Source organism: Salvia splendens, chromosome 14, assembly GCF_004379255.2.
Source record: "Salvia splendens isolate huo1 chromosome 14, SspV2, whole genome shotgun sequence".
Lineage (NCBI taxonomy): Eukaryota > Viridiplantae > Streptophyta > Magnoliopsida > Lamiales > Lamiaceae > Salvia > Salvia splendens.
The window spans coordinates 4,303,596-4,359,766 of NC_056045.1; the positions used below are offsets into that span (position 1 = coordinate 4,303,596).

At 38.6% G+C, this 56,171-nt stretch overlaps 4 protein-coding genes and 3 pseudogenes across 4 annotated transcripts; 5 read left to right on the top strand and 2 right to left on the bottom strand.

Moving 5' to 3' along the window:
* Window positions 1-208: 208 nt before the first annotated feature.
* On the top strand, window positions 209-2,598 carry LOC121763823 (transcription factor bHLH130-like). The gene is made up of 6 exons (XM_042159906.1): window positions 209-920; window positions 1,330-1,631; window positions 1,704-1,880; window positions 1,970-2,035; window positions 2,116-2,184; window positions 2,272-2,598. Exons 1-6 carry the CDS (start codon window positions 422-424, stop codon window positions 2,338-2,340), a joined length of 1,182 nt encoding a protein of 393 aa, XP_042015840.1. The 5' UTR covers window positions 209-421; the 3' UTR covers window positions 2,341-2,598.
* An 865-nt stretch (window positions 2,599-3,463) lies between these two features.
* Window positions 3,464-4,287, bottom strand: LOC121763825 (putative lipid-transfer protein DIR1). The gene is made up of 2 exons (XM_042159909.1): window positions 3,754-4,287; window positions 3,464-3,671 (listed from the first exon to the last, which is right to left on the bottom strand). The coding sequence occupies exons 1-2, from the start codon at window positions 4,085-4,087 to the stop codon at window positions 3,655-3,657; spliced, it is 351 nt and encodes a 116-aa protein (XP_042015843.1). The 5' UTR covers window positions 4,088-4,287; the 3' UTR covers window positions 3,464-3,654.
* Window positions 4,288-4,746: 459 nt separating this feature from the next.
* Window positions 4,747-5,380, bottom strand: LOC121763824 (histone H3.2). Its single transcript, XM_042159908.1, has one exon. It carries the CDS (start codon window positions 5,322-5,324, stop codon window positions 4,914-4,916), a length of 411 nt encoding a protein of 136 aa, XP_042015842.1. The 5' UTR covers window positions 5,325-5,380; the 3' UTR covers window positions 4,747-4,913.
* Window positions 5,381-9,003: 3,623 nt separating this feature from the next.
* Window positions 9,004-10,632, top strand: LOC121763900 (annotated as a pseudogene).
* Window positions 10,633-11,479: 847 nt separating this feature from the next.
* LOC121765790 lies at window positions 11,480-24,287 on the top strand (annotated as a pseudogene).
* Window positions 24,288-27,808: 3,521 nt separating this feature from the next.
* Window positions 27,809-34,663, top strand: LOC121764958 (chaperone protein dnaJ GFA2, mitochondrial-like). The gene is made up of 18 exons (XM_042160990.1): window positions 27,809-28,028; window positions 28,115-28,208; window positions 28,300-28,377; window positions 28,680-28,762; window positions 28,845-28,928; window positions 29,024-29,062; window positions 29,535-29,630; window positions 30,821-30,865; window positions 30,941-31,028; window positions 31,146-31,210; window positions 31,359-31,433; window positions 31,994-32,066; window positions 32,783-32,874; window positions 32,983-33,054; window positions 33,537-33,593; window positions 33,840-33,888; window positions 34,036-34,102; window positions 34,289-34,663. The coding sequence occupies exons 1-18, from the start codon at window positions 27,954-27,956 to the stop codon at window positions 34,401-34,403; spliced, it is 1,347 nt and encodes a 448-aa protein (XP_042016924.1). The 5' UTR covers window positions 27,809-27,953; the 3' UTR covers window positions 34,404-34,663.
* Window positions 34,664-36,178: 1,515 nt separating this feature from the next.
* Window positions 36,179-39,965, top strand: LOC121763400 (annotated as a pseudogene).
* Window positions 39,966-56,171: the final 16,206 nt, after the last annotated feature.

Sequence of the window (56,171 nt, forward strand, 5' to 3'; positions counted from 1 at the left end):
TAGTTAAATTATGTATTTCATGCACAAAATAAGCATTATAATAAATTTACTCAATGATGACGTGGAGGCAGTGACATGGCAATGGATATATACGCCTAGAAGGGGGGGGGGGAGGGGGGTCATCTTTAGTCCGGATGCAACCCACCATTTCGACAACTTCACGTGTTCAATTTCATAAATCCGATAATTCTGCTCCGTCCTATATATATATACTCCCTCTGCACTCACACGCACGCAATTCCACCTCTACTTTGCAACATTAGTTTTGCACCAAAAAGGATTCCATCGATCGAATCTATCCTCCACCACCATTCAATCCCCATTACCTTTTCCAATTCAAATTCCATATATCCTTTTGAATCCACCGTGTTTATTGGAGTTTCCATTTATGTTTTCCAATTAAAACCTCTCCTCTCCAACTATGTTCAGCTCAGACGCCATTTCCAGAGACTTCCTCCACTCCAATCCCTCTCACACCACCAATTTCAAGCATCACGCCGATTTCTCCAAGAGCAGGGAGTTCGTACCTTCGGATTTCTTCACCAATCATGATCAACACCAACACCAACACCAACACCAGCAGCAGCAGAGCTCCGGATTAGCTCGATACCGGTCGGCGCCGAGCTCGTTCCTCGCGGCGCTTCTTGATTCCAACGCCGATAATAACAGCAGCAGCGGCGATGAATCCGACGCTTTCTTCTCCGCGCTCATGGAGCGCGATCTCAATCCCAAGAGCAGTGATCACAAGATTTCGAGCGGCGGCATGAAGCGGGAAGATGAGGCGGATCCGGAGCCCCGATCCGCGCAAAACGGGTACCCGGCCGGGTATGATGGATCTTACTCTGTGGGGATGGAGCATCAAAATGGGAATAGGTCTAATCTGCTCCGCCAAAGCAGCTCTCCTGCAGGATTCTTCAATGGTAAATTACTTCATTTTTTTATTTTTAATTTAGGGTTTTCTCCTTGCTATGTGTCTAATTTAGCTGGAAAAGTTTGAATGAAGGGTGCAGTTGACTTTGAGCTGGCTTACAAAAATATTTCCTACTTGCTATATTTTTATATTTATCTAGATTGAGTAAAATTAAAATTATATTGGAGAAACAAAATTCAATGCAATCTTTAAATTTTGCCTTCTGTTTAGTTGAAGTACGTTTACCAGTATTCGGTTTTGAAGTGCCTCACTGAATGATGGATTCTAAACTTTCCTGTTTTAGCTGTTAAGTGTTTACTGATTTTTTGATGAAATGTGCATAAATCTTGGCATGGTTGGTTGTGATTTGAAGTAGTAGTGTGAAATATGGAGTGGTTAAGATTTGTTTTGGGCCTCAGGTTTTGGTTTAATGGGAGAGGCAGGAAACTACAGAGTTCACAATCCTGCAGAAGACAGTTCATCAGCTTGTGGTTTGAGTAGTTCCATGAATTTGTCATCGGCTGCATCTTCTACCTCGAGATTCATGCCCAGCATACCTGAAACTGGAAATGAGAACGCATTCAGCCCTGAAAATGGTCGTCTGAGAAACGGGGCTGCCTTCCATCATGATTCTTGGAATGATACATCTTTCAACAGTTTGAAAAGAAACAGAGATGGTGATACGAAGATGTTTTCCGATTTCAATGGATTGGAGAATGAGGTAACCACATTTCTTTATGCCTTGCTGCCTATTGTCAATTACTTCTGTTGTTGAAATCCATTTTTACTTCAGAATGGAGAAGCCAGGAAAAAGTCCTCTGGATTAGTATCGCATTTTAGCTTGCCAAAGACTTCCACGGAGATGGCTGCAGTTGAGAACTTCCTGCAGTTCCAACAAGAGACGACCACTCCTTGTCAAGTTCGAGCAAAAAGGGGTTTCGCCACTCATCCTAGAAGCATTGCTGAAAGGGTAAAATTTCTAGGATTTGGAATCATAGTTTCTCCCATTCAAACAGAGGAGTTATTGAGAATAACAGCATCTCTTGCAATGATTTGCAGAATAGACGAACACGGATTAGTAAGAACATGAAGAAGTTGCAAGATCTTTTCCCCAATATGGATAAGGTAAATTTTGTAATGTTATTTACATTTGGAATGGTGTTCATCTTGTTTGGTGTTTTTGCTGATTCTGTTTATATATGCAGCAAACGAACACGGCTGATATGTTGGACTTGGCAGTTGATTACATCAAAGAGCTACAGAAAGAAATGAAGGTAGTGAAACAGTTACATCATCTCTTTCACATTGAACTAGCTCACCAACATCATCTCCCCTAATTATTTTCCCTCCTCTCCTAATAGGTGCTCAACGATGCAAGAGAAAGATGCGTTTGTTTGGGTGAGCCTCACCAAACAAGTCCTTCCAAGTAGATGCTTCTGGCAAGACGAAAACCAAGTGCAGTAGATGAGTATGTCCTTCAGTCTTGATTCACCTGCGACCTCACCACCCACGTGTCGAAGCCCGTTAACATGGCATTTTCCCTATTCTTCTATGTATGTGTGTTACAAGTTCCCACCCTCCAGGAAGAGGAGGGGGAGAAAAAGGAGCAAAGACTAAACTCCATGTTGTAGTACTATTATTTAAACTGGTAAGTGCAAGTGTTTTTATGAATAATTTTTGTATAGGAAGCTCCTGCATTTTATGCATTTTTTGGTGTTGTCAATCCTTTCTTGAAAAGTCACAGGACCCACCTAATTCTTGGAATATGGAAGGTTCCATGTAGATCCCACCACATAAATTATTGTGATTATGATTATCTTGTGCCTTTTGTTATATAGAGATTGCTCGAGTCTTGAATCATTTGATCATGTCTAGCAGTGGTAAGCAACTTAGAGCATCCACTATAGGCGGCCTTCCCCAATAGCCCCGCCCCCTTTTTTTGTCCACTGCCCCAATTTTTTGTTTCCGCCACTATAGGCGGATACTTACAATAGCCTCGAAATTTTATAACCAATTTTCATTTTAATTTTTTCATTTATTTTAAATCAATTATAATTACAGTTATCGGAATGTAAATAATTAGAAAACGAGGTAATTGGGACCAAATATTCGTAAACAATTGGAACTGAATAAAAAAAATGTATAAAAATAGGTACAAACTTGTACTACCCCTTTTCTCTCTCCAAAAACGTGCACTCCTTCCTCCCTGCTTCCTTCTCCAATCTCCCCCTCTTTCTCTCTCCAAAAACTTGCACTCCTTCCTCCCTGCTTCCTTCTCCAATCTCCCCCTCTCTTGCTAAAAACGTCGAAAATAAAAAAAAAAATTGGAAGGGGGCGGCCGGCGCGCCGACCGCCGCCCCACTATAGACCGACGCGCCTATCCCCCACCGCCCGTCCTCTCCCCCTTCCCGCCGGTACCTCGTCCGCCCCACTTTGAATTGTCCACCCCGGGGCAGACGTCCCAGCCACTATAGACCGCCCCCTCGTCGCCCCCTCCGGGGCGTCTGAATGTATGTGTATGAACTAGGAAATAATGGATCTGCTACTGTGAGCTCAATCAACAATATAGAGAATCTATTTGTGCAGCAAGATTAACAAGAAGAAAACAGTTACTAGAAAATTCAAAACAAGGTAACTAACAACCTATTACAATTTGGCCACACACACTTATTAGACCCCACACATGAAAGTTGGTAGATGCAGACATTGATCCAATCTCATAGCAGCACTCCACAGGAAGTTTCTCACTTGGACGTTTCACCTGCACAAGAAAAAAAAAACACTTCAAAATCAACCCAAAACAGAAAATGCAGAGTGATCAATTGATGGCAGCATATATATACATGACTCAAAGTTGGCAGTGCACTTCTCCGGGAGCTGAGTAGCCATGGTGCGATCAACACCAGAAATGGGAGGCCCGTTAACGAGCACACAGAGACAAGGTTGGCCTAGCGCTTTGATGGAAGCACAGCAGGCCTCGGTTGGGGGGATGGGGCTGAAGGGAGCGACTGCTGACCTGCACGGGATGAGCTGAATGAGAGCCGAGAAGAAAGTGCTACCACAGGGATGGGCTGTGATTTCCTGCGCCACCACCATCACCACCAATATCAAGCAAGCTAATTTCATATTCGTGTTCATTTTGGCTGCCTTTGTCTTTGGGATAATCACTCTTGGCATATATATACTGCAGCCTGCAGGGGAGGGATGATGCCTTTTGGTGCTTCTCTCCTAACTCCATCACACTTCATTCATGACTTTTATGAAAATCATGAACGTTAACTTAATTTTAGATATATCCAAGCCCCTTGGCCTAGCGGTAAAGGGTGCTGGATACCGCATCCTGGAGGTCTCGAGTTCGAACCCTGGGTGACGTAATTTGTCTTTCCTCCTTGTTATAGGAGTTGATTTGTAATTTCCTCCTTCATATATATGATATTAATATATGAAGTTAATTTTATAAAAAAAATGTATATTTGGTAGACACATAATTTGAAAATTTCAAGATCGGGGGAAAATTGTTGTGTTTCGGCTTAGTTATTCATCGTTGCATTTGCTAATAATTGTAACAGTCTCCAGTTAAACAACAAAACCTAAGAATTAGATCGATATGATATTAATATATGAAGTTAATTTTAAAAAAAAACTTAATTTTAGATATACAAAAATTGGATATTTGGTAGACACATAATTTGAAAATTTCAAGATCGGGGGAAAATTGTTGTGTTTCGGCTTAGTTATTCATCGTTGCATTTGCTAATAATTGTAACAGTCTCCAGTTAAACAACAAAACCTAAGAATTAGATCGATAAAGCGCAGAAAAAATCTAAATCAGTCAATGCCGAGATCAATTGAAATTAGATTTCATTGAAATTGAAATTGATAACAAACTAGGAACCCTAACGCAGAAACAACTTTTTTTACATTAAATTCCCCAAAACGAAATCAAACACGACCCAAACCCTAACCCTAAGCAGAATATGATCCCAATCAGAGTCGATTCAGCCTAAGCGCGCTCGCCTCTGATCCTCCTAGCGAGCTGAATGTCCTTGGGCATAATGGTCACCCTCTTAGCATGAATGGCGCAGAGGTTGGTGTCCTCAAACAGCCCAACCAGGTAGGCCTCCGCCGCCTCCTGCAGCGCCGCAACGGCGGAGCTCTGGAACCTCAGATCCGTCTTGAAGTCCTGCGCGATCTCACGAACCAGGCGCTGGAACGGCAGCTTGCGGATGAGAAGCTCCGTGGACTTCTGGTACTTCCTGATCTCACGAAGCGCGACGGTTCCGGGGCGGAAGCGGTGGGGCTTCTTGACGCCGCCGGTGGCGGGGGCGGACTTCCTGGCGGCCTTGGTGGCGAGCTGCTTCCTCGGCGCCTTGCCGCCGGTGGACTTGCGAGCGGTCTGCTTGGTGCGAGCCATTGGTGAAAATGAAGGAATGTGGTGTAGAGACGGAGATTGTATGTAGGTGATTTGAGTGATGGATTGGAAGGGCGGTGGTGGGGATATAAGTAGGGAGGAGAGTGGGCGGGAGGGATGAAGATTTTGGGGGACGTTTGAATTTTTGGGAATTGTTGATTGCGGAATTGGATCGACGGTGGATGCTTCAATTTCATTTTGCTATCCGCGACTTTGAATCTTAGCCAATGGTAATCTGCCACGTGCACTGGAGGGCTTGTTAAAATATTTTGATTTTTGGCTCGTTGCTCTCTCTTTTGACTCTTCCCGCTTTCATTGGGAGTTGAAAATCATAGAGTATCTATACATTGATTTATGTTTAAATATAAATTCACTATCTATACATTGATTTATGGTAATTCGTAACTGTTGTTGGAGTAATGATGATTTCATTGATTTTAATTTTTAAAGCCATATTTAATTGCTTGAGCATGGTTGGTGCATTACATAACTAACTAGTATTCTCTCCATCCCGGACTACTTGCACTTATTTCCTTTCTGGTCGTCCCAAGTTATTTGTACTCTTTCCATTTTTAGTAAAAATTATCACCTACAGCCGCAATTGTTGACTTTGTTATACACTCATTCCTTAATCTTCGTGTCGAAAAGGAAATGTGCGAGTAGTCCAGGACGGAGGGAGTATTTCATCTAGGCGATACACGTAACTATTTTAAATAATAATTTTTAAACTATTATAATACATGATAAATAGAAAATAAAAAAATTCTTCAAATTAGCCCATAAAATGTTGGTTGATAGTCTAGGCGGACCTTACTCGTTCAGTGGAACTCCCTATAGTATGTCTTATCTTTTTAACAACTACTTATTTTATAGGGATAGTTTTTTTTATGTTTGCAAATATATAAATTAGCAAAATAAATAGCAAAACACCACAAAATTAAAGGAAACTCTACATTTACTTAATTTTAAAAAAAAAGTTACAAACATAGGAATAGTGGAAATAAAAACAAGTGCACTACGATAAGGCAACGAGACTTGGTCTAGTTCATTTCCCAACTGGAGTTGGAGATTATCGATCATCTTCTCGAGGTACCAGACTCTATCTGGGTCCTGGCATTGCATGAGGCCGTTGTGCGTGCCCAACAATGTCCTCTGTCGGGCGACCATGACCAAGTCCTCATAGGCCTGCGTTGGAGCTAAAGTCGGGTGGGGTCTTGTGACGTCGTTCGTAGCCTTCCCTTTCCCCTTGTTCTTGGTAGCTTTGTCGCCAATGGGACGCCTACCAGTGGACAATGGTATGCCAGAACTTCATTCTTGTATAGAGTCTCGTTGAGGTCCATCGGAGGTGCTTCACCGTCGCTGCTCGTGTAGCCGCCAGGGGTGGTGTTCTTCGCATTCTTTGACGCAGAGGACGCGACCGTTATCCCTCAAGCACCTGTACAACATCAACGCTTTGTCGCGTACATCATCGAAACTCTCGCCACTGCCCCGCACCCTCAAGCACTTTGTGTACTCGACCAAGAACCAATTAATCTCCTTTTTCACCCGATCTAAGTGCTTGCAGAGCTGATCTCTCTTGCACTTTTACGAGGTCGGCAACTTATTTGCGTTGAAGCGTTTAGCAATGTGCTCACAATACGTTACTTGCTTTTGGTTGTTGGCGTACACCGGGTCCTCCGATATATCAATCCAACACCTCATCAAAATCAAGGTCTCTTCGTTGGTGTAGTTCATCCCCTGGGGCATATTCTTCGTTGGCCTCCACAGGCAGCAACTTCTTAGCTTTCATTTTTTTTCTTTCTTGACTGGGTGGCAGAGCTCAACTATATGTCGTCGAGCCTATACAAATCCGTGGTGAAATCCATATCGCACCGGGTGCTTGGATCCCAGTTGGACTCCACGGAACCAAGTGTATCGAATGGCCATAATTCGTTAGGTTTTGTACCCGGCCACCTGGCACCACTACCGCCGAATCTCAACATTCCGTCGGAGCTTTTCGAATTTGGGAAATTGTCGAGATTCATCCTTGAATTAGAGTAAAAATGAGATGACAGAATAGAGTGGAGTGAAAGGTATGAAATGAATGTAAAAAAATGGCGATATATAATAGAGGGGAAAAAATCTGAATTCATCGTCCGACCTATTGTATGGACTCCCGCAATGAGGCGGACGATAGGCCGGATGATGCTCATCGTCCGCCGACCATCGGGCGCGACCTTGGGGTGTGTCAGTGGCTGCCACCTGAAGTGGCGAACGATAGTGCGGACGATGCTTCGTTCGGAGCATCGTCCACCCCATTGTGGATGCTCTTAAACCTTTTAGATACATAAATTGCAAACATGCATCAACAGTAATGGCGTCTTATATAACTCGAAAATATACTCAAAATAAAACCTGTTGTAATGATAGCAGAATATGAAACTCTAGAATCATGTTTCACCCGAATGAAGAATATACTACAATAATAGTGAGTGAATTGATGTATAGTCTGAAAAAATGAATTAAGATCTTATTACAAAACCTTTCATTACCCTACTGATAATAAGAGCATCTCTAATGGTTCTGGACCAGCCATAGGTTAGCCACAACTCCTCCTGCCATATCATCAGTACTTAAAAACTCCTCCTGCCACACCATCAGGACAAACAACTGGACAAGCAATATGCTAGCAATAGGCTAGTCACAATAAACAAAATTATAAAAAATAAATAATTACCAATCACACAAAATACGGAATTAAATTTACGACACAGGTACGAGAAAATTCAATAATAACATTTAAATTTTAAAAAGTAGATTATTAAAAAAAATACATTAATTTAAAAAAAAACTCCTCTTGCACGCACGAGCCCCCGCCTCCGCCTCACTCGTCGTGGCCGTCGCCGTATATATAGTGTTTCAAAAATTAAATAAATAAAAAAAAATCGGCTGGCCGATCTCTCGCCGATCGGGAGCCTGCAATGGCGGCCAGCCGATCGGCGAGTGCATCAGCCAGCGCCCGAAAATCGGCGTGCGCTTGCCGTTTTTCTCGCCGATTTGCCGCTCGCCGCCATTGTGGATGCTCTAAAGTTACAAAAAATCTTTAACTTTTCTAAATTTAAAACCCAAAAAAGACTTCTCACTTTATGCATTAAAAATTGTACTACTACTAAAGTTATAACATGATTATATAAATTTATTACTTCAAAAGTCCAAAACTTCATTTCATATGTATAGACTATCGTTCAAAATTAACATGTCCAAAAATTCAATTTATTTATATTAGTATATTGGAATTGTAGTTGCGGATAAATTATTCTGAAGTGGGCATTGGTCCTTATATTTATTGAAGTTGCAAGTTATTAATAAATATTTTTATTTTTTTATGAATTAATAATGACAACATTTTATTACTTTTTCATTGCATAAAATATAATCTTAGTTTATACTTTGCTCCATCATAATGTAAATAATACTCCACTGAGTATTAGTTTCTGTTTCAATCCATCTCCATCTCCATCTCCATCTCCATCTCCATCTCCATCTGACCTTGATACTTACAATTTTTCATTTATAAAAAGATACTAGGAGAAAGCAAGACACATATCCCATTAAAAAATGAATTTTATATACTCCCTATCTAAGTTTACAATTCATACTAATTTAAAATCTAATCAAATAGAAAAAAAGTATCAGTCCATTTGCATTATCTATTTCATTCATCATAGTGAAGCCAGCAATTAAATGTGGCTCTATATTAGATTGGATAGAAACCTCCACTTTAGGGTTAACCTTGGTCTCCCCCTCTGTTTTCGTCTCCCAAATCATACTTACTTCTACTCCACAAATCTACCATTTTTTCAACAAAATTCTCCATTTTCCCGAAAAAAGGGTTTGTTAAGCTGTGAAATGAAAAAGCAATGCAAGTCAATTTAATTTCACCAGTTGAGAACAAAAAAAAGGGTTTGCCAAAACTATAAACGCAATTGTAATTCTTGAAGTTGCAGAAATACACAGAAATGAGTTGGAGGGTGTGTTCCCGCCTGCCGCTTCTCTTCACCGCCGCAAAACCCCGATTCCACACTCCCCTCTCCGCCGGTAGATTGCTCTGCTTGTCGGATGCTTCCCTCGTCAGATTTCTTGGCCTCTATCATCCCATGTTTCAAGGTTAGGCGGCGTTTTTTATCGCTCATCTAATCACTCACTCTACGTGTTTGTCGAAATTACTCAACCAAAATTTCCTTGTATTTTTCCAGCTTCACTTTTATTATTCAAACTGACGAATTGCCACATGCTGTCTATATAGTTAATGTTTATAATAGTGATTTAACACAGTATAGAATAGATAAACGCAGATTGCGAATTCATGTCTTCTGAAATGCTCTCTTGCATTTTCAGTTTCTCGCTCATATAGGCGCCCAAGTTATGATCTTTTCGGAGGCAAAGTTCCGAAAGCTGCCGAGTTCAGGAAGGAGTGGGCCAAGAAAATGGAGGATGATGAGGATCATCTCTGGACAGGTAGCGAAGACGAGAGTGATAACGAAAGGGACGATCATATCCAGCTAAAGAAAGAGATAAAAAAGGCGAAGCAGCGGGCAAAGGAGCGGTCTGATCGCATTGATGCTGATGACAGTGATGAGCTCCGCAGTATTTGGTCAGAGAGTGATGAGGAGAAAAGCCTCTGGACTGGTGACGAAGGAGATGATGAAGATGATGTGCCTACGGAGCCCTTCCCAATGAGAGAAGCGATCAATACATTGATCATTTGTTTGAGTTTGATGAGAAACCCAAGTATCGAACACTTTCCCAGGCGTTGAAAGAGGAGGAGGAGCCGGAGGAGTTGTCCCCTGGTAAGCTAGCTAGAAAGCAAGCTGTGCAGAATGCTCTCAAGAAGCTTAAGAAAGGTCCCGATGGGCGATACACCAATGTGTGGGAGGTCATGAGTGATTTGGACATTCTCGTTGGAGCGTTTGAGAACATCATCTCAGGACCAGAATATGAAGAACTCAGGCAAGGTGGGCCTAAGAAGTTAAACATGGAATTTTTCAAGGACATCCAAGCTAAAATGCGGGATCCAAACTACAAGTTCTCACCCGAGTTGAAGTTGAAGCCGAAGAGCAAGCTAGTGTCAAGGAAGAAATGGATGAAAACAGAATCGAGGCGCCGGAGGGCAAGAAGGCGATAGGACGGAAAAGATATTGCTGTTAAGCTAAAAGGACTGCTAACTCATCGGTTGTTAGATAGATGCACCTTTGATATCGAATTGGAAAACAGAAAATAGCTTTTTGATGGAGCTAGAAAAGGATTCTTATCGTCATGGCTTCTTTCTAAACGGAGTATGTCTGAATGGCTCTGCCTACCTTTATATTTTATCGTCGATATCACAAGCTAATAATACTCTCTCCATCCATAAAAATGAATTGACAATTCTAAATTCACTATACTAATTATTCCAAATTATTGGTCATGTTTCGAAATGTATTTACGTTTTATTTAATTTACAAATTTTAAATTGGAGTTCCAAATATCAAGCTTCGTCAAAACCTATTCTTATGTATTAAATCATTTGATAACTCAAGATTTATCAAACTTCATTATTTTTTACGAGTAGTATTTAATCATGTACAAGTTTAAGTATACTTTCAAAATTCTCACAATATATTTGACATTAAATATAAATATGAATAATTTCTGTCATTATGAATTGGATAAATCACATAGTATTAATTTAATAATTTTATCGTTAGTCTGGAACCCATACGCTTAGGGTTAGAGACGAAAATGTCTAACCCGAAAGACTTTCGATTCAATTAATCCATACCTAATAAACTTGAAACTCGAATTGAGTGACCTGATTAACATCACAACAACATTGCCAAATAAAAAATGACCATTATTATACTACTAGTACTTTAAATATAAACTTATATAAAAGATAAATAATTTACAAAGGAAAGCTGGAAATTCTATAGGTCAACCTAACGCTACAATCAATGAATTTAATAAGATTATAATTACAATTTCATTTGCTAATATCTATGCATATTGCACATGATTGTCAAAAATAAAAACAAATAGTAAATGCCAGATGAGATTGCCCATTATAGAAATTACTATAATAAAAAGATTAAAAATAGTCCAGTATTAGAAATACTATAAATTTGTTCAAGAAATTAGAATCCGCCGTCTCTCAGTCTCTCAGAAACACTCCCTACATTTCATTCCCCTAATTTCATAAAGGTTAAACCTCAGCCACCAGCCAAAACCCTCTGCCATCAACTCACTGTTTACTGGTTTTGTCAATCCATTGAGCTTTCGATTCTCCCCCCTTCTTGGATTGGTAATATTCAATACAATATAGATTACTCACTACTTACTATCTGTAAATCTCCAACTACAAATCGTTTTATCCGTATATAATTATTAGTGCATTATTGATTTGCATTAAATTGTTTGATGTTTGGATTGGATTTGGATTTGGATTGAGGTTTGTGGTTTGCTATCTTCAGCTTGGAGTTACACATGCTTTTCGCCTTTTTTTTGTCCGTATTATTATTTGTATTTCATCTATTCGATTCGTCAATCTTCTCAAAATGGTTTATTTTTATCGCTTGTGGATCATATTTGCCGTTGCCACGAATATCATTGAGAATTAATCAGTTTCGTTTGTGCTTTGACTGCGAAATTTTCCCATTTTGTAATGTTAGAATGCATATTGTGTTGTGCTGTATGCATGGATGAGCAAGGCCATGAATAGTAACATTAGTCCGTAGAAGAAAAACCCGATTTTTTTGTCCTTTGGTAGTTTAATCATCTATATATGTTATATGTGTTTGTTTTTATTTGGAATCTCATAGTTGCTGTTACATGTGAGCTTAGCGTTTAATTTTCCTAATACTAGTGTTTGTTTCCTGATGTAAGGGTCAAAGATGGCGGAAAAGTCGAATAGGGGAAAGAACCGTAAAGGGTCGCAGCAAAGCGCTGAGAATCCATCAGAAACCGCCTTATCCTCGGATGCTCCATAAATGATAGCTCCCCTGCTTCAGAGGCCAATGGAGATAAAAGCTTGAGTGAATCACTAGAAACAAAGCCGGAGGTGAAGGAACAGATAACACATCAGAGCAGCATCAAACGAAGCAAGGTGGGACCCTCATTCTGTGTTTTAAGTCATCAGTTGTTATCTGTAGTTTCACTTCCTCTTTTTAAAAAAATAATGCCATGAAAAGAATCTTAGAGAAATCTTTTTGCCCTCCTTAAGTAGTAATGCCGATAAAAAGAATCTTAGAGAAATCTTTCACAACAACCTGATTAAAAATTTCAGTTCTTTAATTATTTCCCAGCACTTTGAAATTGAATTAAACCCAAATATTTCCTGATTATCTATCAGACAGTTGCACAAAATATATGAACTGGAAAGTTGCAGCATGGCTCTGATTATGATCTATGCTCAGATTAAGCTATGTGGAGCAGTTTGTTCTACTACTGAATTATGCTGGTCTTGGCAACGTGATTTATACTGTGATTTTGATAATTAATACTCAATGATATTCTAGTATGTAAAATCCCAAAATGACGACCTTCTTTTCTCTTAGCCTCTGCTGACTGCTACTGAGTTTCTGAAGCTTGGAAGCCTCAATTTGATTTAGTAGTAAAATAAATATTCCTATAAGTTTATACCATGTTTATATGGTGTGAGTATCTGTTGAACTAACCCTAGAAGTATAACCTTGCTGAGGAAAGGCTAGCAGTTTTTGTTTCTGTTTTTCTTATGGCATGATATTCATCCAGAGTCTTTTCTCATTCATAGCTTTTCTTTATTGGTTGTCTTTTGCATATTTTTTTTGGTATTTTCTCTAAAATTAGACACTGGCATTTATACCTCTAATTGGCTTGGTAGAACTGTCTGTTGAATTCGTTGGTTCCTTATAATTTTTATTCTTTGGATTGACTTATGATTTTCTTCTCTAGATTGAGAATGCACCTGAATGGTAATTTCGATTCTGCAAATTGCACAAGTGCAAACATGAAGAATACACATGGACTAACATTTCACTAATCTACGTGACAGTATATGCTAAATGATTAATTTTCCTTCCATTGCAGCCGAGGTTCACATATATCCTGTTCCCGTGAAAACACAAGGAGGAGAGAAGCTTGAGCTGCAGGTAAGCTGAGATTGCCAATTCAAAAGATATTTGGATATGGTTTAGAGATCTAGTTTGCGTTCTATGCAGCACCACTGGGATATTATATTATGTGTTGATACCTACTCAATGATCATCTTATATGAAGATCTATTTCTACTTTGTTCTCTTATTTGAATATCGGTATCATTGATTCGGTCAATGGGCTTTTACAGTTAAGCCCTGGAGATTCTGTAATGGATGTAAGGCAGTTTCTTCTTGATGCCCCAGAAACATGTTTTATGACTTGCTATGACTTGTTACTGCACGCAAAGGAAGGTTCTGTTCACCATCTAGAAGATTACAACGAGATCTCCGAGGTTGCTGATATTACTTCTGGGAGCTGCTTCTTGGAAATGGTTGCTGGTATGTTTAAAACACTCTAATCAGTTGTTACTAGCAGATACTCAATAAGTGAGACTAATTCTTGATGTGCATGTGTGTTTGTGCCTTTCCCTCTTTAGCATTATATGATGATCGATCCATCAGAGCTCATGTTCATCGAACAAGAGACCTACTTTCTCTTTCGACCTTACATTCTTCGTTATCAACAACACTTGCACTACAACATGAAACAGGTCGAAACACAGCTAATAATAAAGCAGGTTTGTATTTGTTTCAAGATATAGACCTCTTTTCTTTTATTTAGGTGAATTATTTTTTTTATGTAAATGTGAGTTTTGCTTTGGAGCAGACTTGTAACTTCTTTCACCTATTTCTGTGTATAGATACTGTGAAAGCTGTAGTGCCAGAGCTTGATAATTTGGATTTTATGGAGAATGTTACCAGTTCACTTAATAGTTTGTTGTCATCTCCTTCCAAAGAGATCAAATGTGTTGAAAGTATTGTTTTCTCTTCATTTAATCCACCTCCAAGCTACAGAAGGTTGTTTAACTCATCATTTTCATATATTTATGACTTGATATCCTGTATCTTCATTGTTTTGCTTTATATGTTGGTTAATGTTTTTTGTTCCTAATTTCTAAATCTGATTATCAGGCTTTCTGGAGACTTGATTTATTTGGACGTGGTAATACTGGAAGGGAATAAATATTGCATTACAGGAACAACAAAAAGTTTCTATGTTAACTCCAGCACTGAGAATATTCTTGACTCAAGGCCCAACAGAGCTGGTTCAGAAGCTACAACCTTGTTGGTCTTTTGCAAAAGATTAGTCCTAAGTTCAAAAAGGTAACAAGCATATATGGTATCCAACTAGCTTACTATTTTTGCTCACAAATGTAAGAATCATCTTTGTTGTTATAAATCACTCATGTTATTTTTTTATTTTGAAGCTTTCCGTGAAACCTTGGAGAGGAAGGCCTTGGCACATCCCTTTGAGAACGTTCAATCTCTGTTGCCACCAGATACATGGCTTGGCCTGTATCCTGTCCCTGGTTAGTACAAGTGATACCTTACCACAATGTATAAAAATATATCACATAAGTAGCATTTAGTCATCATCATATGCTTGCATTTGTGAGGTTCTACATTTAGTCCAATTGTTTTATTCAATTTGTATATCTCCCTAACTTAGCTGTCTTTCTCAGGATTTAACAGTTTGTCAATCTTCAAATCTTTTGTATTCCTTAATTCCTTCTTTCCCTATTTTTTTTTCTTTCATCCCTATTTCTAATCTGATAACTGCTCATGGATGATTCTGTATTCAGAACACAAACGTGATGCAGCCAGAGCAGAAAACTCTCTGACACTTTCTTTTGGAAGTGAGTTGATCGGCATGCAGAGAGATTGGAATGAAGAGCTGCAGGCTTGCCGGGAGTTCCCCCATGCTACCCATCAGGAGAGGTATACCTTTTATATCTTTATAGTTTATACATCTATTGCCAGTCAGAGTATCCTCAGTGTAAACTCATCATATAATATTTTCGTACTTGTTATGCCTATATTGCAGGATCCTGAGAGATAGAGCTCTTTACAAAGTTACTTCTGATTTTGTTGATGCGGCTACTAGCGGTGCTATCGGAGTGATTAGCAGATGCATTCCACCTATTAATCCAACAGATCCGGAATGCTTTCATATGTCAGTGAGCCGATAAATATTGATATTTTCAATGTTTCAATTTCATTGATATTTGTTTTACTTTTTTGTGAACTTATGCCGCCTGTTCTTCTAGATTTACTTTTGGATATGCCATCTACTTCTCTAGGCTTTGTGGCTAATCATTGACATTTACTGTTGTTTTCATTGATAATGTGACCAAAATCACCAAATGAACACTCAAGTTTAGCTGTTTAGGTATCAATGGGACACTTGAACTGTATGCATTATCATTCTTGTGTTATCTTGCTGTATTTTTCCTCTACCTATGCGTAGTGAACCCCTCTGTCTTCGTAACTGAAATGACAATGCCCCGGACCACCATATTTTTGAAATTATATCTCTTGCAACTTCTTAGTAATGTCTTAGTCTACAGTTGTGTTAATCTAATGTTTGTTTGTTATTGGTTTTCAGGTATGTTCACAACAACATATTCTTCAGTTTTGCTATTGATGCGGACCTTGAGGATTGGCCAAAGGCGGCCGTCAGAAGAGCTCCGTAAAGTTGAAAGCACAGCTCAATGTCAGACTTATTCTGATAAAAATGAGGAGACTCTAACACAAGCAGCGTTGAGTGAATCAACTGGGGGTGGATCTTCTGTTCCACATGCAGGAACTGTAAATGGCACTGAGGCATCCCCTGATGTGCCTGCAGAGACTCCATTGGCTGAAAGTGAGCAAGCCACATATGCAAGTGCTAATAATGATTTAAAAGGCACAAAGGCATTCCAGGAAGCTAATGTTCCTGGGTTATACAGTCTTGCTATGGCCATTATTGATTACAGAGGTCACAGGGTGGTAGCACAGGTGTGGTGCTATGACCTATTTTCTAACAGAATACAAGTATTATTTGAATTTTGGATTTGGATGTGACGTCGAGCAGATTAAGATCTTCTATTATTTAATGTGTAAAACATTTTCTACTGTATGGTTTATTGTGGTGACGTCATTATTATTGCCCTTCATTTGTATGATTGATCTTACGTGTTAGACTGACGGATCAGCTGGTATATTCTTCATGTGTCAGTAATGTCAGTTAACTGTGATTCTTTTACTTAATGCATATATTCTTGCTCTTCTTGCCAGAGTGTTTTGCCCGGAATTCTCCAAGGTGATAAATCAGACTCCCTTCTATATGGTTCTGTTGACAATGGCAAGACAATTTGCTGGAGTGAAGAATTTCATACCAAGGTAGAAATGAGAAATATTTGGTAAAGAGATATTTCATCTCCTTCTCCAGAAACTTTTATTTTGTTACTTTTGAACGCTCTGGGAAAATCACTTAAGTTACATGTGTGCACTTTATTCTCTATTTACTTATCTTTTGCCCCTCCTGCCCCCTCAAAATCCTTTAGGCTGGAGAAAAAGTAGGCCTAACATTAAAAGACTATTAAATTTTTCTGCTGGTGATTGGGTGCGTTACCTTTCCTTTTATGGGTGCTTTAATAGGCACCGACAGTAGTTCCTGCAACCACATCTTAGACTTGCTATCAGTGAACCGTGCTTGATTTCTTTTTTAATTCTGTCTTAATCTTTCAAAAGGACTTAATGTTTGCTACTATTAAGTGCCACATTCTTCTAATTTGATTGGTTGATTTTCTTTACCATTTTTCAGGTTCTGGAAGCTTCTAAACAACTTCATCTGAAGGAGCACACTGTACTTGATGGGTCTGGTAATGCTGTCAAGCTAGCTGCTCCAGTTGAGTGTAAGGGCATTGTTGGCAGTGATGACAGGTAACTCTGAATTCAGATTGGTTTGCAAATTCTCTCATTAGCCTTGTTGAATTACCTTCTTTATTGTTTGGCTTCCCATGTTGCTAGAAATCACTCTGTATTTAGTAATGGAGGTTTCTTCAAGCAGACATTCTATAAATGTATCACCCTGCATTCCTGCTTCCTTCTTGGTTGAAATAGTAGATAAGTTTGTTAGAGGTAAAAAGTGTCACTCGACCTCAATTTATGATCCTTGTTAAGTGCTACTTCCCTGTAGAACTGGAGAAACAGATTTCCTCATTTTAGCTTGCTTTGAGCTGTTATTCCAACTAATTACTGTGAACATGCAACTTTTGATCTATTTTGTCTTAAAATTTTATGCTGTTTTAAATTGTGCTATGCCAGACACTACCTTCTGGATTTGATGAGGGTCACTCCTCGTGATGCAAACTACAATGGACCTGGTTCCAGATTTTGTATTTTGAGGCCTGAACTTATAACTGCGTTTTGCCATGTAAGACTTTGCTTTCCACTCTAATATCAGTGCAGAAAGGGTTTTGACTAATATATATTCTCATACTATCCTTTCCTTTATGCATGAAAAGGCTGAGGCAGGTGAGAAGTCAAGCTCTGGGTGTGAATCACATGAAGAGAATCCTGTTGCTTCTGATTCTTTGGGTGCCGATAATGGTGACGAATCTGTGAAATCGGAGGAAAATGCCGAATCAGCAACAACTGATTCACAGTTACAGGTGATCATTTTGAAAAATATCGTCTAGATGCTGACTGAAACATAGCTTTTACAAGATGTGATTCAACTGTGGAAATTGATTTAGTCCCAAGTTGGTTCTTTGCATGTTAATGCACCGGCAATATTCTTTTTGGTTGTATTAATCTACTCTAAATTGACATTGCTTGCCCGTATTCTGGATGTGCATAGTTTAGCATTTCTACCATGATAAGCAGCCATATATCCTGTGGGAATATTTGTGTGCCCTTAGATCTTGTTTGTTACTCTAGATAGGGGATACTAGATCTGTTTAGATGCTTCGTAATTATATTTTTCCTAAGTTATCAAAACCCAGAGAAATTGGAATGGCCTGACATCCATTTTTCACACATGCGTTTGATTTCATATCTGGGTATCGCACGTCCAGGGTGTGTTATGCAATTAAAGATATAAATACAAAATGTAATTGGTTTTTTACTTTTCTAATTTACCCTTTATTGCAGTACATGCTTGCATAAGTTGGAGCTGGAAACTTTTACAAATTTGTAATTTCCTGAAATTATGTATACAAGCCCTTGGTCAAATGAGTATATTGGAGTTTTGCTTTTATCCTCTATGTTTTTCGTTTCTCTAAATTATAAAGGATTGAGTTATTTAATAAATTATTATATTTTTTCCTATGTTGACTAAGATGGCCCTGATATTTGCCACTTCAAACAAATTGAGAAGGGGTGACCACTATAACAATTATTGGGATTTGAACTGTTCACACTTGTTGCTGTCACAAGCTAGAATATCTTGCATAACATGAAATGATGAACTATTTATTGTTGCTGTCACACTTGTTACTCTCAGCCTGTTCGGCTCTCTGTTTTGCTTGCTTGTTTACGCTTATTGACCATGTTTTAGTCACAGGATGCCGTAGATGGTGAAAAGCAGAATATTGACGAATGTGGTTGTCACTTCAATGGAAAAGATGCAACCAAGGAGATACTGTTCAATCCTAATGTCTTTACTGAATTCAAGCTATCTGGGAATCCAGAGGTAGCTTATTTGATCCTTCAAACTTGCCTCATCCCCTGCACATTTAGAATTTTGTTAAAATTTTCACCATTCCAGGAGATAGCTGCAGACGAAGAAAATGTGCGGAAAGCAAGTTTATATCTAAAAGATGTTGCCTTGCCTAAATTCATACATGATCTTTGCACCCTTGAAGTTTCACCTATGGATGGACAAACTTTGACAGAAGCACTTCATGCACATGGCATTAATGTTCGGTATATCGGACGGGTATGAACAAACTCAAAATGAATTATAATCCCTTTTTCATATTGCACCCCCTTGTATTCTGTAACTGAAGCGGGATCTTATGTTCTTTTGTACCGATTCAGAAGGCTATTTGTTATTAAACCTGCGTCACTTTGTCTACTCAATGAGGCTATCTTTTGATTGGTGTTACAGGTAGCTGAGGGGACCAGGCATATGCCTCATTTGTGGGATCTTTGTTCCAATGAGGTTGTCGTCAGATCTGCTAAGCATGTTATTAAGGTGACTAACAAACCCTACACATGCACTGGTCAGTTTGTCAAGTAGTAGTTGATCCTGGTATTTACAGTTAGTTTTGTGGTTTCTTTTGTGTCTCTACTTTAATATGTGGCAGTATGGGCATTCTTTGTAGTGCTTTATTACAAGATTGTCGGATGAAACTATCTGCCATATTATGTGTACTTTTTCGGGCATTACATTAAGTTGTCTTCCACTTTGATATGCAGGATGCTTTAAGAGACACAGCAGATCATGATATCGGGCATGCAGTGTCACATTATTTGAACTGTTTTGCTGGAAAAGTTCAGGGTATGTCTGCCAAAGGTGTTGCAAACAGTACACACACCAAAAACCACAAAAAGGTATACATGCGATTTAATGCTTTGTTTTGAATATCTTGTTGAACTCTTTTCTTTTTATTCTACATTGAAGTTCTGCTTTATGGAAAAGCTCAGATTTCATGAGCATTTTCTTCTTTTTTAGTCTTCTGCTTTAGTTGTACAATTTCATAGATTCATAATAGTTTCAATTGACAACATAAAAAACATCCTTGCATTGGATTTAGAAAGATCTCTGTAAACAGTTGAACTGAGGAAGATGAATGTCATTCTCATCATGTCTCGCAATTTCATTCTGATGTTGAACAAACTGAATCTTTACTATTCTATTTGGTGCCAGGCTGACATTTATACTATATTTATTTACAGGGTCAATCAGGTCATCATGCTTCAGGAAAGTCTTCCAAAGCACAAGCTAAGTCAAAAAGTGGCGATTATATGAAAAAGAAGCAGTCCTTGTTTTTGAGCTTTACCTCGGAAAGTTTATGGGCTGACATTCAGGAATTTGCAAAACTCAAGTACCAGGTTTCTTGTGATATCATTTGACTTCATTTATATTCTTTATTGGTAAATATATGTCTTTATTTTGTTGCACGCAATCTTCTTCAGTTTGAGTTACCGGAGGATGCAAGGAACCAGGTGAAGAAAATTTCAGTAATACGAAATCTTTGCCAAAAGGTAATCTTTTGTTGAGTAAACTCTGAAAACCCAACTTAACATCCTTCATAAAAGATAACTTAGTTTCCCTACATGTAATTTTAGCATAGTGTTGTAATATATTACCATGATTGCACAAATGAATAGGCTCACTAATTTGGTGGTTTTTTGAACTGCTATTGCTAATGTGGGTATCTAGGTGACTGACTTTTTGGAAGGTTCTCTGCCTTTTCTTATTATTCTGTCTAAGATGTGGAAGCAGCCATGATAATCAGGGTATTATTGCATGTGCTGTGAGGAATTTCATCTTCTATTATATCCATTTCTGTTCAGTTGCTATTCACATGTCTTCTCTTAATGGCATAATATGGCATTCAGTTGATAAAAAAAATAATTGCTGGCTTCCTTAACTGTTGTTGGGATTAAGTTCATTTTGGTAGTAGGTTGTTTGCATTCATTACGTATTTTACCTCTGTGATCAGGTTGGAATCACCATTACTGCTCGCAAATATGATTTTGGTGCTGCCACACCTTTCCAAGTTTCCGATATACTGAATATGCAACCGGTGGTAAAATATTTTATTCCAATCAGTTCAGAAGCCAAAGATCTGGTTGAAAAGGGCAAAGTTCAATTGTCAGAGGTATGCTACTAAGATTTATTACATGGACAATTGGGTTTAACAGCATCTCAATTGCCATGCAATCATAGATGCATCCATCTTTGCTGTTGAGCGTAGTAATCCTTTAGAAATAGTGTGTTTACTCAGAATAATGAATAATCTCAAATTCAAATTGATTGGGAAGTATGCTAGATTGCTAGTACAATGTTTCATTTTTTAACTGCTTGCAATACTATTATGGATGTTTATGTTTATCTGCGGGGATCATTACCATATTGCTTGCTAACTTAATCTCCGAATATTGCAAATTTTGTTACACAAATTTTGATTATGAATTTATTCTCGTTATATTAATGATGTTTCATTGCTTTGTCAGGGAATGCTTAGCGAGGCATATGTGCTCTTTTCGGAGGCTTTCACAATTCTTCAGCAGGTCCGATATATATTATCAGTCTTTCTATGATCTCTCAGTGTTCTTTCTTAGAATGGATAACCAATTTCAGATACAAAACTGCAGGTTACGGGTCCAATGCATCGAGAGGTTGCAAATTGTTGCAGGTAGTTAACTGATACTTGCTTATATATTAATTTTGTGATTATTGCTTTACCTGTCCTTAATATTCAATGTGGCTTGACAGCTGACTTCAAATCATCAGATTTGTCACTTTATAAGTTAATTAATTTACTGCACACCTTTGTTTTCAGATACTTAGCCATGGTCTTGTATCACGCTGGAGACATGGCTGGAGCGATACTGCAACAGCACAAGGAACTTATTATAAATGAACGCTGCCTTGGACTAGGCCACCCTGATACTGCTCACAGGCACAAATCTTTCCTCTTATTCCTATCGTATTTTTTGTGTTCTAGTTTTATTGTCCGTACATGATATCTAGGCTTTATTTCATGCATCATAATGTAGTATTTTATTGATGACTAAGCCCAAAATTGGTCCCGTATATTTGCTAAAAAAACTTTTTGGTCCTACACAATAAATTTTGGTTCATATTTAATTGTTTCATAAAAAATTAGCCATCAACTGCGTTTTAAAGTCCAAAATTGGTCACGTACATTTGCACAAAACACCTATTTGAACTTTTACCTTTTAAGCATGTTATCTACTTAGCTTTTGGTCCTAGATAATATGTTTTGGTCTATATTTAACTCATCAATCAGGTAAAAACCTGGTTAACTGATAATTTTTACATAAACGTTAAATATGTACCAAAATGTATTGTTTGGACCAGAAGCTTAACACACCTAATGTATAGGGCCAAAAAGTTTTTTGGACAAACGTATGGGACCAATTTTGGACTTGGTAATCTTTATTGATCTACACTGATAGATAGACTAAAATGAATTTCCATATTTTGTCGGTCTTGTTTTCATGCGTGTCTATTATTATCATCTTTGGAAGTTTCTCTAGTGGTGGGGTGCTCTTATGCACCCTTAATCTGCTGTCATCCATGCTCACATGGTGGTTTCTGCAGTTACGGGAACATGGCTCTCTTTTACCATGGTCTGAACCAAACAGAGCTTGCATTGCGTCATATGTCACGGGCATTGCTTCTTTTAAGTTTGTCATCTGGCCCAGATCACCCTGATGTTGCTGCTACATTCATAAATGTCGCCATGATGTACCAAGATATCGGGAAAATGGATACAGCCCTTAGATACTTGCAAGAAGCGCTGAAAAAGAATGAACGACTGCTAGGAGAGGAACATATTCAGACTGCTGTGTGTTATCATGCTTTGGCAATTGCATTTAACTGTATGGGAGCATTTAAGCTTTGTCACCAGGTATGTGCCGACTGCCAAAGATTGATAACTATAGGACCGTTTGATGCGTTGAAGTGTAAGAACATTCCTTAATATTATTTGATCTTTTATATGGTAGCACGAAAAGAAAACATATGATATTCTTCTCAAACAACTTGGTGAGGACGACTCTAGGACGAAGGACTCTCAGAACTGGATGAATACTTTCAAAATGCGTGAACTGCAAGTAATGATCTATTCTAGTTTATTCTGGAAGTCATTTGCTTTATTTGTTTTTATTAGCCCAATTGATATCCTTACCTTTCGAGAGAACATAAAATATTGTTTCTATTACAGGCTAATGCGCAAAAGCAGAAAGGACAGGCTTTGGATCCAAATTCTGCACAGAAGGCTATTGATATGATTAAGGTATTCATAATTGTGAGAGAATTCTTTTTTACTTTGATTTTTTTCGGAAAGAAGATCAGATTCCTATTATTGAACTTGAGGCACATATTATGTAACTGTCGTTCTGTTGGATCTTGACCATTCTCTACCAGAAATTTAGGAAGCAAAACAAGTTATAGATTTTGTTTTCTGGGGCAAAACAGTATTTTGCATTATTGAGAGAGCACATGCATATAAGCATTTATTATGATTATACTGAGACATTATCTGTAATGTCAGGCGCATCCAGACTTGTTACAAGCATTTCAAGCAGCTGCAGTTGCTGGGAGTTCTAGTAATACTAGTGTTGTTGGAAAGAAATCTTTAAATGGTGCGAGGGGTTTGGATGAAAGAGCGAAGAAGAAAGCAGCAGCAAAGGCTCTTTTAGTAAGTAGGCATGGTAGTCCTGCACAGGCTTCACTGCCAATCTCTAACATCACTAACCCAGGAGCGCCGCCTCCTCCCGAGGTTGCTGTAAACGAGGCCACTAATGGAGGGAAGAAAGAATCTGACGAATCCTCAAATGGAGTGCTAGGTCATGAAGCCAAGCCAGGTCAGCAAGATCAGGCTCCGGTTGGATTAGGCACGGGATTGGTTGCTTTAGACGCCAAGAAGCGGAAAACAAAGTCCAAAGGGAAAGCGAAAGCCGAGTTATCTAACTGAGCCTGGCTGCTGCATTTTGGTTCTTTTTTGTTAGGTGTAGGTTTTGGTCAGTCTGAATTAAGTTTTACAACTACAATTGAGTTATACATTCTGCATTGAAGCGTGATTAGTTTACGGTTGCATTCGGTACTCTTCCAAAGTTGTTTTAATAAGTGTGCTATGAGAATTTTGCATCTAGAGAGCATTTCTCTGCAGTTGATTCAGAAATGTAAGTATTTACATGTAGTTCACATCTGCAGTTGATCAAAATTGAAGAGAATTTAAATTGCATCTCATTTTTCTCTTTTGTACATGTACTTCCATAGATTTTAATTTGCATTTAACTATTTCTCCTGAATCTATATTTCACCAAAAATAGCTGCATGTATTCCCTTGTAATTCCATCTTTCCATCTAAACAATTTATTAGACTTTAGGTCATGTTTGGTTGCCATGATTCTGTCTGGGAAAGTAATCTGATTCCTTAAATTTTAAATTCTTGTGCTTCCGTTTTTAATCAAACTGGAAAAGTAATCAAAATTCTGAAACAAGGAAAGTTAGTACAATTTTCCAGGATTCTGAATCCTAACTTTTCTTAGGTATTCTTTTTCCCAGTTTTAGGATTCTTACATATTTAATGCAATATAGTACAATTATTATTATTATTATTATTATTATTATTATTATTATTATTATTGTTATTATTTATTACAATGTTTTAAAAATAATTTAAAAGTATAAACCATACTTAATTTCAGGATAATAAATAACTATAATTCAAATTATCATAATTATAACTATATTATTAATATTTATTTTTATTTTTATTATCATAATAATAATAACAATTTATTAAATAATAATTATAATTATATAATAATATAATAATTATGAATTTATAAATTAGTAATTAACAATAAAATTGTAGTGAAATTTTAAATTATAAAATTTATTCAATTAAAAATTAAGTAAATATAATAATAATAATAATAATAATAATCTTATTTATTATTATATTATTATATATTATGATGTATAATCCATATTTAAACTATCCATCGTAATAATAAATAAAATAATATAATTATTATCATTTGTAATTAATAATTTATTAAATAATATGTATTATTATTTTTTATAAATAAAAAATGATAAGTATATTTTTTGTTTAATGTTTAAATCAAATATATACTTTCAAATCTTGATATTTTCCAAACACGGGAAAGTAAAGTTATTAGAAATCATATTCCCGGGATTCATTTTCCCAGGAATCATTTTCCTTGTCAACTTTACTTTCCCGCCAACCAAACATGGCCTTAATGTCATATCTAGTGACAGAGATGCCCACCGGTTCCGGTTCCGAACCGGAACAGTGGCAATATTCCCGAACCGGAACCGTCGCAATTCGGGTCGCGGTCCGGTTCAGGTTCAAGATATTTCGAACCGGAACCGTCACCGAACCGGCGGTTCGGGACGGTTCGGAACCGGCGGTTAACCGCGGAACCGCCGGTTCGGGTGCGTATATCGAGGCATGGGGGATGGGGCCGGCGGCGGCAGCTTTTCAGCAGCAAAACCGACCGGAACCGCCGGTTTTTCGGCGGTTAACCGTGAAAACCGGCGGTTAACCGCCGGTTCAGCGGCTTTCGAGGCGGCGCGGAACACGAGGCGACAATGGCGCAGCTTTTGCAGACGGTTCGTTGACCGAACCGGCGGTTTTATCCCGGAAACTAGCGGTTTTGTCCCGGAAACCGGCGGTTCTGGCGGTTTTCCGCCAAAACCGCCGGTTTTGTGAAATTTCAAATTTTTTTTTTTCAAATTTCAAATTCGAATTCTTCCATTTTCCCCCTCATTTTTATCTATAAATACTCTCCTCTATCCTCATTTACATTTACCCCACTCTTGTGTTAATAAGAGTTTCTCTCTTCAATCTCCCAATTCTCTCTCTTTGTCTCCAATTTCTCATTTGTGCTATTGTGCTTCCATTTAATTACTCAAGTGCTACTCTTATTAAGCATTGTTATACGCTTTATATTTGTTCCCGTAGTGGGTATCTTTGGGGCAGATGGTACTGGAATATATTCCCCGGTGGGGCAGATGGTACTGGAATATATCCTCCGCCAATGAACACAACTTCCCATTTTAAACTATAATCTGATCCTCATTCATCCAGATTCCATATATAAATTTGTGTTCCAGTACCATCTGCCCCAAAGATACCCACTTTTTCACCAATAAGATATTTATCAAATGGGGAATATATTTTAATGATCTTCAAGTACAACTTAGCCGCATCCTGAATGATCTATGAAAATTCTTCTCGGAATCAACCCTTTTTTCTTGCAAAATGTTGCCCATTTTCTAAGCAAACATATATCAGCACGCCATATACACATTGCTGCATTTCTAATATGGGCAATTTGATCTTCCAAAGCAATCAATGCATCTCGAACACACATAGTCAGAACATTATTCAAGCATCTAGCATGGAAAAAATCAGAACAAACTATCTATTAGTGCTAATTTTTTCCATGCTAGATGCTTGAATAATAATCTGACTATGTGTGTTCGAGATGCATTGATTGCTTTGGAAGATCAAATTGCCCCTATTAGAAATGCAGCAATGTGTATATGGCGTGCTGATATGTGTTTGCTTAGAAAATGGGCAACATTTTGCAAGAAAAAAGGGTTGATCCCAAGGTAAGAGAACTACGTGGGCTTTGATTCCTCAATAAAATTGTGGATAAGTAGGCAACTCAACTTAAATTTGAAAAGTTTAACTTTGAAAGTTTAAGTTGATCCCAAGCCCTTTTCAATTTTTTCTTTTTCCCCCCCATTTCATGTTTTTTTATTTACCTTCCGAGTCCGACGAGGCGACGACACTTGTAAATTATATTACATTGTTGTATGTTGTTGTATTGTATACTTATGTATTGTAAATTGTAATGTATCGTTGTCCGTTACAACTCAAAATCAATAAAATATATTTCATTTTCTCCTTATTCGTCTTATTTGTGCTTGAATTATGCATTGTCTTGTTCCGATTTGTTGTATAAAGCCAAATTTCAAAAAAAAAAAATATAATTGAACCGCGAAACCGCCGGTTCGAAAACCGGAACCGCCAAAACCGCCGGAAAACCGGCGGTTCCGAACCGGAACCGCCGGTTTTCGAACAGTGGGCAACACTCTAGTCCTATTGTGCTTTTCCAATCTTATTCATTTTTTTTTCTTTTGGGTTAACACTAAACACAAATATTTACTTGCAATTCCATCATCAAATAACACCTTCTAAATTTTTATATAACCATTATATGAATCCTATCTTACCAACTTATGACTTTTTATTTGAGCATACAAAACTTCATTTAGCCCTCCATTTCTTAATCATACACATACATGTTGGCTAATAGACAACCTATCATTAATATTAATACAACCTTAAACCCAATACTAAGTGGGGTGTTCGGTTTGCAAAATTGTATCCTGGATTAAATTTGTAGCGGGCTTGGTTCATGAGATTCAATTCCACAGCTCAATCTTAAATGAATAATCATGGAATAATTAGTCAAATAATCTCACAACTCAATCCTAAATTATATCTTGCCACTATTTTTCTTGAAAACCAAACACTAATTGAATAAATATCAATAATCCCGAGCCATTACCATTCAAAATCCAGTTTCTATCATATAAGGACCTAATTTCATTTTAAAGCAATCTACAACCAACATAAATAGAAACATTAAAATAGTTTAAGCTTATGCTACCATTACAACAAGCATAAATTACTCTCTCAATTCATATTTTTTGTAATCAGTCTAGGTTAAACATGTGGACAATGATTTAACTTTTGTAAAAAGAAACGAGTCATATAAATATATAATTATTTAATTTAGAGGTTTAGGGTTTATCGAGGGTTTTAGGGAATTTACAGAACATCTGTTTTCGGTTTCGCAGTATCAAGCAATGGCGCAATTCCAAGGCCACCGTCTCGCCCACCGCTCCCTCTCTTGCTTTCTTCTCCGCTACTCGCATTCACATGTACTATAGCTATACGTATTTTTATTTTTACGCGGCTGCTTTAGCGCATCGACAATTCATACCAGTGTTATTGTAAATGGTTGCAGTTGTGTGATTCGCTCTTGAATGGCGCGTGCAGAAGTTTCAGCACCTCGCGGTCCTATCAATCCAGTGTTCTTTCAAATTCTAAATTAGGAAATGGTACCTCAAATTTGTATGAGCAATTGCTTCATTGTTTTTTTCTTCATCTTTCAATTAGGTGAATCGGATGCTCTTGTTTCTATGAATACAGTGGGCAGCGAGAATTATTGGCTGAAGCTGCTATTTTTCAATAATAATTTGGGTGCTGCGAGATCAATTCACAGCACTGGTAATTTTTCTCTTTCTCCTTATTCTAGTTTGCTTTTGGGATCGGGATTTTGTGATGTGGTTTGCCAATTAAGTTCATTGCACTGATTGTACAATAGTGCGAAGATACACGATGTTGATATTCTGTAGTAACATGTATGGCAAGCCAAGTGGCAAGTGAACCGAACAAAGTAAAAAATATATAGAATCTTGTTTATACATACGCATATACATGTGCTCACAGCTCACTGTCAAAAAGCTTAATGCTCACCTATATTCTTTTTGCCCTTACTTCTTGTTGTTCTATTGCTCTTTTCTGCTCAGCTCAATTGTCTAGAGATTATTATGATTTACTTGGAGTTAGTAAAAGTGCAACTGCTCCAGAAATCAAGAAAGCTTATTATGGGGTATGCTATTGTTCTGTCATGTTTATCCCGAAAACCGTCTGTCCAAGTGTTCCCAACCTAAACGATTTATTTTATCGTGCAGCTTGCAAAGAAGTTACATCCAGATACAAATAAGGATGATCTGGAAGCTGAAAAGAAATTCCAAGATGTTCAGAAAGCATATGAGGTATGTGGCTGGGTTACGAGTTTGCCTCAGTAAAACTCCCCGATGATATATTTTTGCCTGTGTTTAATTGTGTTATGTGGTCCCACTCTTCACAGGTCTTGAAAGATGAAGTAAAGCGGCAGCAATATGACCAGGTGTACATCTCTGCTTATAGTTCCAAGAGTGTGAATTTTGTATTTTGAGATCATGTATATGCATGCTATACCATGGTGTAAAAGGAATTTCACTTATATTAACAATGTCATAGTACTTATTAAAGATGCATAACGTTATCTGAACATCACAGTGATCGCCTTTCATGTTTATTTGACTTGTGAGGATGATTTATGAAAAGGCCATAAATATGTGATCGCAAGCTCTTTTTGTTTCATTTAAAACATCCTACTTGAGCTCTAGGGAACATAATCTAGAGCTATATTCTGAAGTAGGTGGAGAAACATTACAAACTGAAAGAATTTCGAAGTAACTATTGATATTGTCAAGCCTGGACCTGGAAGAAAAAACTAGTCCGATTTGATTCTGCTTGATTCCCTGGTTTTCCGCAAGCATCATGTATGTTAGTCTTATCTCAATCAAAATTTTCTGCCGTAACCTTTTTGTTAACAGCTTGGGCATGAAGCTTTTGAACATGCTGGTAATGGTGAAGGTCCTGGGTTCGATCCATTTGGAGATTCTTTCCATGATATATTCAAAAACTCGGATGTAAGTGTGAGGTTATATCTGTACTCCCTGCTGGTGCTGATAGATACAACAATTGAATGTTTATGAATGGTTTAATGAATACCCTTCTAATAACTAGTGGGAGGGTGTGAGGCCACTGATATATTGATGCTATGCAGTGAAGTAGCTTGTTTAGAAAAGGTGGCAGCTAATGCCATATTGACATGCAAGAATGTTAAAGTAGCTTGTTTAGGAATGTTAGTAACTATTGTAAGGTGCTGTGGTGGGAAAGGAAGAGACATTCTAATTGGAGATGTATTTTTGGTGGAGCCTTTACACAGTTTGTTCTTCATTCTCTTTATCATTTAGTTTGTCTGTGTTTGCTACTTCACTAATGTGAAAAAGTTTCATTTTCTAGCCTCAAACAAAGTGCCTGATCATGAAGTTAAGGACTGTTTGCTACATTTGAATCAGAGAATGATAGTAGATATGCATGTTACATAATATTTTATTCGTGTTATTAGATATGCTTACTAACATAATGTCTATCTGCTTAAAAGATCAAAGTCCATGAGAATGGAAGTGCTTGACATCCATTTCAAAGTTTAGTTTTGAATCTATTACTAGACTAAGTTACCCTTCGTCAATAATATATGCATGTGTGCACCACTGCACCTCTACTAACAAAGTGGGTTAGCATATAAATGATTAAAATGAAAGATAATTTAGAGAAATAGCAACGTAATAAAGAGTTATAGGATATTAATGCGCTGAACCAAAAAGTGGATTAAGCATCCCTATAAGTGTGGGAAACATGTCTTTTAAAAATATTTGTGTTTTAAGAGGAAATGTAATGAGAAAATTTATTGAAGAATGTCTGTATTATTATATGGAAAGTGTAGCGGAGAACATTATGATCTTTTGGTTAGATTTTGAGAGAACAAATTGGAATGGAATAAGGGATGGAGAACAATATCGAATGAGGCCTGAGTTTACGCCAAGTTCTGATTTAGTAGTATTGTGATGTGATGGCTAGCTATGGCGGGTGTTAGGCTATATAAATTTAATATCTTGATTTGTTATTAGAACTATGGGCACATATCAAATTGGCAGTAGCGTCCTGGCCTATTGGCTCACTGAACTAGCACATTCTTGTTTGCTTAGGGGCTGTGTATTAGTGTCATCTTCTCAATACTATTAACTAACTGTGGCATTCCTTGTTTGGATATCAGATTTTCAACATCTTCAATAGGGACATGGGTGGCGAGGACGTGAAGGTTAGGAGTTGCTTCCATTGCTTATGTTGTATTCTCAATGGATTAGTTCTCACAATTTCTGTACACTGACTACAGGCTTCGATTGAACTTTCCTTTATGGAAGCCGTCCAGGGTTGCACCAAAACAATGTCAATCATGACGGATTTGGGTTGCAATACTTGTGGTACTGTGATACATGTTTCCTCAAAGCTCAAACCAAAATTATTCAAAATCAATACACTTTCTGTGTGCAATTTACTCTGATAATTCTTCTATTATTCTAACAGTAGATCATTATTAGGTGGAACTGGTGTTCCTCCAGGGACCAAGCCACAAACTTGTAAACGCTGTAGAGGTTCTGGCATGGTGAGTACCTTATATCACCACTACGAGTTTTTTACTCATTTCCCAACCTCCTGAAGTTGTCTAGGTTGTGTGCAACATTTTTTTTGCTGATAAATAGCATGAGTCTTTGTTGGATTGATGAAACCTACATATTGGTTTTCCTTGACAGGTTGTATCTCAAGCTGGGCATGTAACACTACAATCTACTTGTCCAAACTGTGGAGGAACTGGAAAAATTGTATCGGTATGTAGTTTTCACATTCCAGTATATGCTACTGGTTGCTTGAATGTCTTCATGTGGACAGTGAAGAGACAAACCAGTAGATGACTGTCAAGTTAGCTATCACAAACTAATTGCTAACTGAATGGTAATTGCGTGTACTTAAGAGTGGTAGGGAGTAATTTCAGTGGTTGATCAGCATGGAATCTCCTCCTAGGAATCAGACTCATCCTTGTTAAAGAAAGCTGGTTAGCAAAGCACATTGAAGTAAAGACTTGGGTGCATAATTAAACTCTATTAGCCACATTATGTGCATCTTTAGGATGTGAAAGTTTTGAACATGCATTTATTTCTGAAAACTGATTGTTAGAAACTCATGCTTTTAAAGTAATTGCTGATGAAGCATTAAGCACGCTCTTGTAGCTTTGCTCCAAAGAGGGAATGCTTGACAACACATTAATTTGTTAAAGGAAGTTCTTGCATTAGTTTTTGGCTTGTAAAACTAGTTAGTTTTCTGAATTGGATATTAAAAAATACTATGGTCTGATGGTTACTATAAATATGCTTTTATGCTGTTGTCACAGAGCTTATGCAAGTCTTGCAAGGGTAGGAGGGTAGTCAGAGGCACAAAAACTGTGAAGTTGAATGTCATGGCAGGTCAGTTGATACATAATTTGTTCTTGTTGTATGTTCTATTTGGTTACTTAGTTGTGGGTGTGTTATAACAACTCCAGCAGTTCCCGGAAACTTTGAGATTAAAACATTCGACGGCCTCAATCTCAAAAGAATTTTTTAAGAAAAAGAAATTTTTTTAAAGTAGCAGGGAAGATATGTGTTAGCTTTGCAATAATTTAACTCCATCCATTTACTCTACTCTTATCAATTATTGATGTTTGGTCTCGTATAGGATCCCTTAACCGTAAACCCTACTTGCACCATTTTCCTTGAAATGACAAGTCCTCGCTGCATTGTTTCTCTGAAATTTCTTATGTGTGTGTGTGGTGGGAGGGGGAAGTGGTTCAAATAAAAACTTTTGTGAGAATGTGACAATTCTTGCATACCGAATCTATAAACTAACTGCAGGACCTATAAGTAATTCACTGTATTTGCTGAGTGTAGAGTTTAGTGCAGTTATTTTATAGGTTAAGCAGTTACTTTATAAGTTCTCATATTCTCACTATAAAAAGTTTTTTATTGGAACCAAGCCCTATGTGTCTGTGTGTGTGTGTGTATTGAACTCTCAGGGGGGGTCCTGACACTTGAGGAGGGACTGGTGGTGGACGGTTAGTGTTTAAAGGAATAATAGGAAAACTTTATTAATTTTGTGCAAGATCTGTTCTGGAGTACTGTATGTTCATGATCTGCATATGCAGGGGTGGGCCATGATGAGACTATTAAGATGCCGAGAAATGGGGGAGTGGATCCTGACGGAAATCAGCATGGTGATCTTTATGTTAAGATCAAGGTTACATAATTAGATTCATAAATATCCCTATAATGGGTGTGTTTGTTTCAAGTGGCTTAAATTTGATTGATAGTTACACTCAGTTGTCATGCTGGATGTATTTTACAGGTCAGAGAAGACCCAGTATTTCGTAGAGAAGGTGCCGATATCCATGTTGATGCAACATTGAGCATCACTCAGGTATTACTAATGGAATTTGAGTCTGACATCATCTAACAAACAAGCTTAAAATGAAGTTTAGATTGAATGAGGTGGAACATAAGTACTAGCTGCTAAAATAAAAATATTGGTTTCTGATCATTATCTAATATATTCATGGAAAGCTAGGTCTGCAATCATAACATTCTAAAGATAGAGAGCCAGTAAAAACTGAATTTAGTTTTTGTTATCGCTGCTTCCAGCAACCATTTCATGCTTGTTTCCTCTTCCTATCTGATGAGCATGATGACTCCTTTGAGGTTACATGCCGTAACCTGACAAATGGGCCACTTTTCAAAATTACATATTAATATTTTTCAAACTGGGTTGGTAGACAAATGACTGTAACAGGAAATATTGTTCGATTAAGTTTGTTTTTATTTGGGAATGAAATGCTGATGGTTGTTTGGATGTCTCTTTTTTCATTAGTGCATCTCCTTTATCTTGCTTCCTCCTATTTTCAGGCAATTTTGGGAGGAATGATTAGAGTGCCAACTCTGACTGGAGAAGTTGTTGTAAAGGTTTGTTTAAATTTACTTCCTTTTAAAGTAAACAAGTACAAAAATGGAACATAGTCTAGCAACTCGGTTCCATATTTTATTTTTTTCGTGAGCCTTTCCTCTCCTGATGTGTCTGGGTCGGATGGATGGTCTGGGGTTCAGTAGTTTCTTATATGAGAGATGCGCTACAATGTATTAATTAATCTTCCGTACTTGTCACTCTTCTACTTAAGCTGACTATCTATTTTTGTTCGTAACCATCTGTAGGTACGCCCTGGCACTCAACCTGGACAGAAGGTTGTTTTGAAGAAAAAAGGTAAAATTTCACCTGGAAGTGTTTCTTGGCTTACATAATCAGTTTTCAGCATTCTATTCTGATTTATTCCAACTATTAGCACTCGCAGAATCTTTACATTCCTGAACTCTTAAATGCGCAATAACATTCCTCAAATGTGTTGTGCAGGGATCAAAGTAAGAAACTCGTTTTCTCTTGGAGATGAATACGTCCACTTTAAAGTTAGCATTCCAACGTAAGTACCCAAAACTGGATCAAGTTCTATACTACTATTACTCTTGACTTGTCCTGTTCCACAATTTCTTAGATTGGATTGTTTCATGGTCACTTCATACTAGAACTATTATGTGGACTGCGTGAGAATTATTCAAGAAACTTGACCTTACAATTGACACTTTTTTTTTTTTAATTCTTGTGTCAGAAACTTGACCGAAAGGCAACGTCAATTGGTGGAGGAGCTTGCTAAGGAAGAGCGAGGGAAAGATGATAAAGAAGACGAAGATGATAAAGAAGAGGCAGTCGTTGCAAGTGCTTGAGTTGTATCTTGTATTTGTTGAGAGAAAAAGAAACTACAGAGCCTCGTCAGTTGTGGAGGTGCAATTGTTTTTTAATTGAAAAGCTTAAATATATACTCCATATATATATATTCAAGGCATCAACTTTGTTCAAGATCATATTTATCTGGCTGGGATTAGCTCATGAATTTTGTAAATAGTCTTTAGAGGCTGATGTAACCCCCCAAAATTCATTCAATAATTCCCAATGTATTAATTAATGAGATCCCGATTCTAACTTTTATGTGATTGTTTAAACTGTGTTCATATTTCAACAGGTACGCCATCAGCTTTTTCTACCTCATCAGAAGAGTCTGAGAAGATGATAAAAAAAAGATTAGTGGGAATAGATGATAATTTAACTATAGCAGCATGATCATACTATCGTCGTGCATACAGTTATAGAGATGTTGCAATCTAAATAAAACTCAATACTACCTCCGTATTTGAAAAATAAAACATTTGAGTTTTAATTCATATTGGGTAACATAAGAGAAAAGAATTGGTAAAATAAGAGAGAGGAAGAGAAAAAGTAGTGGAAATAGAGTTAGTGAATTAGGTGGTCCACTTCCTAAAATAGAAAGTTTAAAAAATTTCTATTTTTAAGAGACGGCCTAAAATGGAATAGTTTCTATTTTCAAAATACGGAGATAGTATGTTTTTCCCAACGCCTCATCCCATTTGCCGAAAAAGTACACGATTAAACACATCACCAATATCCGAAGGAAAACAACAATTGGAGGGGAATCTGATTCAAGCCCGGGATAGTCGCCAAGCCCTTATTTTTGGAGCTCTTTGAATCATTATGGGTTTCCAAAGCCAAAAAAAGAGTTCATTTTCTGTTGATATTAGTATTCCGCAACTGTTGAGGAGGCATTGGGATGTGATCGGGGAAGCAAATGCTCTCAAATTTGAACAATAATTGACAAAGCTTCAACACAAGGAGATAGCTTTGTTTCATCCAAACTTGGCTTTGAATGAACAAATTTGTGCCATATATGTTGTTGGAGATTGTTACTGATTCCAATTAAGATAAACACCAGTAGCAATCTACAATAAAAAGACACAAATTTGTTTCTTCAAAACCATGTGTTGATGAAACAAAACTAACTCCTTATGTTGAACCTTTGTCGATTGTTGTTCAAATTTGAGAGGATCCACTTCCGGGATCACATCGAATGCCTTCTCAACAGCTGCGACATACTAATATCGACACAAATATTTGGGATTGGCAAAGGAACTCTTGCTTAGACTTTTACAGCCAATAATAATTCGGAGAGCTCCAAAATGAGGGCTTCAATCGCCATATTGTTGAATCAAATTCCTCTTCTTCTCCTAGTTTTCTTCAGATTTTTTGGAGATGTGTTTAGTCGTGTAATTTTCACACTAGATGTCATTTTTTTTCTAAGTGTGAGAGGAATGTGAATGATTCAAATTCCTTTTATCTTTCGGTTTTTTCATGTTTCCTTAATCAAATCGCTAGAACCAAATTAAACAATCTACTTATATACACATTGATTTTAAACTAAGGTATCTTTCAAAAACTAAAATTGAATCTTATACACACTAATTAGTCGATTGCATTCGCGGGGTAAAAATTGCAATTTGAAAGCAGTAACAAATTCATTAAATATAATTGTGACAAAAATTTCAGATATCCGAATAACCAAATGTTTCAAAACCAACCAGTGGTTTTTCTCACAACCTGTCTAACAAAGAAAAAATAATTTGTAATAATAAAATGCGTTCATCGATAAACAGAAAGAGATTACGAAAGGCATCTTTGGGCAACTTAATAAGTTGAAAAACAAACAATGCTCCTCTTTTACATAGGATAGGCATTGCTGCATTCAGAAGAATGGAATGTCTCTCAAAAAGTGTCAGACAAACAAATAATCACTTTTATCACCAAGACAAGATTGTACAAAACTCTAACAAATGCAGCAGAAAACTGCTAACTCTTTTTCGAATTCCAACACAAAGTCTTGATACCTTACCCCCAAACTCGTTTGCTACATAAACAAAACACACAGCTTCTCGAGCAAATCATTCTTTCCTTGCAACAATTATGAAGCTGCAACAGTACCTTGTGCCTCACATCATATATCATCAACTCGATTTGAGTTTCTTGGATTACTTGAGACCACCAACTTCCTAGTAACTTGACATAGGAGCTAAGGATCATGAAGTTGGTGGTGGAAGTTATAGATGCTCATGATCTCATGCCCAAAGACGGCCTCGGATCAGCCAGTCCTTTCGTCGAAGTTGATTTCCAAAACCAGCTCAGTCGAACCAAAACCATCCCCAAAAACCTCAACCCCATTTGGAACCAGAAACTCTTGTTCGATTTCGACAAGACACAGAGCCACCATTGTAGCATAGAGGTCTCTGTCTACCACGAGAGGCGGCCTGTCCCGGGCAGGAGCTTTCTTGGGAGGGTTAGGATTCCTTGCTCAAATCTTGTCACTAAAGACGAACAGGTTTATCAGTCTTTCCAGCTTGAGAGCAAGTCTCTCCTTTCATTTGTCAAAGGTGAGATTGGCCTCAAAACCTACACTTTATCACAATCAAACATTCATATTTCTTCTCCTAAAATCACCCTTCCAACACCTCCTCCTCATACTCTTCCTTCTACCACTAGTAGTACAACTCAATCCCCCATTGTTGATGATTCTATCAAGTTGATTGAAGTGAAAGGAAACACTAGAACTCATACAAATCCAGCGGAAACAGCCTGTCCTAGCAAAATTCCAATCCAAGAAGCTGATAGTGTGATTGAAGAGAGATCAGAAACCACTCACCAAATCCACAAGCATCAATCTGTGCAGCAGCCAATCCCTACATTGCTGACTAGAGCCGACGGTGTCCATCTCCCAACAATGCAGAACCAAACCGGGCCTAAGCTGCGTAGGAGAGCAGAGCACGAGGCCACCAGACCACTTCACCGAGACAACAACAACTTTAACAACACCACCACCAACAACATCAGCAACAACAACAACATCAACATCAACAACAACAACAACAACAGCAACAACAGCAGCAGCAGCAATGACAACGACTTTGAGGTGAAAGAAGCGAGCCTCCACCTCGGCGAGCAGTGGCCTAACAACACGGGGAGAGTGTGGATGAGCGGCGAAAGAATGGCAGCCACATTAGACCTCGTGGAGCAGATGCATTACCTCTACATCCGAGTCGTGAAGGCCAGGGACCTCGCCGCCTCCTCCGACCCATACGTGGAGGTGAAGCTCGGAAACTACAAGGGCAGGACTCGCCACCTGGAGAGGAGGCAGAACCCTGAGTGGAACCAGGTTTTCGCCTTCTCGAAAGAGCGAATCCAATCGTCAATTCTCCAAGTGCTGGTGAAAGACAAGGACATGATCGGGAGGGACGATTGCCTCGGCGGAGTCGTGTTTGATCTGAATGAGATTCCGACGAGAGTCCCTCCGGATAGCCCCCTGGCGCCGCAGTGGTACAGAATGGAGGACCGGCGCGGCGAGGGGAAGGTGAGAGGCGAAGTGATGGTGGCGGTGTGGATGGGAACTCAGGCGGATGAGGCGTTTACAGAGGCGTGGCATGCTGACGCCGCCTCTGTTTACGGAGAGGGCGTGTTCAACATAAGGTCGAAGGTGTACGTTTCGCCTAAGCTGTGGTACCTTAGGGTGAACATCATCGAGGCTCAGGATCTGGTTCCCAACGACCGGAGCCGCCTCCCGGAGGTGCTGGTGAAGGTGCAGATCGGGAATCAGGTGCTGAGAACGGGGATCTGCCCGAGCAGGACGGCGAATCCGATCTGGAACGAGGATTTAGTGTTCGTCGTTGCTGAGCCGTTTGAAGAGCATCTCGTGTTGACCGTTGAGGACCAGATTCATCAATCGAAGGACGATGTTCTTGGAGGGATTACAGTTCCTCTGGATTCGATTGAGAAGCGGCTGGATCACCGTCCGGTGCGATCTCGTTGGTTCAATCTGGAGAAGCAGAGAGAGGTTAGATTTTCCAGCAGAATACATCTGAGAGTGTGTTTGGAAGGAGGCTACCACGTGCTCGACGAATCGACGATGTATATTAGCGATCAACGCCCCACGGCGAAGCAGCTGTGGAAGCCTCCGATTGGAGTTGTGGAGGTGGGGATCGTGAGGGCGGAGGGGCTTCTGCCGATGAAGATGAAGGAAGGGAGAGGAAGCACCGACGCTTACTGCGTTGCGAAATACGGCCAGAAATGGGTGAGGACGAGGACGATACTCGACAGCTTTAGCCCTAAGTGGAATGAGCAATACACTTGGGAAGTCTATGATCCTTGCACCGTAATCACTCTCGGCGTGTTCGACAACTTCAATTTAGGCAGCGGCGGAGGCGGAGGAGGAGGTAGAGATGCGCGGATGGGGAAGGTGAGGATACGCCTCTCAACGCTGGAAGCGCAGCGCGTTTACACGCACGCGTATCCGCTGCTGATGCTTCACCCCTCGGGGTGAAGAAGATGGGGGAGATCTCACTCGCGGTGAGATTCACACCTCTCTCACTCGCCAACACAATCTACATCTACGGCCAGCCGCTTCTCCCCAAAATGCACTACCTCCACCCTTTCACCGTGAATCAGGTGGAGAGTTTACGGTACCAGGCGATGAACATCGTGGCGGCGCGGCTGGCCCGCGCCGAGCCGCCGCTGCGGAAGGAGGTGGTGGAGTACATGCTGGATGTAGACTCGCACATGTGGAGCATGCGGCGGAGCAAGGCGAATTTCTTCCGGATCATGGCGATTTTATCAGGATTGACGTCGATGAAGCGATGGTTCGAGGAGGTTTGCGATTGGAAGAATCCGGTGACGTCGATTCTGGTGCACGTTCTGTTCCTGATACTGATTTGGTACCCGGAGCTGATGCTGCCGACGCTGTTTTTATACGCGTTCGTGATCGGGGTGTGGAACTACAGGCTGCGGGAGAGGCACCCGGCGCACATGGACGCGAGGCTGTCATGGGCGGAGGCGGTGCAGCCGGACGAGCTGGACGAGGAGTTTGACACGTTCCCGACGTCGAGGCAGGGGGAGGTGGTGCGGATGAGGTACGACAGGCTGAGGAGCGTGGCGGGGAGGATACAGACGGTGGTGGGGGACGTGGCGACGCAGGGGGAGAGGCTGCATTCGGTGCTGAGGTGGAGGGATCCGAGGGCGACGAGCTTGTTTCTGGTGTTCTGCCTGTGTGCGGCGGTGGTGCTTTACGTGACGCCGGTGAGGGTGGTGGTGCTGGCGGGGGGGTTGTATGTGATGAGGCATCCCAGGTTTAGGAGCAAGCTGCCTTCGGTTCCTAGCAACTTTTTTAGGAGGTTGGCTGCCAGGACTGACTCTATGCTTTGAGATTCAGTTTGTTAGTGTTGTGTTTTTTTCCATTTGTGTTGTATAGGAATAAGGAAAATTTTAAGTTGTTGCTTGCCACTTTGTTTTCGCTTTTCTTCACTTGTTTAGATGAATCATCTTTAGATCATATATTTTGTGTTCATCAATCTACAAGGGCCAAAATATATCCACAAATAAATAATCCATCCGTCCCATTAAAGATGGTCGACTCACTTTACTTTTTGATTTGTTCCAACTAACTCATTACTAAAATGGAAACACTTTTCTCTCTACTTTATTATCTTTCTCTTACTTTACTCTCTCCACTTCTCAAATAAAATAAAGTTGCATAAATTCTTGTGTCGCCTAAGGAAGGGCCATCTTCCTTGGGACGGAGGGAGTAGTAGAGAAGTTGGTGCACAAACTTCCCATCTCTCAGTAAAAAGTTGATAGATAATCTGAGCAATATTAGAGAATAGAGTGGGAGTTGAATCGTTGATTATAGGTGATAATTCACCATTCTACCACTTGATCAACTCACACACACATATTTAGTTTTTAATATCGAGTAAGCTTTACATATTTCATTTGTTGTTGTTAATCATGTCTTTCACCTTGTTGAACTTTTTTGGTGATGCAGTTCCAGTTAGAGCTGTCAATTGGCTTGGGCTGACTCATCCCAACGCAGTTCAAGTCCAATATGGTTGGCCTAAGCCCGACCGATAAGATGGGATGGGTCTAGCCTGGGGCCTGGATAAGAATTTATGAAACAAAACTTAGTCCAACACAATCTGTTCTAGTGGTGGGCATGTGTTGGGCCAGGCCCTAATCTGTATGGGCTAAGGTGGGCCTGGAGGCGGGCAGCCTATTTGACAATTCTATGTCAAATAGACGATGCTGACAACTCCGAAATCGTCAAATGTGTGACAATGACTTGATGTTCGTATTGAATTTTCGAAATGAACTAAGGATTTAAAAACATTGATACATCACGATTTATGATGGAACTTGACCATCTGATATAGTTTAAAGGGTAAATAGCTATTTTATTTTTTTACTTTATTTTTAATCTTTATAATTTTATTTATGATACTTTTTGAGTTTCTAGGGTTTTTAAACTATTTAAAATAGTGAATTTTAATCTTCTACCGTCAGTTTTGAATGAATATTATTAGTAATAGAATTTTGAGTTTTAAAAACTAGGATATCTGCCACGACCGCACTTGCTAAGGATAACATAGTCGGGAAAACCGTGACTAGGGGCGGGGGTATAAGAAGCGGGAAAATAATTAAGGGAAAATAAAATCAAACATTGGTTGCGAGACATGGCTAATCAAGTGCTGATACATAAAAGAAAAGATACTCGATCATGAAAACTCGAGTAATTATTTGTAAAAATTTCAGAATATCATAGTTTTGAACAAAATAGACTTGAGTCTTTTAAGATGCACAACGGAAGCAAATGAACGCGGTTCCATGTATGAAGACATGAACCTCCGAGAGTCAAAATCTGACTGAATTAAATGTCTTGTCTCAATAGCACTTCCTGCACCACTTCGCTGCTCAACCTACACATTTAGAAATATATGCAGGGCTGAGTACAAAAGTACTCAGTCAACACATTACCGAAAAATACAAATATACATTTGAAAATATTGTCAAGCCATCATCACAGTAACACTCATGGGGTTTATTGAAAAGGTCCGAGCTTACTAAAAATATTCCCATTGGGCTGCAACCCCTTTTTCCTGTACTTTAAAAATCACGAACATGTGTTCATGTTTTCATAAAATATAATTTGTATTTTTAGTATAAGAAAGCTCACCTTGATCGTTTAGTTCCCTTAACTTGAATCTTTCATTCCGACTTTACTTGCGAACGTACCTTTTTGAAAATATCACAATAGGAAAGCACTAATTTAATTTTAAACTAATCTAATTAAATTAGAAAGAAAATCTCAAGGTTTAACCCTATTATTATTATTATTAGTAGTATTATCATCATCATCATCATTATTATTATTATTATATATTTTTATTATTATGATTATTATTACTATTATTATTATTATTATTATTTTTAACATTATTACTATTATTGTTATTTATTATATTATTTATTAAGAAGTTTCTAAAACTTACATTATTTATTACTAGTCCGTTTGCTATTTCTGGCTCCGACTAAGTTGATACTCCATGCGTCACTATAAGTTTTACGTAAAACTATAACAACTCGGATCGCAACTAAATATCTCATCTTTCTTAAACATTTCATTTTAGGCCCAAAATAAATTAAATTCGAATTTGGGCCCTTCTTACTTATTTTCTGCTGCACCAATTTATTCACAAGTAGTTGGGCTCAATATTTTTTTTCATACGGCCCAACTAATTAAATCAGGAGCCCAAATAAAAAAAACACACTCAAATACACTAGTACTTGTCTTCCTCCCTCATTTCACAAAAATGCACAGCAGCCTCGCTCCCTCTCACACATCGCCGCCGTCGCCAGCCTCCCTCCGGTGCCGTCGTCGCGCCACCGCCACCTCCAGCGGTGGTCCTTCTTCCTCCTCCTCTGTTTCTCTCCCTTCTCTCCTCTCTCTCTCTCTCCTCTCCAGCCTCACGCCCCCGCCCCCTCTCTCTCCCTCAATCTGCCGCAGCCGCCACTGTACATGCACAGGCGGCGGCTTCGCCGTCCTCCTCCAGGAAGTCCGGTCGTATCCGGACAGCAGCGGTCTGCACTCCCTCTCTATCTCTCGGTCGGTTTCTCTCCCCCCCTTCACCGTACCGCCGTCGTCGCTGTGGATCCGCCTCCACCGCCGTCGCCGAGGACCTCCCCCAGTCGCCGACGCCGATTCCGACAGGTAGTGTCACGACCGCCTTTCTAGGGTAGAATAACTGCGGCGATCGCGCGACTTAAACGGACTTAAATGCAACAAGGAAAATAGGCTAGGGTTTCATCAAAGAGGTTTGACCAAAGTATTTAATGAACAATTAAGTATAAGAAATAATGACGCTTTAGCAATGAAATCCAATAAAGAATGACTAACATAATTTAGGCCAAAAGGGCATGGATCAAAATAATCCAAAAAGTAACATGTCTCAATATCCAAAACAAGAATCCAATAGTTTCAGTATCAACCCAAAGATAAGAAAATCATGTTTTAGCGGAAGCATCCAAGAGAAAAGTGAAGTCATGTGTGAAGACACGAGACGACACTAGGAGTTTCAAGACAATCATATCAATTTAATTAATTTGCTCAACACCGCCAACCGTTGGTCGCCGCTCAACCTGCACATAAGGAAAACGCATGCAGGGCTGAGTACTATAATAATTCAGTGAACTTAACGCCGAAAACAGTTCATCAAAAGAATATTTATTTATCATGCCTTTTTCAAGTATCCATCGGGGTTTTATTTTTAGAAAGGCGCGAGGTACCAAAATCATTTCCCATTATAAAAGTCGATTGATCAGTCATTTTCCCATAGACGTTAGCCATATCTGCCAATACATGACATGTAATGTGGCCACAAACCAAGTCACTAGATCGGCCAGCCCGTACGCTAGCACACGGTCTACCATAGGTGTACATTAGTCCAGTAGGGTTTGCGGCCCTACGAGGACCCGAATTCGATTTAGATAATAATGGCATAAAGCCATATCAGATAGGCACGTTAAAAATCAAATAAGGCATGATAAACACAATTTCATTCCCATCGATAAAAAAATATTTAGGACCTCGTCCTTATTTAAAAGAGAGCCCACCTCTACTGCTTAGATCTCAAGTACTTCCTTCCCTTTGCTATCACGCTGAGAGCGTGAGTTATCACCTTTAAATTATGTGTAACACAATTCGGTCTCAATCATTGACTCAAAAACATGCAAGTCCTATCGTTTCTTTCATCGTTTTCTTAAATCACCCATCCCAAACGTTTACCAACATAAGGAAACACACCATAGTATACCTCCACGTATAAAACATAACCTCGCCATAAGATACGTTCCTTAGCCACACATGCATCAAGTATTTCATTCAAACTTGACAACACGTATTATTTAAACATAACAGAAATCTGGCAGAACTGCGCAGTAGTTTTGTAAAAATCATTAAAATCCATGAGACCTCCGTTGGGGCTGAAATTATACCACAACCCAGTATACACATCAACGGTCATCCAGGTAAAATTTCACATCAAAATCACGTGTTTAGGTCGGTCAAATAAAAAACGAAACTCAATGGTCGAGAATACAAATTCTGCGCAGTTGACTTCAATTTCATTAAAAATTCATCTTTCGTCAAAAGAGGCTGAAATTCATACACGACACATAGAACATCTCAAATTTTACTCAGTTAAAATTCGTGCCAAAATAAGATCGTTTGGTCGGTCAAACACATATCGGAATCTACTGTCCAAACACCACAGTTTTCATGCTTCACAATTTCGAATTAGGGTCTATCTATCATTCACCCAACACATATATTCATACTTCAAAAGGATCTCACAACCATGTTCTCATACATTCACATATCATTCACCAACAAGTCATCCACCAACTTACACATACACATACCTAAATGCATATCCACACTTTTCTCATGAAATCATTCTTCCCACCCGATTAAATTCTTAGATCTACGATTCCTACACTCATTATATGCATGAGGGAATCAAGAAACAGGGATTCAAAGGTAAGGGCGAGAAAGATGATTCAAGTATACCTTTCCCTTGCGAAAACATCGGTAGAAGTGAAAAGTGGCTCGATTCTTCAATAAATCTGGAATCTCCAACTCCAAAATGATGCAAGAACAAGGGATTGGTGAAGAATTGGTGGAGAAGGAGAGATGGAGGAGAATAATCGTGTGGGAGAGAGAGGAAAGGGAAAGAGGTGTTTTTTTTTGATTCATAGGTTTAGGGTTTCTCATGTATTTGTAGAGTGCAAAACATAATATCTTTAATTAAATAAATTAAAGATTTGAAAAGATATGGAGAGTGGAAGTTGGCGAGAATTAGGAGAGAAAATTAGGAGGAATTCGAAATCTAGGCTATTTAATTAGCCTATGATTTAATTTGGTATTTCACGGAGTAGGATAAAAATAATACGGAGCGGAATAAAAATAATAATCCTCCCAATAATATATGGAGTAGGCGATTTTTTTTCCTTCTCCACAAGGAATTAAACTCAAATCCTAATAAAAATAGGATATGGCAAGATCTCCTTAGGTATGGTAAGATTTGCTAGAATATTTATATTTATTCATGGAAGGGAATAAATAAGGGATCAAAATATATAATAAACAATTCCTTCTTCCCTTAAATAAGGGAATTTTCGAAATCTCCCTAGGAATAAGGTAGGGGTCGAAAGTTTCAAATAAAATGGCAAGGTAATTATTGATGATCCTATTTAATCTCACTCACCTTAGAAAAATAATTCACCACAATATATCTCACCCCGCATCAAATATTCAAACAGTCACGTCATAATTCAACAAGATTGACTATTCCACATTCTCGTCACGTCTTCAACGATATTGACCATTCAACGGCCACGTCATTTTTCCAACAATGTTGACTATTCAAACCAAAACTCAACTCCAAAGCACAATTAGGTCACATAGAAATCATGCAATTAATTCACTCATCATTTAATCCACATACTTCACGGCATTAAAACATTTAATGCAAAAATTTTATGGTTCGAAAATTAGGGTTCAAAAAGTGTGATGTTACATCCTACCACTCTTAAAAGAAATTTCGTCCCGAAATTTGGTACCTCATGAGAAGAGTTCAGGGTACAATTCTATCATCTTGTCCTCATTCTCCCACGTGGCCTCTTCGTGCCCGTGGTTTCTCCACAACACTTTTACGCTAGCATTCGATTTGTTTTCTCAAATTCTGAACCTTTCGGTCAAGGATCATTTGGGGTCTCTCCTCGTAGCTCAAGTTGGAATTCAACGCAACTTCTTCGTAATGAATCACATGCTTTGGGTCGAACACATATTTCCGCAACTGTGATACATGAAAGACGTTATGAACATTTCCGAGACTTAGCGGTAGCGCCAGTCGGTACGCAACGGGTCCTACTCCTTCTAGAATTTCATAAGGCCTGATAAATCGTGATTTCAACTTTCCCTTAACACCAAAACGTGTTATCCCTCTCGACGGGGATACTTTGAGGAAAACTTTGTCGCCGGCTAGGAATTGCAAGTCGGTTCGTCGGACATCCGCGTACGACTTTAGTCTGTCCTGAGCTTCTTTGATCTTTTCACGAATTCGTCCAACAATTTTAATCATTTTTTCAACTGCATCAGGTCCAAGTACTTTTCGTTCGCCAACTTCATCCCAATAGAGCGGCGATCTACACTTTATTCCATACAAGGCTTCGTACGGCGGCATGTTATCGTTGCTTGGAAATTGTTGTAAGCGAATTCGATCAGCGGTAGCACCGATTCCCAACTTCCTCCGCGTCGAGCACCACGGCTCTCAACATATCTCGAGAGTTTGGATCACCCTCGGATTGTTCATCGGTCTGCGGTGAAACGCCGTGCTAAAAAAAATCAATCGAGTTCCAAGCTCGCGTTGCAGACTCATCAAAAATCTTGAAGTGAATTTCGGGTCACGGTCGGACGTGAATGTCACTAGGACTCCATGCAGTCGCACTATTTCCGTTATGTAGATCTGAGCTAGCTTGCTCGATTCATGCGTTACGGGAATCGGTATGAATGCGCACACTTGGTGAGTCGGTCTATAATTACCCATATGGCAGTATTCCCTTTTTGCGTCTCTGGCAATGCCGTCACAAAATCCATGGCGATGTGCTCCCATTTCCACTCGGGAGATTCTAGTGGTCGCAACTTTCCGTACGGTCGCTGATGTAGAGCCTTCACTTGCTGGCAGGCTAAGCAGCGCTCCACAAATGCCGCTATATTCCTCTTCATACCATTCCACCAAAATGACTTCTTCAAGTCTTGATACATCTTCGTACTCCCCGGGTGAGCTGTGTAAGGAGTCTCATGTGCTTCACTCATGATTTCGTTCTTGAGTTCCACGTCGTTTGGTACGCACAGTCTCCCTTAAAAAATGATGGCATTGTCGGACTCCTCACTAAAGCTTTCAGATTTGCCAGTTCTCACTTTAGTTCGAATTTCTCCAAATTTCGTATCCATCCGTTGTGCTGCAACGATTCTCGTTCTTAGATTAGGTTCAACCACTAAGCACTTCGGTTCTCTGAAAATGGAAAAAAAGGAAAAAGTTCAACCGAGGGGGCCACAAAATACAGGAGAAAACAAGCAAGCGCAGAAAATCAGAGAAGAATCACCTCGTGCGAAGTCCGTGGCCATAAAAAGGGCGCACAGATATGTTCCGAAGGACTGGCGCCAGACCACGTCTTTTCTCCGGCCGCTCTTGGGGCTTCTGGGTCTTCCCCTTCCTATTTGCCGAAGTCGACTCCGGCTTCTTTGGATCCGAAGAGGTCTTTTGCCTCTTCGGATTCTTCTCGGCATCAGACGCCGAGCTGGTGGTTCGGCCTCTCCGGTTCCTTAGATTCGGAGGATTTGCGACCGAGCTTGTTAGCAAGTTCACTGCCAAAAAGCAAGAAAACAAGGTTAGTTTTCGTCGTCAAGGCAGTAATGCATAAAAAAGAATTCCTCACCTCAGTCTCTTCGTCCGAGACGAGGAGTCGAACACGAAGTCGCCCTGACGAGCCTCACTCCAGGTACTGCTTCCTAATCATAGGAATCTTATTGAGCTCGGCCTCGAGCTCGTCCAACGGTTCTACCCGAGGATGAGGAATAACGGACTTCGCCCTCTCCAGGAAAGTCCGAAGCCGAAGTCCTATTATAAAAAAAGAACGATTTTGCCATTTCGGCCATTTGGTTTTACAAAAGGCTCTAAAGGGCTGTAAAGGGATCAGGTAAAACCAAGATCCCTTCCTCTTAAACTGAAAAATTAAGGATTGCCCTCAGAGACAGATCCTTATCTACTACGCAGTTCGGCAGCAAAGGCCGATAATGCCTCCAAGAATTCGGAGTCACCTGACCTAAAGGGAGTTGAAAAAATCAAGAAGCTCTACAAAGGTGAGGGAAGAGGGAAACGAAGCCCGCATTTCTAAGCAGGCTTCGTAAACGGTGGCGTAACCCTCCGGCGGCGAGTCAGCCCTATGAAGGTCGTCGGGAATCGCAACCTTCCCCCCAGGAAAAAATATTTTTCGGTAGGATATCACAGTATCCTTACTCAAGATGCTGTGAAAATACTCTACGGTCTCTCCCCGGATTCTTTCCGGATAGAAGACCCCTTATCCCCTTCCTACGCCTACCTGACTCAGAAGAAAAGAGAAGAAGACAGTTCTTACTCTTTGAAAGTCTGAAGAAATTCTGAAGAAATTCTTGAAAGCGGAAGGAAATTTTACGCAAAGAGAGAAATGCAGAAGAAGCAATAGCAAAAGTGTTCAAATGATGAAGAAAGGACGTATTTATCAGATTCGAGAAGATTTCAAAATCATCGCACCGTTTCGAATCCCACCTTTCAGGATTCAACGGCCGGATTTTACTGTCGCATTTAATGCAGTCACGCGCAAGGCACGTCCCCTAACGTCAGCCTCCCCCCGTACCTTTATCCAGAATGCCGAAGTGACTCGCTTCGCCGAAGTGATTCACTTCGCTTTTCGGGGGGGTAGTGATGGGGTACGTACTAAACAAGCCCAATAGCAGTGACGGCCCATCAGCCCAAAGCCCAAGGAAGAGTATCAGTTCGGCATTACCAAAGAGTTCGCCCCAGCCTACAGCTCGGTAAAAGCCGACCAATCAAGCTCTACTCTCAGATCGCAAAAGCTGCTCGGCAATAGTTCAGCAGTTCGGTCTCAGTGTTCGACCGAACTGGGAGATAGTGGACTCATGCAGAACCTCCACGACCTCCACTACACGATCTATTTAGTGTGGTGTCAACTCATGCAGGATCTCATGCAGGATAGCGGACCAAACAAGAGATAGTGGACCCATGCAGGATCTCATGACCTCCACGACATCCACAACCTAGTTAGTGGTGATGTAAGCCACGACCTAGTTAGTGGTGATGTAAGCCACGACCTAGTTAGTGGTGATGCAAGCCACGATCTTAGTTCAATGTATAAATAGAACTTAGATCAGATAGACCAGGAGAGAGAGCTCTCTAGACATCAAATATCATATAGCAAGTCTGTATTTGTAAGCTGTAAACCAGATCAAGCAATACAATCTTGCCCTCCTTTCTTCCCGTGGATGTAGATTTACCTCAGTAAATCGAACCACGTAATTCCTTGTGTCGTGATCTATATTTTCTTTTACCTGCATTTACTACCATCAAAAATTCGCCCAATCATCAGTGACCATATCAATTCTACTCCACATGTGTTCTATTTATAGGAATCATTTCAAGTGGACTCCTTTGTTTATCACAACAGTATAGCTGAAGATTTTGCTTTCTCAATATATGATTTAAAAAATGTTCTGATAGATTATTTATCATATTTTGGAAATATTAAAGAAATTATTAGAATATTATGAAATAGAATTTCTGATATTATTAGTAGTATATTCTATTTTAGAAATATCGCTGCATTTTTAAAATTATAATATTTAATTGATTTAGTTAACTAATTGACTTAATAATTCGATAATTGTGTTAAAAAATTATTGATATAATAATAATAATCAATAATTTTGAAATTACATGAAATTTACTTAATAAATTATTGATAAAAAATCATTATTAATATCATAATTCTAATAATAATTTACTTATATAATAATAACAATAACATTAGTTTAACATAGTCTTAGGAAAATAGTAATATAATAGAGGATTATGGTTCCTCAAATATGATTCCACAAATAGAATTTCTTATAGATTATTTATCATGATTTGGAATTGTTAAACAAATTGATAAAATTTTTCATACCCCCTCCGTCTGGTTTTAAGAATCATATACTCCCTCCGTCCCACAAAAGATGTCATACTTATGGGACTGATTTTAGGAGGTTTTGTTTTGTGTGTTAAGTGGAGAGAGAAAATATAATTTTTATATTGATGTGAGAGTAAATTTTTTTCAAAAATAAAAATGTGACATCTTTTGTGGACAAACTAAAAAGAAAAGTGTGACATCTATTATGGGACAGAGGGAGTAGTTTATAATAAAATGTGAGTGAAAATAAAATAATGGAATATGTGGTCTACTACTAAAAATAATTTTTAAAAAATGAAAAATTTTCCGGGATGGACAGAATGAAAATAATTGACAAAATTTTTAAAGACGGAGGGAGTAGAGGATTATAATTTTACAAAATAAGATTTAAAAAAATAAATTTGCAATTGATTATTTATCAAATATTGGAAATATAAAAAAATATTAAAATCTTTATACAATTATATTAATCATTTAACTGAATACAGTTAATGACATAATAAATTAAATAATTTATGTAATAATTAAAATAAGATTGTAAAAATAAATTTTTAATGGTGAAAACAAATATCGATAGGGTTTAGGGTACTTAACATGGAGTATTTAGGGCGTCGCTATTCTTCCTTTTGTTCCATATGGGTATTTCTCCTCCTTATTCTCTATTTAGTTTGGAATTTGATCGTAACATAACCAAATTCTCCATCACTTAGAAATACACCAACATTAGAAGCAATAATAAATTATAAATTAGGAATTAACGATTATTTCTTGACTCGTCTTCCGGTATCATGCCGCCGCCTCTATTGGTGTCGATTGACTCGAGCAATCGCACGACATGATCCATCTCCGGCCGTTTATTCGGGTTCTCATCCCAACACCGTTCCATTATGAATGCAAGAGAGCTTGGGCAACAACGAGGGATGTCTACACATTCGAAGATCAAAACTTAACTGGCATCTGTTGGAATAAATGATTGAACAATTACATAAAGCTCTCTATGATGATTAACCAAGAACGAAGGAGAAGGAGCATAAACTGTAGAGTGGAAGCGTACCTTGATCCATAACAAATTGAATGGTGGAATTGCTTTGCAGCGGCTATGGATCTTCCAAACGATTAGAGACATTCTTCGCAATAGTCTGTCGAGAGAATACAGAGATATCGAATGTTCTTCTGACGTTTGGGGACCATAACCCTAACTTATATTTATACATAATATAAGTCTCTTTATATTCTATTCGGTCCCTCATCAAATACAAAATCTCATATGGTATCTACACTTATTTCCATAACAAATAAATACACTTTAACCCAAACTTTAATCTTTAATAGATCACTTTAATTGGACAATTGAAAGATAGCCATGAACCTTAAATTAGTCATGTGGAAGCCCAAATTTCCAACAATCTCCAACTTGGGTAACACATGACACCAAATAAATGTGTACAAACCGAATGAGCGCTCAGATATGCTATCACATAGTGTATTCCCGAACAATCTTATTATCAACCATACCGGCATATGGCTAAAGAGGCAGTCACCATATTTTTTCATGATTAAACCCATCAGTAATCACATATGCAAATATAATCAACAACATATCAATTATGGAGTGTAGCATGGAAATTTCATGCAAGGTGATCATGCATGCCTATTTCCAACTGGTCCTCCCAAATCCTTAATGAGACCAAACTAAAACCAAATTACACAAGTAATGGACAAAACATAATACTTTATTTCTGCAGAGAATAACATGAGTTTTATAACTGCATGTTCAAAAACACAATATAGAGCAATAACAAAAATTACTCCCACTGAACGAAGGTATCCTTAAACAACATAACACCCATTTGGGCTACATGCCCATGAAAGACCTTGAGTGTTATTCCCTTCATGAGCGAATTTGCTATCAAGTGCGTTCCCTTATGCTCTATAGGTATTTGTCCATTCTGAACTTTAATTTACAACCAAGAAACTATGACATAGCAGAGCTCTTGTTGTTTGGAATATAATACTTTAGAGTTATTGTCACAACATAACTTAAGCGGTCTTTCAATACCTTACAGTATGCAGCCTAGTGACAAAATTTCACAGTCATATTCAATAACTAGATGCCCCAAAACAAGTTACGAATTCTGTTGTCATGGCAGAAGTAGCTACAAGTGTTTGCTCAGCACTTCTCCACGAAATGGCTCTACAACCAACAAACACACGTAACCTAAAATGGATCATTTACTGTATTGGCATCTAACAAAATCAGAATCAAAATGCCTAAAGATCTCTCCAAATGATCTGATTTTTTGTATGCGAGCATGTAATGCTTAGTTCTCTATAAATATCTCATAACCCGTTTTGCTGCTTCCTAATGGTCCATATCGGGTTATTGAGATATATGCCCAACATATAAACAATTAAAACCAAATTGGGAGAATACACACTTGAGCACACATTAGGTTCCCAATCGCCGAAGCATATGGAACCTTCGGCAGTTTCTAAATCTCAAGATTTATCTTAGGGCACTGAATGAGACTAGGTTTGTCTCCCTTTATCATAGGGGTATTTCTTTACTTGCAATTATGCATCTCAAATACTTTTGGCACCCTTTTACTATATCCCTTCTGTGACAATCAAAAATTATTTCTTTCGATTCCAAATACAAAAGAGGGTTCCCCAAGACCTTTCATCTCAAATTTCTTCAAGAGAAAATTCTTGGTGTTAGTGCAACATATCCTTATCATTAATCACAATCAATAAGTCATTAACATATAATACCAAGAAGATGCATTTGCTCCCACTGAACTTATGATACACATAATCATCAATAGCATTCTTTCAGAATCCAAATGAAAGAACTGCTTCATAAAATTTGTGGTACCATTAACGAGAGTCTTAATTGAGGTTGTTGAGATTGACTTTAAATGAGGTTCTTAATCTGCTTCTTCTTCAATGATAGTAATTGATGCTTAAACATTGTCAGAAGCAGTAGTACGTGACGATACTGACACCTCCTCAAACATAATGTCACTTATTAAACTCTTCCCCCCAACATCCTCAAGGAATACTATATTTCTCGTCTCAAAAATCAGTTCCTTTTGTGGGATCTTAAAATTTAAAAACCCTAAAATTTTTCTGGATAATCAAAGTGAGAATATATGCTACAGTCTTTAATTCCTCTCTCCAAAGCGAATGTGACAAGGAAGAATGATAAATCATACTCCTTCACATATATTTTAGAGTTCTATTTAGTCTTTCAGCAACAACACTCATGCTAGGTGACCCCGATATGGTGTACTAATGGACGATCACTCTTCCGAATAGAGGGCAAAAGATCTTTGACATTATTCACCTGAGCAGTCATTTCTCTCGTAGTATTCGCCACCACGACCAGATTTGACTTTGTTAATACGTTTGTTGAGTTGGAGCTCAACATCAGCCTAAAATATTTTGAACTTGTCTAGAACCTCAGACTTTTGATGGATTGAATATAGGTACTCATAATGAGAACAATCGTCTATGATTGATATAAAATATTGTTGAACATTCTAAGAATCTGAAGGGAATGATCACAAATGCCCATATATATCAATTCTAAGGCAGTTGTATCTCTATTGGCACACAGTTCCAATGTTTGATCTGTTTCCTTTCCTTCGATACATTGAACCCACAAATCAGCATCTGAAAAGATAAGTTTATTCAATATACCATCTGACACAAGTCTCTCAATTTCTAATTTTGAGCTATGACCTAACGTTTGTGCCATAAATTGTTGAATTTTCATTATTTAATTTTTGCCTAGTCCCTTTTGATTTAACATGTAAAGCTTCTGAATATGAAGTAACATAATTAAGAATGTAAATATTGTCATAGACACTTAACATAATTGTCCACAATACTGGAATTATTTGAAGGAATAAACTTACTATTTCTGAATGAACAAGAGAAACCAAATTTGTCCTAAGCAGAAATAGAAACCAAATTCTGTCTAGAGACGGTACAATAAAGTATCTTTCAAAACCAGAATAATTCCATTTTTTAATAACAATCTACAATGCCTAATAGTCTCTACTTCCACCGATTTGTCATATCCCATATAGATGTATCTTTCAACATCAATTGACTTTCGGCAGCATAGACAGCCTTGCACTGATAACCTTATGTGAGCAGTAGCACCAGAATCTACCCACTAAATATCATTATAGACTAAATCCAAATTAACTTGAAAACAGACCAAAGCAAGAATTGTAACTTCCTTTGCACACCATGCGTGATATTGTCACAATTCTTCTTTTTATATCCATGTCTACCACAAAAGAAACAACTATCATTATCCTTATGTTGTTTCTTTTGTGATGAACCCTTATCCATAGCAACATTCTCAATACACTTTCTCTTAATGCCCTTTACTTTATTTCTTGAGATACGGACCAAATGTGCAACACCAAATGCACAAACAAGTCTTTAGAATTGAAGCTTAAGTGAAGCAACGTGAGACATTTTCATAATGTGCTCCCTTATGTTGCCCTTGCCTTTGTATACTTTATTGAGATCAAGCACGCTTGTCTCAATCTTATCGTTTTTCGCAAAACGTTCCATAATTTTGGCAAGGTATTCACTGGCCTTAGTGATATACTCAGATGCAGTGCCTCGAAAGGCTTCTGGGATGCTAAACTCAATGATCAGTAGACTTACATGATTCGAGTATTCCTACTTCTCGTAGTTTCTCCTTTAATAAGAAGTATTACTGTCCTTAGGAGAAGTAGGTTGCTCAATCCTTAGCGTGTAACCAGATCCATGCAACCTAGAGCAATCAAAATATAATCTTTGCAATCTTTAGAATTTGACTCATTCAACACTAACATATTGTTCATGTTGGAAGAAACTGCAAAAGCAGACATCATAATTGAACAGAGAACAAAACCAAAATAGTTGTCATGCTCACATTCTAAAATCTAAATAAGAAGGTAACATCTCGAGGTACTGGCACAACATCCATATCTAGTCTTTTGAGAGTTCTTTCTTCTTTTGTTCTAGGCAAATAATGGAATTCCAATTTAATGAAGGAGAATAGATTTATTCTGAATGAGGGAGTGATGCATAATCGTTGTGCGTCGTTATTAATAAACGCACAACCCTTATGCGTCGTTCTTTAGTGACGCATAAGGGTTATGCGTCGTTTAACGACGCATAAAGGTTATGCGTCTTACCTTAATGACGCATAACCCTTATGCGTCGTTAAGTCGGCTTTTAACCCCCTGCGGGCTAACGCAGCGCACAGAACACACTTTCACTTCATCTCTCGGCGATTTCAGGCGATTTTAGGCGATTTCCGGCGATTTCTCCATAAGATCCGGTAATTTGTTCATCAATTTAGTTGCATTCATCATTATTCATGTTTATTTTGCTTTCATTTGTTAGTTTTACCCAATTTATACAAATTAGGGCTTGTAGGAAAAATGTCCATAATTGTCGTTGTTTTAAATGTTTTTGATGCAGAAATCATGCAAGTATTTGTGAGTTTGTATTGGGGTGGTAGAGTAGTTCAACTACCACATATGGGTATTGGTTATGAACCACCTCGTCCGAGGAGCTCCATCATATTAAATTCAGGTGTTTCCTATTCTGAATTGGTAGCAATGATCTGTGATGCGATGAGAATAGATATGAACCAACACACAATTGAATTATTATGGAGACAATGTATAGTCTTTGCTTCCGGTATGAGTTATACATGTTCTGTGATTTGCAATGATGAAAGTGTAATGTTTATGTTCAACAATGCTCAAAATTCAAGTGGGTGTATTGAATTATTTGTTGAGTATGCACCGGTAAGGAGTGTAGAAATCCCACCAGTTGTTGATTATGGTATTGGATCATCTGCGAGGTTTGAACAAATGAGTTTTGACTGTGGTATTGGATCATCTGCGAGGGTGGACCAAATGAGTTTTGATCGTAGTATGAATGAGCAGAGAGATGTTGTAGATGTTGTAGGTGCTGCTGATGTTGGTGTTGGATTGAATGATGAGGTAGATGTTGCAGATGATCTTGATGAGCCACGGCCACTATCTGAGACAGAGCCAGACCCCGATCTCAGTGATGGTGATGGTGCTGATGATGTCGGTGGTAGTTCTGATGATGAGATAGTACCATGTAAACCTGTTATGCAAGGTGAACAACCACTTCCGGAATACAATCCTAGTGGGTTTAGATTCTTTCGTGAATTACCAAGTCGTCCTTCTGGAGTATCGGATGATGTGGGTGGTAATGAACACAGCCTTTTGTATTGGAATGAGAATGAGCCGCATCGGATTGTGTTGGGAACAAAATTTGATTCCAAGCTACACGTGAAGACTGCTATAACTATGTGGAGTTTGTGGAATGAAAAACAGTTTAAGGTTATCGAGAGCAAATTAAGAAGGTGGCATGCAGTATGCAAATTTCCAGCAGGAACGACAGTAACACGGGCAGGCATCATCAGCACCACTGACGCT

Coding starts and splice junctions, on each gene's coding strand:
- LOC121764958 (XM_042160990.1), top strand. CDS start 27,954: ATGGCGCAATTCCAAGGCCACCGTCTCGCCCACCGCTCCCTCTCTTGC. Junction 28,929..29,023: donor ATGTTCAGAAAGCATATGAG/GTATGTGGCTGG, acceptor CACTCTTCACAG/GTCTTGAAAGATGAAGTAAA. Junction 29,631..30,820: donor ATATATTCAAAAACTCGGAT/GTAAGTGTGAGG, acceptor TTTGGATATCAG/ATTTTCAACATCTTCAATAG.
- LOC121763823 (XM_042159906.1), top strand. CDS start 422: ATGTTCAGCTCAGACGCCATTTCCAGAGACTTCCTCCACTCCAATCCC. Junction 1,881..1,969: donor CTAGAAGCATTGCTGAAAGG/GTAAAATTTCTA, acceptor AATGATTTGCAG/AATAGACGAACACGGATTAG. Junction 2,036..2,115: donor TTTTCCCCAATATGGATAAG/GTAAATTTTGTA, acceptor TTATATATGCAG/CAAACGAACACGGCTGATAT.
- LOC121763824 (XM_042159908.1), bottom strand. CDS start 5,324: ATGGCTCGCACCAAGCAGACCGCTCGCAAGTCCACCGGCGGCAAGGCG.
- LOC121763825 (XM_042159909.1), bottom strand. CDS start 4,087: ATGCCAAGAGTGATTATCCCAAAGACAAAGGCAGCCAAAATGAACACG.